The sequence below is a fragment of the Dipodomys merriami genome, unplaced genomic scaffold (assembly GCF_024711535.1).
Source record: "Dipodomys merriami isolate MVZ:Mamm:240054 unplaced genomic scaffold, mDipMer1.0.p SCAF_3, whole genome shotgun sequence".
NCBI classification, from domain to species: Eukaryota; Metazoa; Chordata; class Mammalia; order Rodentia; family Heteromyidae; genus Dipodomys; species Dipodomys merriami.
In genome coordinates, this window is record NW_027204492.1 from 90,174,814 (window position 1) to 90,246,902 (window position 72,089).

Sequence of the window (72,089 nt, forward strand, 5' to 3'; positions counted from 1 at the left end):
ATCATGCCATATTTGACTCCAGAAAATAAACAGCTTCATCATACATCAGTGCCTAAAATATATACTACTGAACATTAGAATTGCAAATGAGTTGAGAGAAGAAAGAACTCTGTCTGCTTTTATATGTCTTTGTTTTGCATTGGGCTAGGGGATTTTTTTTTCCTACTACAAGCTAAGAATGAATTCCCAACTTCAAATGGAAGCATGGACAAGAATTATCTTATTTCAGATTGTGATATAAAATGGGTACATTAAGATACATCTCTTTTGAAATCATATAAGTATGCTCAAACAAACTTGATTAATTAGAAAAGAATACCATTCATAACAGAAAAACAGCTTTGCACGAATACAGTTATGTATCATTTCAGACAGGGGTGTATATGTTCTGAAAACTGTGCTGTTAGCAGATTTCACCTTTCTGAAAACATCAGGGTTTACTTACCTAAACTAAGATGGTGGTGGCTTCAATAGGTGATATAATTTTATGGAATGACTGTCATATATGTGCACCATTGTTGACCAGAAAGCTATGTGCTACATGATTTTGTATATTTATTTCCTAAAGTACAATGCCTTGTGTGCACATGTGTTCAGATTTCAAAGTTCCTTGAGATTTACATTCAATGATCAGGTCTAGGGATGCTGAATTACTTGGTTTGATTTTAAGTTCCACTGAGAAAAATGAATGACAATCAGTAACTACCTACTTTATGCTGCCTTCCAAGTGTTTTCACTTTTTTTGGAAACAGGGTCTTATGATGTAGCCTAGGCTGTTCTTGAACTTGCTATATAGTCCAGGCTATGATCCTCCTGTCTTATCTTCTCAAGTGCTAGGACACAAATATATACCATTATGCCAGGCCCTCATTTCATTAGGAATGATAAGATCTCAGAATGGAAGAAGACAAGGAAAACACTTAATTCTAGAGACAATTTGGATGCAATCACTCAAATGGACAGCAGAGGCAGAGTGACAATGGATTTTGTAGGTATCCTTGGAGATGGATTATTGATTTCTGTGTTCCTAGGACTGAAGTAAGTCACAGTTCAGCTTCTTCAAGATCAACCTCTGAAGCAAGATTTGTATTAAGAAAGCTTACTGGAGTGTGCTCTTGAGATTAATATACATAAGGGAATGAAGGAAGCAGCCTTAAAGCAGATGAAACAGAGCTGGACCTACAAAGTGTTCAAATTTGAAGCAAAAGTGCTTAGCCTTTATGCCTCTGCATGACCTTCTACTAACCAGGCTAAGATTCAAACTTAAATATAGAGAAGCTGCCGAGTTAGAGTCAATACCTAAATAATTGTGTGCTTATCCAGTTCTTATCCAAGACTTTTTATCTAAGACAATTTTATCTTTAGGCTTAGGTAAACCCCAAAGAAAACAGAACTTTTGCTGCCAAAATTCTCAACATCTGGAGAAATCAGTGCTTTAGTCTTAAGGAAGGGGATGTTTAGAGTGGTACTCCAAGATACCCATAGTCACAATTGTAATTTTGTAGGATGCATATAAAATCCCTCAAGAAGAAAGTATGCTTAGTGAAGAGGGATTTGACTTGAATGATTGCAATTAAAACCATGATCTCTGACACTGTTGCTCAAACTGAGCCAGAACACAGAAACAGAATCCCTTGAATAAAGGAGATATTAGTCTTCTGCAAGAGGGACCTTTGTGACATTACTATGAATATGTATACTTTTAAAAGCAAGGCTCCAGTAGCTCACTCCTGTAATCCTAGCTACTCAGGAGGCTGAGATCTGAGGATCATGGTTTGAAACTAGCACAGGCAGTAAAAGTCCCTGTGAGACTCTCATCTCCAATTAACCACTCAAAAACTGCAAGTAGAGCTGTGGCTTAAAGTGGTAGTGTGGTAGCCTTGAGCAAAAGAGCTTAGGGAATGCACCTGGGCCCTGAGTTCAAGCCCCACAACTGACATAAAGAAAATTTACACACACACACACACACACACACACACACACACACACACACACACACACACACACACACACACACACACATTTTATCCTAAACCTTCTCCTAAGTCATTTGGAGCCACTCATTATTTTGACAATGGACTGAAGAATGGGACATAATAATATTGGTGATTATTAAAGATAGGTTTAGAGTTGATGGTGCTGGAGTTCTCAAATGCCACCATGGCTCACCAATTAGAAGGGCAACAAGATGTTAAGTGGCTAATAGAGTTTATTTTTCTAGACCTAGAATCACAGCTGGGATAGCTGTACTCAGCATGTGGCAGCTTCTAGATTCTGTATTCCTGTTCCCACACAGTGAGGTCTATTCCAGTTGGAATGGTCAAGCGAACTTCCCTACTAGGACAATAAACCCAAAGCAGCATTACCTTGTCGAGATAACAATACATTGATGTCACCATGAAAATTTGGTAATGACGATTCCTGTCATATCTCCATTTAACTTTTCTATCTTTAATCTGCAGAAAAGGTCCAGGTCTTGGAGAATAACTGGATAACTGCACGATTATATAGGTGTTGACTCTAACTCAGCAGCTTCTTTATATTTAATCTTAGAGGGTTAGTAGAAGCTTCTGCTAACCTCTTGGAAGCACTAAATTTCATTTTCTGTGCTTGAATTCTCTAGAATGGTGTTACAAATAGAATTCCCTGGGAATCAGACTGAAACAGAGATGAACATAAAGGGCATTCTTTATATGCAAGAAGAGCATACAGCAGGATTGGGAAAAGGTCTGCTAGAAGCCAACCTGTAACACAATCTCTACCAAAATTTCAGCTAATCCAATATGCAGCTTTGAATGTCCTTCAGCAATGTACCAACATGTAGTGGTAAAGCTAGGCACTTATACTTCCATGTTGACAAGTTTTTAGTGGGAAGGGTAAGACCATGGCTTGGGTGAGAGGACTATAGCTAAAATGGTTCCTGTAAGGGAGGAAAGCAGAGGGTGATCTCTCATAAACACAGCAGCTGGGAAAGAAGTCCTTTTGTCTTGAAGTGGCACAAATCCTAAGAGTCACTGCAAGTGCAAAGTACAAGGAAGAAGAATAAGGTGGCACAATTGATAATGATGCTCCATCCTAGGGTCCGTTATTCTTGGATAACTGGAAGAGAATGGACCATCTTCCATGTTGGCCAATCCAATTTGAACAATGTTTCCCTATTCAGATGATCAGATCTCTGTGTTTCTCAGCTGTGCAATCTCATACCTTGTCAAAAATATGCAGAGCAGTATTTATACCCACACATGTTATGAATTTACTATAAATTATATGATTACATTAAGTATTCTCTGTTTCCTAAACTGCTTCATAGGAAAAGCTTCCAAAACAGCTCCTTTATTGCAATGAACAGCTTTGAAATTGCACTTGTCAAAACAGCTTGTTTCACAACCACTCTTCCCAACTCTCCAGCTTTTGTAGGAGAAGAAATGAGAGCTAATGCGAGGTTGAGAAACACAGAAAGAGACAGAAAAACTCAAAGAGAGAGAAAGAGACAGAGACAGAGATAGAGACAGAAGATGCCAATGAGCAAGCAGTAAAATGGAGTTTAGCAAAACACTGAAAATGTTGCCTTGTGCACGTTTCACCATGCTGCACCCTTTTTTAATTTTTGAGCAAGACATGAAGAATCTTTTAATGTCCCATTTTAAAACACACACACTTCAAATACATTGTCCCACACATGGAGGACTTGCGGGGGGGAGGGAGGGAAGAATCATTGCCTCTGTAACCGAAGGAGAAGAGATTTGGTCAGGAAAGCAGGGTATTTAACAGTTATGGAGAACACATGGGACACAGCCTAAAATGTCCCACAGTGGGGGTTGAACCAAGATGGCACCCCTTTTCCAGCCAGGGATCCTTTTTTTAAATCACAATTTCCTCTGTTAAGATATAGCTACAAACAGTTGGAGAAAATGGTTCCTCTGCTCTCTGCACTCTGCTCTATAATTTCGCTCTCTCTTCTTCCTTTTCCTTTTCCTCCTCTCATCTCTTCCTATCCTCCCCTCCCCACACCTCCATAAACAGGCTCAACAGGAACCCCTCAGACCTTACTACTTCTGCTCCAGTTCATATACAGGACCAATTCAGGATTGACCTTAAAGCCAGAGCAACTCTTCAATAGTCATGAGATCAAGAAGGATTTCCTGAAAGGGGAGGAGACTGGAGGCTAAGAACACCCTCTTGTCCCAGCCTGAGACTCCCTTTAGGACATTCACCTGCCTGTGCAAGGTCAGCACCTGGTCCATCCTGAGGAGGAGTGGTTTAGCTGACAGACCACACAGGCCTGTCATGCTGCACCCTTTAAAATACAAATGTGTCCAGATGATCCAAGTAGCTGGAAAACTGATTTCTTTTTCTGCATTTGTAAAACGAAGAGTGAAGAAACACTAACTTTTGTCTTTGTGACTGAATGTCCAGGGAATTCGTAAAAGAATGTTTCAGATGACAGGATGTAAGGGTATGAAGAAATTTTATCAGGAATGTTGGACGTATTTCTATGTTTCAGTGAAGGAAATTTATGAACAAGTAACTAGGGGAAAAAAATCTCAGAATAAAGAATTATCTCAAATTTACCAGTGCTTCCAATGGTAGGGAAATGGAGGAAGATTTGTCCATGTATAGAGATCTGTATTGGACATACTGCCTTTGAACGGGAATGGCAGATGTAGCTGCCTGCTCTTGTCACATTGTTCTGTGGTTCTTAAAAAGTTGTTCCTACTCTCTCTCCCTGCTGCATCCCAAACTTTTTCTGAAGATTTTATTTTGGAATTACTTTTCCCTGTTATTTTATTTTGAAGCTTAAAATGTCTAGCACAAAGCTGAGTTTGTGGCTGGCTACCAACTATTTCTGATCATCTTGAAAATGCAAATTATTATAAAAGTTGCAACATGGCATTCCATGTCCAGGTTGGAATAATTTTATATGGTGCACACTTGGCATGCACCCTGAGATAAGGAATACTAGGAAGAAGGGTGCCAAAAAGGAGAATAAACCTACCAATAGCAGAGTAGAAGATCTACCCTTCCTATTTTTCTCAAAAGCTTCAGGCCATGGAAAAAATTGTGCAGTGGTGTCAATGTTATTCTTCAAATTCCACCCTGAGCTAATTTTATTTAAAACTCAGTGTTACAATATGAACATTAAATGCATTTTAAACTCAATTAGCCTATGTTATATGATGAGACCTTATCACAGAAAAGTGTTTCAAGTAAAAAAATACCCAACCAAACAAAAATTCAAACACCTCTCTCTTAATTTTTCCCATATTAAGAACATCTATGTTCATATTTGTGTCATGTTCCAAAACTTTTCATATACATATTTTAAGTAGTTGTAATGGTATCAAGGATTTTTAAAAATTATTTATTTATTTATTTATTTATTTATTTTTGTCGGTCCTGAAGCTTGAACTCTGGGCTTGGGTGCTGTCCCTGTGCTCTTCAGCTCAAGGTGAGCACTCTACCACTTGAGCCACAGCAACACTTCTGGTTTTCTAGTGGTTTATTGGAGATAAGAGTCTCACAGACTTTTCTGCCTGGGCTGGGTTTGAACCATGGTCCTCAGATCTCAGACTCCTGAATAGCTAGGATTACAGATGTGAGCCACCAGCACCCAGCTCAAGGTTATTTTATATTTGGATTTTTCACATAAAATGTGTTCCCATATTGTCATAATCTTAATCATTATAATTTTTCATGGGCTTATGTACCATGATTTATTCAATTATACTCCCATAGGGAATTGTAACAGTTTGTAATTTTTGCACTACAAAACAGTCTTAATACTAAAAGTGAAATTACTTGGATAAAGGGGTAGGAATATTTTGACAGCTTTTGAGATATTGTTGGATTGTTTTCCAAAATCTTTGTAGCAGTTTATAATCCACCAAAAATTTCTACCATTTTAAAATGAGCCTTTGCTGATTTACTATTAATTTGTTTAAGAATTATCAAGATTTAATGGATTTCTCGTGTTTAAAATAATCTAAAAATAAAAAGATACATATATTTCACAAATATCTACAGAGAAGTTGCAAGAATACACAGATATCTCTGTATCCCTTTATCCTAATGTACCCACTGAAAACATCTTTCCTCAGTTTTACCATTCTATCTACATGCATTTATAAACGTTATTTTCTTGAGCCATTTGAGAATATGCTAAATTTATCACACAACTTTACCCATCAATGTTGCATTGTGTTAAGTTTCCTGAATTTGATAATGACACCATTGTTATGTAAAAATATCCTTGTTCTTAGGGAACATGTGCTTAAATTTTATCTAACCTACTTTTAATATTCCAGTTTTACATATTGCTTCAATAATGTTTTTGAGTTCAAAATGTTTTTCTGCCTAAGAACAAATCTAAGATTATTAGACACTTACTTGTTATACTTCTTTAATTTCCTTTAATATGGAAAATTTCCTCACCATTTTCATCTTTCATGACACTGACATGTTTGAAGAGTATATGACAAATTATTTTGTAGGTTGACCAACATTCTGCTTTGCTGGTAAATGTTTAACAGATACCTCTTAGGGGGAAAGAAACAAGTAAAAGTCATGCTGTGTAGCATTTGCTAATTTCTTTAGTGTAAATATTTCTACCATGGCTGATGTTGAGCTACTAATGTGATGTTGCTGAATATGCCATTGGAAAGATGTGTGCCCAATCAGCTTTTCTGAGACAGTATTTTGGAGCCATTTCCCTCACATTACTAAATGTTCCTCAATTTGAATCTCACGAATAGAACAGGAACATCAACAATGTAATGTCATTTTCTTTTTAGTGTATTGTATCATGATATAGATATTTCCATATGCACTTATTTTAGAATGAATATGAATGTGTGTGTGTGTGTGTGTGTGTGTGTGTGTGTGTGTGTGCGTGCATGCATTTGTTTCCTCTTCAGTATATAAGATGAATGAATATGAAGATGTTCTGGCTGAAGCAAAGGAAATCAGGTCCACAAAGTTCCATCATCCCCATATTGTGCCTTTGAATGAATTCTGAGTTGCACAACTTGAAAATCACAATCTTAAAGACTGTGTAGGCCTCATGTGCTCAAAATACATACCATTAGGCAATGAAAACCTACACACACAAGCACAAACTCTTAGAGAAAATGTGACTCATCCGGAAAATTCACTAACTACATAATCAAGAAGACACAGAAGCTGCCTTCTAGGCTTCAGCTCCAAGTTGAGTGTCAGGTTATCTTGAACTGTTAGTTGTAGTGATTTCAGAGGAGAAGAATATCTTAGACTGTATTACCATCAAAGGAGACCCAGAAGCAATGATTAGAGTGGTTTATTTGGGTGTGATCACAACATCAGCAAGTGGAAAATATCATGAAGTGGCAAAAGGCCTATAGGGTGTGGCAATGGGCAGTTTACTGCCCAAAACAATTGACACTTAATCCCTCTGGATAGCTGCTGGCAAACTACATGGGGCATCATTCAGATTTATTTTACCTGCAGTACAAGGAAATTGGGAATTTATACACCACCATGCCTCCATCCTTGTCTGAGAGGTGTTCACTGAGGGCATTAGACATCTTAGAACATTTAGCCTTTCACACTTGCAGGTGAAGCTTGGTCCTGCAGACAGAGAAAGCCTGTATACAATAGGAAGATATTAGTATGTACAAGAATAATGAAAGTGACAGGAACACCGAGTCACCAAAAGCACCTGCTATAAGGGGCAAAACATTTGCTTGCCTTTAGAAATGGGAAAGTAACATATACAATATGTCTAGCCTGAGCTGTGCAATAAAACGGGCATAATACATAGGTCAGTAAGACTTGAGCCAAGTGAATAAAAATTATTTTGGGCAAAGGTATACTTTTGTGGCCTCCAGATCCCTTTAGACCAGCTTCTACTATTTGTCTTAGCTCTCTTTTTTATACCAACACAGGCTTTTGCTGCTTATATATGTGTAAAGGATGGGTCAATTATAGGAAATAGCTCATTCTTTTGTTTCTTTAAATTAAGCTTTATATATTCAGAAGCCTGCTTGTTTGGTTAGCAAGACATTTACTTTCATATAGTCCCAGATCTCTCCAAACGCCACGGTGTACATGATGCATTTAGGACCCAAGTTTATGTGATGCCATTAGAAAGAACTATTGGAAGGACCAGATTCTTAGTTCATGGTGGAATACCATCACTCAACTCACATGTTCTAGCAATGAGGGCTATTCAACACTGGCTGGACTCAGGGAGAATCCTTGTGGTGACTATCATCTTTAGAGACCTTCACTACTTTTCTCATGACTATAGATCATATTTTTTTTGCCAGCCATGGGGTTTGAGCTCATGGCCTGGGCACTGGCTTTGAGCTTCTTTTGCTCAAGGCTAGCACATTACCATTTGAGCCAGAGTACCATTTTGAGTTTTTTTTTTGTGTATGTGGTACTGAGAAATCAAACCCAAGCTACGCAAACACTCTACCACTAAGCCACATTCCCAGCCCTAGAACATACTTTTGACACTATAAAGAATCCCTTGCAAGCTGTTTGCTGTTGTCCCTTACCTATGATTCCTGTAATCCTAGTTACTCAGGAGTTTGAGATCTGAGGTTTAAAAGTCAAAACCAGCACAGGCAAAAAAGTCAATGAAAAATTTATTACCAGTTAACCAGCCAAAAAGCTGGAACTGGAAATGTCCCTCAAGTGGTAGAACACCAGTCTTGAGCAAAACAGTTAAGTGACAGTACCCAGACCCTGAGTTCAAGTGCCAGTATCCACACACACACACACACACACACAGAATCTCTTGTGGTTGGATAAAGTCTTAGAAAGGGCTAGGTTTTTACTCTACTGACTCTTTCTTCAAACACCACACTAAGTGTATTTTTTTAATTTAATTTTTTCCATTGTGAAAATACTGTACAGAGGGGTTACAATTACATGGGCAAGATAATGAGTACATTTCTTATCAAGCATTGTAGCTTCCTTCTTTGTTTCCCCTTCCCATCCCTTCCCATCCTCCCCTGGCTCCCCCACCCAATCCTCCCTCCCCACCAAAATTGTAAAGTTCATTTTTTGACATAACAACTTGTACATCTCATTGTTGCAGTGGGTCCACCTGTAGCCCTATTTAAACGATTTGTTTTTTCCCTTCTCCTCCACAAACTATACTGACATCAAAAACAGTGAAAGCAGTGGTTATACCATGGGGGAGGGACATACAAACCAACAAAGAAATAATCTTATAAATGTGTAAGAAATGATCGCATGAAAGAAAAAAAATTTGAACACATATCTTAGGGTGCATTTCCCTAACATCAACTTATCTGACCTTTTCTGCTTGACTCAGACATATACTAGTTATTGAAAATAAGGAAAACCATGGGACCTATGTTTCTTTGGGCCTGGCTTACTTCACTTAATAGAATTTTTTCCATGTCTTTCCATTTCCTAACAAATGGGGAAATGTCATTCTTTCTGATGGAGGCATAGAATTCCATTGTGTATATATATACACCACATTTTCTTGATCCATTCATGTACTGAGGGGCATCTGGGTTAGCTCCATATCTTAGCTATGGTAAATAATGCTGCAGTAAACATAGTCATGTTGGTAGCTTTAGTGTGGTCTTGTTTGTGAACATTTGAGTAAGTGACCAAAAGAGGGATTGCTGGGTCATAGGGGAAACTCCATACTACTGTCCAAAGTGGTTGAACAAGTTTACACTCCCACCAACAATGCAGTAAGGTTCCCTTCTGTCCACATCCCCTCCAGAATCTATTGTTGTTACTGTTCTTGATTATAGCCATTCTAACTGGGGTGAGGTGGTATCTCAATGTTGTTTTGATTTGCATTTCTTTTACGGCTAGATAGGTTGAGCTTTCCTTCATGTGTCTATTGGCCATCCTTCTTTCCTCTTCAGAGAAGATTTTCTTTAAGTCTTTAGCCCACTTATTTATTGGGCAGTTGTTTCTTTGATTTGTCTGTGGGGGATTTGGTTTTTTGAGTTCCAGGTATATTTTAGATATGAGACCCTTGTCCGTTGTATGGCTAGTGAAGATCTTCTCCCAATCCATGGACTTTCTATAGATCTTGCTAACTATGTCCTTTGCTATGCAGAAGCTCTGCAATTTCATGCAATTCCATTTGTCCAACCTTTCTTTGATTTGTTGTGTTTCTGGGTCTCTATTAAGAAAATGTAAGCCTGTGTTTTCAGTGTCTGCTTTGCCTCTGAGGACTTTGATCGATTTGGAGTGGATTCTGGTGCAGGGTGATATATAAGGATCTAGCTTTAGTTTTCTACAAGTAGTTAACCAATTTTGCCAGCACCATTTACTGAAGAGGCTGGCTTTCTTCCATTCTGTTTTTTAAGCTCCCTTATTGAAGATTACATGGCGAAAGGACTGTGGGTTCATTTCTGGGTTTTCAATTCTATTCCATTGGTCCTGAGGTCTGTTCTTGTGCCAGTAACAAGCTGTTTTGATCACTATGTCTTTGTAGTAGAATTTGAAATTTGGTATTGACATTCCTCCAGCACTGTTCCTTCTGTTGAGGATCATTTTTGCTATTCGGGGTTTTTATTGTTCCATATGAATTTTTGGATTGCCTCTTCTATTTCCTTGAAGAATGAGGTTGGAATAATTTCATCATAGAGGTCCTTCACTTCTTTGGTTAAGTTGATTCCTAGGGTTTTTTTTTGTTTTTTTTTTTTTTTTTTTTTTGTTGGGCTATTACGATTGGAGTTGCTTTCCTAATTTCAGCCACACTTTTCTCATTGTTGGCATACAGAAAAGCCATTGATTTTTGAGGGTTAATTTTATACCCTGCTATTTCGCCAAAGTTTTGAATCAGCTTGAGTAAGTGGAGTCTATGGGATTCTTTAAATACAAGATCATGTCATCTGCAAAGAGGGAGAGTTTTATTTCTTCTTTCCCTATTTGGATCCCTTTATTTTTGCATCTTGTCTTATTGCTGAAGCTAGGTATTCTAATACTAGATTGAAGAGAAGTGGAGAGAGAGGACATTCTTGTCTCATTCCTGAGTTAAGAGGAAATCGCTTTAGTTTTTGACTATTAAGTATAATGCTGTCTGTAGGTTTGTCATATACAGCTTTTATTGCATTGAGGAATGTTCCATGGATTCCTAATTTTTCCAGAACCTTCATCATAAAGGGGTGTTGGATCTTGTCAAATGCTTTTTCTGCATCTATTGAGATAACCATGTGGTTCTTATCCTTTCTCCTGTTGATGTGATGAATTATATTAATTGATTTGCATATATTGAACCAGCTTTGCATCCCTGAAATGAATCCTGTTTGATCGTGGTGTATGATTTTTTGGACGAATTGTTGATGTAGATTGGTCAAAATTTTGTTGAGAAGTTTTGCATCAATGTTCATCAAAGAAATGGGTCTATAGTTCTCCTTCTTTGATGAGTCTCTGCCTGGTTTTGGGATGAGGGTTTTGATGGCTTCATAGAATGAGTTTGGTAGTGAACTTTCACTTTCAATTACATTGAAGAGTTGGAGGAGTATTGGTGTGAGCTCTGCTTTGAAGGCCTTGTAGAATTCTGCTGTAAAACCATCCGGTCCTGGGCTTTTCTTAGATGGGAGTCCTCTTATTGCTGTTTCTATTTCAATGCTTGATATGGGCCTGTTAAGATGGTTTAACTCATCTTGGTTTAGGTTTGGCATGTCAATATTTGCTAAGAAAATGTCCATGTCTGCCAAGTTCTCAAACTTATTAGCACAAAGTTTTGAGAAGTATTCCCTTATAATGTTCTGAATCTTGGTTGTTTCTGTGGTGATGCTTCCATTCTTATCTCTGATTTTATTTATTTGGGTGTGTTCTCTTCTTTTTCTGATAAGATTTGCTAAGGGTCTGTCAATTCTGTTAATTTTTTCGAAGAACCAACTCTTTGTTTTGTTGATTCTTTCTATGGTTTTTTTTTTTATTCTAATTCTTTCATACTGATTTAATTTTAGTTATTTCTTTCCGTCTACTGGATTGGGGTTTATCTAGCTTCCCTTTTTCAAGGAGGCTCAGCTGTCTCATTAAATTGTTGGTTTCAGATCTCTCCAATTTGTTGATGTAGGAACTATCAACTTGCCCTTGAGTACTGCCTTTGCTGTTTCCCAGAGGAGCTGGTAATTTGTGTGTTCATTTTTGTTGAATACCATGAACATTTGAATTTCCTTTCTAATCTCTTCCATGACCCACTCGTGTTTCAGCAGTGTGTTGTTCAGCCTCCATGTGTTACAGGACTTTCTTTGGTGGCTTTTGGTGTTGAGTTCTAATTTTATTCCCTTGTGGTCTGAGAGAATGTAAAGTATAACTTCAATGTTTCTGAGTTTGGACAAGTTTTCTTTGTGGCCTAAAATGTGTTCTATTTTGGAAAATGTTCCATGTGCTGCTGAGAAAAATGTGTATTCTGATGTTGCTGGGTGAAATATTCGGTAGATGTCTATTAAATCTTGGGCTATGCAGTTGTTTAAATCTGTGGTTTCCCTGTTGAGTTTTTACCAAGTTGATCTATATAGTGGGGAAAGTGGTGTGTTAAAATCCCCAACAGGGGGCTGGGACGGTGGCTCAGTGGTAGAGCGCATGCCTTGCATGCCAGAGGCCCTGGGTTCGATTCCTCAGCACCACATAAGCAAAAAGAAAAAAGCCGGAAGTGGCGCTGTGGCTCAAGTGGTAGAGCGCTAGCCTTGAGCTGAAGAGCCGAGGGACAGCACCCAGGCCCAGAGTTCAGGCCCCATCACCGGACCAAAAAAAAAAAAAAAAAAAACAAATAAAATCCCCAACAGTTAATGTCTTTGGATCTATGTGAGATTTGAGGGAAACTAGTGTTTCTTGTATAAATTTGGGTGGTCTGTTGTTTGGCAAATAGATATTTGGAATTGTTATACTTTCCTGAAGGAGAGATCCCTTTATTAGTATGTAGTGACCTTCTTTATCTCTTCTCATGAATTTTAATTTGAAGTCTATTTTATCTGATATTAGGATTGCAAGTCCCGCCTTTTTATGGAGGCTGTTTTCTTGGTAGATTTTGTTCCAGCCTTTCACATTGAAAATGTGTTTGTTTTTATGGGCAATATGTGACTCCTGAAGGCAGCAGATAGAAGGATCTTGCTTTTTAATCCAACTAGACAGTCTATGTCACTTAATTGGATAGTTAAGTACATTAATGTTGAGAGCTAGGACTGAGAGGTGTTTGGGAGTTCCTGCCATTTTATCCACCTTCTTGGTGGCTGCAGCAACTCGGTTCTTCCTATGGTTCTTGGATTCTCAGTTTGGGTGCAGTTTCTTGGCCTTTATTGTGGTCTTGTTGGTTTTCTATGTGTAGGACATCTTTAAGAATATTTTGTAGGGATGGTTTGGTGGAGATATCCACACTAAGTTTTAAGCATATACTTTTACCTCTTTTTCTCAGGGACAAATCATAGTCCTTGGTGATGGGTCTTAAAAAAAAACCATTTACTACTTTATGAAACTCATTTATAAGCATGTATCAGGATTGGTAGTTTATACTCCAAGGGAAAAGGCTAAGAAAGAGAAGGGGTAAATAAGTAAAATGTACAGTAATGAAGTGTTGTTTTTTTTTTTCCTGGACAAATGAGGCTCTGTTTTCTTTCTTTCTTTTTTTTTTTTTTCTAAATACGTTTTTGTTGTGAAAGTTCTGAACAGAGGGATTACAATCACATGAGCAAGGTAATGAGGACATTTCTTATCAAGCATTTTTGCCTCCTCCTTTATTTTCCCCCTACCATCCTTCTCTGCCATCACCACAACTACAATGCAACCCCCATCCCACATCCCCCCTCCCTCCCCCGCCTAATGTGTAAACTTCATTTTCGACATAGCATCTTGTACATCTTATCCCTATTTAAACACTTTGTTTTCCCTTCCTCTCCCCAAATTATATCAACATAAAATACAGTGAAAACAGGGGTTATACAGTGGGGGAGGGACATACAATGAAACAAAAAAATCATGTGGTACCTTATAAATACATTAGAAACAATAGCAAGAAAGAAAAAACCAATTGTGTCCTTATCTTGGGGTTCAATTCACTTAACATCATCTTATCTGAACTTTTCTGCTTGTCTCAGATATATACTAGTTATTGCAAATAAGGGAAACCATGGGACCTATGTTTCTTTGGGCCTGGCTTACTTCACTTAATATAATTTTTCCAAGTCTCTCCATTTCTTAAAAACTGGGGCAATGTTTTACTTTCTGATGGAGGCAAAAAATTCCATTGTATGAATATATATATGAATATATGTACCACATTTTCTTGATCCATTCATCTACTGAGGGCCATCTGGGTTGGCTCCATATCTTAGCTATAGTAAATAATGCTGCAATAAACATAGTTGTGCTGGCAGTTTTAGATTAGTCTTGCTTGTGATCATTTGAGTAAATGCCCAAAAGTGGGATTGCTGGGTTATAGGGGAGCTCTATGTGGAGTCTTTTGAGGAACCACCATACTACATTCCAAAGTGGTTGAACAAGTTTACACTCCCACTAACAATGCAGTAGGGTTCCCTTCTGTCCACATCCCCTCCAGCATCTGCTGTTATTAGAGTTCTTGATTATAGCCATTCTAACTGGGGTGAGGTGGTGTCTCAATGTTGTTTTAATTTGCATTTCTTTTATGGCTAGAGACATTGAGCATATATTCATATTTGTATTGGCCATTCTTATTTCCTCTTCAGAGAAGTTTCTCTTTAAGTCTTTAGCCCACTTATTTTGGTGCGGTTGTTTCTTTGAGGATTTGTTGTTGGGGGATTGAATTTTTTGATTTCCTGGAATATTTTAGATATGAGACCCTTATCCATTGTATAGCTAGTAAAAATCTTCTCCCAGTCCATGGGCTTTCTATTGATTTTGCTAGCTATGTCCTTTGCCATTCAGAAGCTCTGCAATTTCATGCAATCTCATTTGTCCAACTTTTCTTTGATTTGTTTTGTTTCTGGGTCTCTATTAAGAAAATGTAAGCCTTTGCCAAGGAGACCTGGGGTTTCTCCTATTCCATCCTGTAATGTTTTCAGAGTGTCTGCTTTGGCTCCGAGGTCTTTAATCCATTTGGAGTTGATTCTGGTGCAGGGTGATATATAAGGATCTAACTTTAGTTTTCTACAAGTAGTTAACCAATTTTGCCAGCACCATTTACTGAAGAGGCTGTCTTTCTTCCATTCTATTTTTTAATCTCTCTTATCGAAGATTAGGTGGCTATAGATCTAGGTCTGTGGGTTCATTTCTGGGTTTTCAATTCTATTCCATTGGTCCTGAGGTCAGTTCTTTTTTTTTTTTTTTGATCTTAGATGTATTTTTTTTAACTTTATTTTATTTTATTTGAGAACATACTGTACAGAGGGGCTACAATTACATGGGCAGGATAATGCATACATTTCTTAACAAGCATAGCAACCTCCTCCTTTGTTTACCCTTCACCTCCCTTCCCAGCCTCCCCCCTCCCCCCACCCAATTATACCCCCCTGCCCCCAACACACCGACATTGTAAAGTTGGTTATGACATGACATTTTGTACTTCTCATTGTTGCAACAGGTCCACCTGAATCCTTAAACGACTTGTTTGTCCCCATCTCCTCCACATGTTATACTGACATCAAATATAGTGAAAGCGGGGGTTACACTGTGGGGGAGGGACATACAAACCAACAAAGAAATAATCTTATAAATGCATTAGAAACACATGCATGAAAGAAACGAAAACATTAAAATACATATTTAAGGGTTCATTTTCCTAACATCACATTATCTGACCTTTTCCGATGGACTCATACCTATACTAGATATTGCAAATAAGGGAAACCATGGGACCTATGCTTCTTTGGGCCTGGCTTACTTCACTTAATATAATTTTTTCCAAACCTTTCCATTTCCTAACAAATGGGGAAATGTCATTCTTTCTGATGGAGGCATAGAATTCCATTGTGTATATATACCACATTTTCTTGATCCATTCATCTACTGAGGGGCATCTGGGTTGGTTCCATATCTTAACTATGGTAAATAATGCTGCAATAAACATAGTTGTGCTGGTAGCTTTAGTGTGGTCTTGTTTGTAAACATTTGGGTAAATGCCCAAAAGTGGGATTGCTGGATCACTGGGGAGATCTATGTGAAGACTTTTGAGGAACCTCCATACTGCTTTCCAAAATGGTTGAACAAGTTTACATTCCCACCAACAATGAAGTAAGGTTCCTTTCTGTCCACATCCCCTCCAGCATCTGTTGTTGTTAGAGTTCTTGATTTTTGCTGTTCTAACTGGAGTGAGGTGATATCTCAATGTTGTTTTGATTTGCATTTCTTTTATGGCTAGGGATGTTGAACATTTCTTCATGTGTCTATTGGCCATCCTTCTTTCTTCTTCAGAGAAGCTTCTCTTTAAGTCTTTCGCCCACTTATTTATTGGGCAGTTGTTTCTTTGAGGATTTGTTGTTGGGTGGTTTAATTTTTTGAGTTCCAAGTATATTTTAGATATGAGACCCTTGTCCGTTGTATGGCTAGTAAAGATCTTCTCCCAATCGGTGGGCTTTCTATTGATCTTGCTAGCTATGTCATTTGCCCTGCAGAAGCTCTACAACCTTATGCAATCCCATTTGTCCAACCTTTCTTTGATTTGTTGTGCTTCCGGGTCTCTATTCAGAAAATTTCGGCCTGAGCCAAGGAGACCTAGGGTTTCTCCTATTCCATCCTGTAATGTTTTTAGAGTGTCTGCTTTGAGTTCAAGGTCTTTGATCCATTTGGAGTTGATTCTGGTGCAGGGTGATATATAAGGATCTAGCTTTAGTTTTCGACATGTAGTTAACCAATTTTGCCAGCACCATTTACTGAAGAGCCTGTCTTTCTTCCATTCTATTGTTTTAGCTTCCTTATCGAAGATTAGATGGCTATAGATTTGTAGGTTCATTTCTGGGTATTCAGTTCTATTCCATTGGTCCTGAGGTCTGTTTTTATGCCAATACCAAGCTGTTTTGATTACTATGGCTTTATAGTAGAGTTTGAAATTTGGTATTGATATTCCTCCAGCAGTATTCTTTCCGTTGAGGAGCGTTTTTGCTATTCGGGGTCTTTTATTGTTCCATATGAATTTTTGGATTGCCTCTTCTATTTCCTTGAAGAATGAGGGTGGCATTTTGATAGGTATCGCGTTGAATTTGTAGATAGCCTTGGGAAGTATTGCCATTTTCACGATGTTAATCTTGCCAATCCAGGAGCATGGGAGGTTTTGCCATTTTTTAAGTTCTGTGTTGATTTCCTTTTTCAAGATTTTAAAGTTTTCATCATAGAGGTCCTTCGCTTCTTTGGTTAAGTTAATTCCTAGGTATTTTATTTTTTGTGGGGCTATTACAAATGGAGTTGCTTTCCTAATTTCAGCCACACTTTTCTCATTGTTGGCATATAGAAAAGCCATTGATTTTGGGGGGTTAATTTTATAACCTGCTACTTTGCCAAAGTTTTGAATCAGCTTGAGTAATTTGGGAGTGGAGTCTATGGGATTCTTTAAATACAAGATCATGTCATCTGCAAAGAGGGAGAGATTTATTTCTTCTTTCCCTATTTGGATCCCCTTTATGGCTGCATCTTGTCTTATTGCTGTAGCTAGGCATTCTAATACTAGATTGAAGAGAAGTGGAGAGAGTGGGCATCCTTGTCTTGTTCCTGAGTTAAGAGGAAATGGCTTTAGTTTTTCACCATTGAGTATAATGCTGGCTGTAGGTTTTTCATATACAGCCTTTATTGTATTGCGGAATGATCCATGGAATCCTAATTTTTCCAGAACCTTCATCATAAAGGGGTGTTGGATCTTGTCAAATGCTTTTTCTGCATCTATTGAGATAACCATGTGGTTCTTATTCTTGCTCCTGTTGATCTGATGAATAATATTAATTGATCTGCGTATATTGAACCAGCTTTGCATCCCTGAAATGAATCCTGTTTGATCATGGTGTATGATTTTTTGGATGAATTGTTGAAGTCGATTGGCCAAAATTTTGTTGAGAAGTTTTGCATCAATGTTCATCAAAGAAATGGGTCTATAGTTCTCTTTCTTTGATGAGTCCCTGCCTGGTTTTGGGATGAGGGTTATGATGGCTTCATAGAATGTGTTCGGTAGTGAGCTTTCTCTTTCAATTTCATTGAAGAGTTGGAGGAGTATTGGTGTGAGCTCTGCTTTGAAGGCCTTGTAGAATTCTGCTGTAAAACCATCTGGTCCTGGACTTTTCTTAGCTGGGAGGTCTCTTATTGCTGTTTCTATTTCAATGCTTGATATGGGCCTGTTAAGCTGGTTTAACTCATCTTGGTTTAGTTTTGGCATGTCAATATTTGCTAGGAAAAGGTCCATTTCTGTCAAGTTCTCAAACTTATTAGCATAAAGTTTTGAGAAGTATTCCCTTATAATGTTCTGAATCTTGGTTGTTTCCGTGGTGATGTTTCCATTCTCATCTCTGAGTTTATTAATTTGGGTATGTTCTGTCCTTTTTCTGATAAGGTTTGCTAAGGGTCTGTCAATTTTGTTATGTTTTTCGAAGAACAAACTCTTTGTTTTGTTGATTCTTTCTATAGTTTTTTTGGATTCTAATTCATTTAATTCTTATTTAATTTTGATTATTTCTTTCCATCTACTGGATTGGGGTTTATCTTGCTGCTCTTTTTCAAGGAGGTTTAGATGTGTCATTAAATTGTTAGTTTCAGATCTCTCCAATTTGTTGATGTAGGAGCTCAGAGCTATAAACTTGCCTCTGAGTACTGCCTTTGCTGTGTCCCAGAGGAGCTGGTAATTTGTGTGTTCATTTTTGTTGAATAGCACGAACATTTGAATTTCCTTTCTAATCTCTTCCATGACCCACTCATGATTCAGCAGTGTGTTGTTCAGCCTCCATGTGATACCGGACTTTCTTTGGTGGCTTTTGGTGTTGAGTTCTAATTTTATTCCCTTGTGGTCAGAGAGAATGCAAGGTATAACTTCAATGTTTCTGAATTTAGACAAGTTTGCTTTGTGGCCTAAAATGTGATCTATTTTAGAAAACGTTCCATGTGCTGCTGAGAAGAACGTGTATTCTGATGCTGCTGGGTGAAGTGTTCGGTAAATGTCTGTTAAGTCTAGTTGATCTATGCAGCTGTTTAGATCTGCGGTTTCTCTGTTGAGTTTTTGCAGAGTTGATCTATCTAGTGGGGAGAGTGGTGTGTTAAAATCCCCAACAATTAATGTCTTTGGATCTATATGGGATTTGAGGGAAAGTAGTGTTTCTTTGATAAATTTGGGTGCTCCATTGTTTGGCGAATAGATATTTAGAATTGTAATATCCTCCTGAAGGAGAGATCCTTTAATTAGTATGTAGCGACCTTCTTTATCTCTTCTCACGAATTTTAATTTGAAGTCTATTTTATCTGATATTAGGATTGCAACTCCCGCCTGTTTATGAGAGCCGTTTGTTTGGTAGATTTTGTTCCAGCCTTTAACATTGAAAATGTGTTTGTTTTTATGGGCAAGATGTGACTCCTGCAGGCAGCAGATAGAAGGGTCTAGTTTTTTAATCCAACTGGACAGTCTGTGTCGCTTAATTGGAGAGTTCAGTCCGTTAACGTTAAGAGATAGGACTGAGAGGTATTTGGGAGTTCCTGCCATGTTATCCACCTTCTTGGGGGCTGCGAAAACTGGGTTCTTCCTAAGGTTCTTGGATTCTCAGTTTGGGTGCAGTTTCTTGGCCTTTGTTGCGTTCTTGTTGGTTTTCTATGTGTAGGACATCTTTAAGAATCTTTTGCAGGGCTGGTTTGGTAGAGATGTATTGTTTCAATTTTTCTTTGCTATGGAAGGTTTTTATTTGGCCTTCAGTTATGAAGGAGAGTTTAGCTGGGTACAGTATTCTTGGTTGATAGTTGTTTGTTTTTAGGGCATGGCATACGTCATTCCAGGCTCTTCTTGCTTTGATTGTCTCCCCTGAGAAATCTGAGGTAATTCTAATTGGTTTCCCTTTATAGGTGATTACCCTTTTCTCCTTGACAGCTTTAAGGATCTTTTCCTTGGTCTGGGTTGATCCTGTGTGGATTATAATGTGACGGTGGGATGTCCTATTCTGGTCTGGTCTATTTGGGGTTCTAAAAGCTTCTTGTATCTGAATAGGCCTATCTTTTTGTATGTTTGGGAAGTTCTCTGCTAGGATCCTGTTAAACAAATTTCCTAGACCATTAACTTCTGTTTCTAGGTGCTCCTCTACACCCATTATCCTTAGATTGGGCCTTCTGATGGTGTCTTCCAGGTGTTGGATAGACCTATCATATTTCTTGGACTTGTCTTGGATGGTTGTATGTTCTTTCTCTATAATATCTAGGCTGTCTTCAATCCCTGAGATTCGATCTTCTGCATGGTCTAACCTGCTGTCAAGACTCTCTACTTTGTTTTTTATCTCTTTTCCTTCTAATTGGTCAGCTTTGATGGCTTCAAGTTCTTTGTTGAAGCTCTGTTTTAGGTCTTGTATGAATTTCTTTACTTCCTTAATTTGGTGTTCAGTGTTTGTTCTCAAATCACTTAGTTGATTGGTTATGGTTTCTTTGGACTCCCATTCCTTCCGTTGGGTTCCATTCAGCATTCCCTTTGTGGTCTCCCTGACTTCCTTCAGCTCTTTGTTAATGGATTCCATGAATGCCTTTAGTGATCTTTGTGTATTCTCTACCTGGTCTCTTAATTCGTGAATTACTCTTTGATTAGTTTCCTCCCTTCTGTGGGCTTCCTGCAGTTCTCTTTGAGTGTTCTCTGCCTGCTCACGCCATTCCTCCCTTTCTCTTTGAGTGTTCTCAAGTTGTTCACGCAAATCCTGTATCCGTTTTTGAGAAGCTTCCTCACGCTTATGATATTCCTGTATAAACTTCTGGATGCCTCCTCTCTCTCCCTATCACGCTCATACAGAGTCCTTTGTACATTGTCAAACTTCTCATTTATCATGTTTGCTATTAGTGTTTGTAGAGCTATTTGGGAACTCTCCTCTGGATTATTCTTTATCTGTTCTAATCCCTGATTATCAAGATTGGGAATTGAGATACCCGAATTTGCCATTTTTCTTGTGTTTTTCCGGCTTACTCGGCCCGTTTGAGATGAAGATTGCACCAGTTTTGTGCTAGAACTCTATCTTAAGGCAACCATCAACCAAAGTTTGCGTTTGTACAGTCAATAGTCTACACATACAATCTAGTTCAACAGATACATCTATTCAACATCAAACAACTATATGTTAAAGGACTTCGAACCGCAGAAAAGAATTTGGAAAACCAGAAATTATTAGGATTAGGGAGAGATGTGGGTAAAAAATAGGAATAGATTAGTGTGGGGAGTCACAGGGAGAGTTAACTATGTCCTAATCACAATGCAGGAAATGGGTTGGGTAGGATGCAAGTAGAGAGAGAGAGAGAGAGAAAGAAGAGACGGAAAGGGGAATGAAGAGAGACCAGAAAAAAAATAGAAACGTAAAAATTAATGTTATTATAGAGGTTAAAAGACCGTCTATTTAGAGAGGATGTGAATATGTTCAGAGAAGGGGAGGGACATAGAGGAGATGTGAAAAACTTTAAGGATGGGAAAGGGAGAAGAAAAGATCAGAAGTTCAGTAGAGCTAGACAAAAAACAAAAAGATAATTAAGAAAGAAAGAAAAAGAGAAAGAAGACAAGAAAAGAAAGGAAAACGATCATTCACATATTCCTAAAATAAAAATTATAAGATGAGAAAAAAAAAGTTACTGGAAAACAATTATTTTTTCAGAAGAGGCAAAACTTAAAGATTAATAAAAGTTTTAGAAGGGAAAAAAATTATATATATATATATATATATATATATATATATATATATATATATGGTAAGAAAAAACAAAAAACAAGCAAAAAAAGAAAAGAAGAAGAAGAAAAAAGAAAAAAAAAAGAAAAAAAGTCTTTTGATTTTTTTTTTTGGGGGGGAGGAGTGGGAAGAATCCTGTATCTCCCTTTTGTCTGTAACCAGTCTCTTGTTGGAGTCTCTGGTCAGCTTGAGGTCCTGTGGCTTGATTGGTTTCTTAAGTCGGTTGGTTGGAAGAGGCAGAAAAATGCTCTGCTTTACCCAAGATTTTGAGATCCCCCTCCCAGGTTAGTTTTCTGGGAGGGGGATCTGCTTTGAGAATCACAAAAGAGGGGGATGCGGTGATGAGGCTAGGTTCTGGGTAGAGTTGAGGCCTTTCAACAAACAGTAGCTTTTCCCTGGGGCTATTTTGTGATAAAGCTCACAGCGCCCAGCCTGGAGCCATTCTCAGGGTTTCTGTTTTTCAATTGATTGTGGTGGCTGCTAGAGGGAGGGGCAGCCTCTGGCTCTGGTTACCCAGTGAGGCAAGGCACTCCGATGGCTGGCGCCTGAGCTGGGTGACTTTTCCCTGGATGGAGCTGAGTCTGGCAGGTCACTTCGCCGTTAAGTTCTTGTGACCTGCTAAATGACTCATTTTATTCCAAGGCCTGAGCTGGAGCTAGCAGCTCCTCCGAGCTTTGTCGGTATCCAAGATGGAGATCACCGGTGCTGGGGGGGGAGGGGTGGCCTTCCCTCCTCTGCTCCCTGAGAAGGAGTGAGGACGTCGGGCTTGTACTCACGCCGAGTCTTGGATCCTGGGTCGTCTCTGGTCTGCAAACAGCAGGATGAAGATGTCCGTTCCTTGTTGGTTCTTGTTGGTGTTGAGTAGAATCCGCTCGTCCGCTGTGTCTGGCTCCTTCGTCCCGGACTCTCTGTGTCTCAGGTATGACCCCGCGGCAGCGGTCGCCGCCGCTACCCTGCCGCCGCAGCGGCTGTTGATGTGTTTCCTTGGCTTCCCCTCTCTTGTCTAACTCTCTGTCCTGTGATGGCACACTTGGTGTAATTCTCTGGCTTAGGACTGTTCACTGGAACTCTAAAACTGCTTTCTATGCGAGAGCTTGTTCAGATTCCAGCTTCTCCCCCGCCATCTTCCCAGACCTCCCTGATGAGTACATTTCTTATTAAGCATTGTTGCTTCCTTTGTTTTCCCTTACCATCCCTTCCCATCTCCCCTCCATCCCCTGTCCCACTTCCTTGCACCAAAGTTGTAAAATTCATTTTTTGATATAACATCTTGTACATCTCATTGTTGCAATGGATCCACCTGTATCCCTATTTAAACAATTGGTTTTTTCCCCTTCTCCTCCACAAATTATACCAACATCAAATACAGTGAAAACAGGGGTTATACCGTGGGGGAGGGACATACAAAGCAACAAAGAAATATCTTATAAATATGTTAAAAACAATAGCAAGAAAGAAAAAACCATTTGAGTTCTTATCTTGTGGCTCATTTTGCCTAACATCAGCTTGTCTGACTGTTTCTGCTTGTCTCAGGCATATACTAGTTATTGCAAATAAGGGAAACTATGAGACCTATGTTTCTTTGGGCCTGGCTTACTTCACTTAATATTAGAAAAAATTATATTAAGGCTTTTATTGTTTTAAGGAATGTTTCTTCTGTTCTTATTTTCTCCTTAGCTTTTAACATTAATGAACGTTGTATTTTATCAAAAGCTTTTTCTGCATCAATGGAGATAATCATGTGGTTCTTGACCTTGGATCTGTTGATGTGATGGATTACATTTATTGACTTACATATGTTAAACCATCCCTGCATCTCTTGGATGAACCCTACTTGGTCATAATGTATGATATTTTTTATATGTTTCTGAATTCTGTTGGCTAGAATTTTATTGAGGAGCTTTGCATCTGTGTTCATCAAAGGGATTGGTCAGTAGTTCTCTTTTTATGTTGGGTCTTTGCCTAGTTTGGGGATGAGTGTGATATTGGCTTCATAGAATGAGTTTGGGATTACTCCCTCTGCTTCTATTTCTCTGAAGAGCTTGAGGAGTATGGGTATTAGTTCCTCTTTAAAGGTCTTTAGAATTCCATAGTGAATCCATCTGGTCCAGGGCTTTTCCTTGTTAAAAGGTTTCTGATTGCTTCTATCTCATTGTAGGTTATTGGTGTATTTAATTGATTTATTTCCTCTTAGTTCAGTTTGGTCAATTTGTCGTTCTCTAGGAATTCATCCATTTCTGCTAGGGTTTTTTCTTTTTGAGTATAGAGTCTGGAAATATTTCTTTATAATTGTTTGGATGTCTTGGATGTTTGTTGTAATTTTTCCTGTGCCATCTTTGATCTTATTGATTTGGATCTCCTCTCTTCTTTTTTTTAGTTAATTTTGCCACTAGTCCATCAATTTTATTGTTTTTTTTTTCAAAAAAAACAGGTTTTTGTTTTATTAATTTTATTTATAGTTTTCTTAGTCTCTATTTCGTTATTTTCAGCTCTTATTTTGGTTGTCTAGCGATGTTAGGTTCAACTTTTTCTTGTGTCTCTAGCAGCTTTACTTGCATCATGAGATTGTTTATTTGGTCTCTCTCTGTTTTCTTGATGTGCGCACTGAGAGCAATAAACCTGCCCCTCAGGAATGTTTTCACTGTGTCCCATAGGTTTCTTTGTGATGTGTCTTCATTTTCATTGAATTGTAGGAACTTTTAAATTTCTTCTTTAATTTCTTTTGTGACCCATGTGTTGCTCAGCAGTATGCTGTTTAATTTCCATGTGTTTGAGTTTTTTCTACTGTATGCTTTGTTATTGAGAATTAGTTTGATTCCACTATGGACGTGGACTATGTCAATCTTCTTGTATTTGCTTAATTCTTTGTATGAACTAAGATAAGATCTATTTTAGAAAAAGTTCCACGGGCTGCTGAGAAGAATGTGTACTGGGTTTTTGTTGGGTGGAAAACTCGGTATATGTCAGTTAAGTCTGTTTGAGATATGGCATTATTTATTTCAGAGACTTCTTTGCCAATTCTTTGGTTGGTGGACTGTCCTTTGGTGAGAGTGGAGTATTAAAACCTCTTAGTATTATTGTATTTGGATCCACCATTTCTTGCAAATCTGAAAGTATTTGCTTAACATATTTGGGTGCACTGATGTTTGGGGCATATAGATTGACAGTGGTGATGTCCTCTTCTTGGATTACTCCCAGTATTATTATATAGTGACTTTCTTTGTCTTTATGTAGTGATTTTAGTGTAAAGTTTATTTTATCAATATCATAATGGCAACTCCTGCCTTCTTGCTGGGGGCATTTGCATGGCAGATCTTTCTCCATGCCTTCACTGGACTTTGATTTTATCTTTGGCTGTGAGGTGGGTCTCTTGAAGACAGAAAATTAATGGATCTTGTTTTCTGATCCAATCTGCAGTTCTTTTTCTTTTGATTTATTAATTGAGTCCATTAATATTGATGGTTATTATAGAGAGGTATATTGTATTTCCTGTCATTGTATAGTTTCCTAAGTTGTTCTTCTTTCCTTCCCTCCTGTGTTTACTAAATTGGTCTCCTAATGATATCTATCTGATCTGGATCCCTGTTCTTGAATGCTTTCTTCAGATTGTATTCATGCTCTTAATATTCTTTGTAATGCTGGCTCATTGTTTATGAATTCATTTAATTTTTCTTTACTATTATAAATTTTAGTTTCTCCCTCGAATGTGAATGCTAGCTTTGCTAGATATTCCAGTCTGGCCTGGCAGTTGTTGGTTCTCAGGGCTCAGATGGTACTTTACCAGGCTTTCCTTGTGTTCAGAGTCTGTGTGGAGAGATCTGCAGTGATTCTATTTTTTTCCCATTGTAGTATAGCTCCTTCTTTGCTTTTGCTGCATGCAAGATTATTTCTATATTGCTAAAATCTAGCATTTTTACTATAATGTGCCTTGCAGTGTTTCTCCTCGGATCTTGCTTGTTAGGTGTTCTGTAGGCCTCTGTTATGTAGGTAAGATTTTCTCTTTTAAGACTTGGGAAATTTTCAGTGATGATCTTATTGAATAAGTGTTGCATTCCTTTATTCTGGTATTCCTCCCCTTCATCCACCCCAATTATACAAAGGTTAAATTTCTTGGCACTGTCTGCTTGTTCTTGGGCTTCCATTTGGCATGTTTTGAGTGTTTTTTCCATATCTGTAACTTTTTTTCCAGTGCCTGCATTTTGTCTTCAGTATCTGATATTCTATTTTCCATTTCATTTATTCTATTAACTGTGGCTTCCATTGTGGTTTGCATGGAGGAAATTGAATTTTGCATGGAGGATATTGAGCCATTTATAATTTCTATGTCATTCTTTAGAGTACTAATCTCATCTTTTAGAGAGGTGTGTATTGTATGTATTTTTGTATTTCTTGTTTGAAGACCTGGATCTCTTTTGATAGCTGTCATTTGTTCTTTAAATTTCTGATATATTTCTCATCTTAATTCTTTTTTTAATTTAATTTAATTTTTTGTGAACATACTGTACAGAGGGGTTACAATTACATGGGCAGGATAATGCATACATTTCTTACCAAGCATTGCAGACTCCTCCTTTGTTTACCCTTCACATCCCTTCCCTACCTCCCCCTACCTCCCCACCACCCAATCCTTCCCCTTCCCCCCCACACCAACGTTGTAAAGCTCGTTTTCCACATAACCTTGTACTTCTCATTGTTGCAACAGGTCCACCTGTATCCTTAAACTTGTTTTTCCTCATCTCCTCCACAATTTATACTGACATCAAATATAGTGAAAGCAGGGGTTATACTGTGGGGGAGGGACATACAAAGCAACAAAGAGATAATCTTATAAATGCTTTAGAAACAAACGCATGAAATAAAAAAGCATTAAAATACATATCTAAGGGTTCATTTTCCTAGCATCACATTATCTGACCTTTTCAGCTTGACTCATACATATACTAGATATCATCTTAATTCTTGAGTCATTGCCTCTATCATCTCTTGGATGTAGTTTATCTTCTATTTCTTTTTCGCTTCCACTGGCATTCTCCCCTGTGTGGTTGCTGGCCTTTGAGTCCGGCTGTTGATGAATATTGTACTTGTTCGCTGTGATTTTCGCATGTGGATTCAGGGATTGTTGGAGACCAATTCCAGGCCCTGATTGTTTTGGTCACTAAATGACTACCTTTGCTTGGTTCTGGATTTGTTCTTGGATCAATTGATTTAGCTTGCTCTCAGCTCTGGGCTGGTTGAGAGTATTTTACCTGGTCCAAGGTTCTGTTGTGGGAGGGGCTGCTTTCGAGCTGCTGGTCTGACTCATGTGGGCTTACTTCTGTTAGTTTGTGGTGGGCAGACACACTCTGCCCTCTGCTGGGGTGTGTTCTCAGATCCTGATCAGTGGGGGGCAGGCAGTTAAGATGGCTAGGGTCCCTGCTTATCCTGGTACTGGTTGTGAGCTGTCCAGCGGTGCTGTGGCAGATGGCTGGTTTTGTGCGCTGTAGGTTGGTGTTCAACACCGGTTCCATGTTCGTTGAGATGATTGTGGGCTATGCTAGATAATGGTGCAGGCTGGATCTGTGTTTCACAGTCTTTACCACTGTTTATGCTGTCCGTTTGGTGTCACGGGTCTGGGGTTCCTCTCTGCTGCCACCCTGCTCTGGGGCTGGACCGCTTTGGCGGGCCAGCGCAAGGAGGCACATGGTCTCACTGTGAGTATGGGGTCCTTTGCTTCCACTGCTGCCACCTCAGCCGCTGCTGTTGTTCTGGGCTGGGTTGCTTACATGGGCCTGTGTAGCGAGGTACCACACGGCACTGCATGTCTGAGGTCGTTCGCTGCCCCCACTGCAGTCACCACGCTCCCGAGCTGGTTTGGGTTGCTTCTGCGGACTGAGGTGGTGAAAGGAGGGGGGAGGCGACAGGGGCCTAGGGTCGTTTGCCGCTGCTGCCGCTGCCCCAACGCAGCTGCCACTGTCACCCCAGGCTGGGCTGGGCTGCTTATGCAGGCCAGTGCAGGGAGGCACTGTGCCCCTCAGTGAGTCTGGTGTCACCTAAGGCTGGGCCCGAACGCTTATGAGGGTCAGTGCAGAAAGACATTGCTCTGCACTATGTCTGTGGTCATTCACTTCCACCTCTGTAGTCACCACAGTCCCGAACTGGGTTGGTTTGCTTCCACGGGCCGAGGGGAGAGAGATACAGGGCCAGAAGTCTAGGGTCGTTCGCTGCTGCTGCTGCCCTGCCAAAGCTGCGGCCATAACCCCAAGCTGGGCTGGGCCACTTATGCAGGCCAGTGCAAGGAGGCGCTGTGCCCCACAGGGAGTCTCGGGTTGCCCCAGGCTGGGCCCGATCACGAATGAGGGCCAGTGTAGAAAGGTGCTGCTCTGTGCTGCAAGTCTAGGGTTGTTTGCTACCACTACCACAGTCACCGCCCCCCCCCCAACTGAGTTGGGTTGCTCCCGTGGGCCGGGGGAGAGAGGCACAGGGCTGGGAAGTCTAGGGTCCTTCACTGCTGCTGCTGTCGCCACCCCTCCATGGCTGCTGCTGCCACCCCAGGCTGGGCCGCTTATGCAGGCTGGTGCAGGGAGGCGCTGTGCCCTGCAGTGAGTCTGGGATTGCCCTGGCTGGGCCCGCTGCGTATGAGGGCGGGTGTAGGAAGGTGCTGCATCACTCTACAAGTCTGGAATCTTTTTTTTTTTTTGCCGATCATGGGGCTTGAACTCTGGGCCTGGGAGCTGTCCCTGCGATCTTCAGCCACAGCGCCACTTCTGGTTTTCTAGTGGTTTATTGGAGATAGGAGTCTCACGGATATTCATGCCCAGGCTGGCTTTGAACCACGATCCTCAGATCTCAGCGTCCTGAGTAGCTAGGATTACAGGCATAAGCCACCAGCGACCAGCAAGTCTAGAGTCTTTTGCTACTACTGTCGTAATTACCACAGCCCCAAACTGAGTTGGGTTTCTTCTGTGGGCCGGGGGAGAGAGGCGAAGGGCTGGGGAGACTAGGGTCCTTCACTGCTGCTGCTGATGTCACCGCCCCACCTTGGCTGCCGCTGCTACCCCAGGCTGGGCCGGGCCGCTTATGCAGGCCAGTGTAGGGAGGCACTGTGCCCCGCAACGAGTCTGGGGTCACCCCAAGCTGGGCCTGATACTTAAGCTGGGAGGGTGCAGAAAGGCGCTGTGTTGTGCTGGGTGCCTGGGGTTTTTTGCTGCTGCCATTGCTGTGGCCTCTGACCCAGGCTGGGCTGGGCTGCTCCCGCAGGCCAATGTGGAGAAGCAGCATGCTACGGGTCTGGGGTGGTTGGTCACCTCAGCAGCTGCCACCGCCGCTGACGCTGCCTTGCTGTTGATGGCTGACACTCAGGGCTGGGCTGGGCAATTTATGCCGGCCGGGCCGAGGCACTGCACCATGGGAGGTATTCGTGCGGGTTCTGCATTCCTGATTTTCTATTTGTATTCTCCGGAGCAGCATTGGCTCTTGGGAGTCCTCCAGGAGCCTTGTGATGCTTGCCACTCTATGATCCCTGGTGGGTCCTGAGCCAGGCCGCTTAGGCAGCTCAGCACAGAGCCTTGGTGTGGAGCCCCTCTGGCTGCAAGGGGTGGGGGAAGGGTCTTCCTACTCTACCACCTTTGTGTAGGTTCTGGAGTTTTTCTTTTCTTTTTTTTCACTTCTTGTATCTTTCTGTTGTTGTTGATCTTCTGAAGAAACGGAGCAGAGCGTTGAAAACTGAACTCTCTATTTCGTTGGAGAGAGCTGCGGTGTTTCCCTATTGTTGTATCGCCATCTTTGACCCCTTTCCTATATATACACATTTTAAGGTTATTTTTACATTGGTGAGATCATAGCAGCATACACATGTGCAAATTGCTTTCCTCACTAATTAATATATTAAGAAAAGTTTTCTGTTCACCCAATTCACTTAATCCAATCTTACTCTTTGAACTTGGTGCATATCATATTATTAATGCAATATAAGTTTTTAACCATCCTTTTATTGATATATACTTTGATGGCTTGAATTTTGTGCTTATTCATAGCATTACAACTATAACCATATTAAATAAAGTGTTAAGTACTTGGACAGACCCGTAAAATTTTATTGCACTGGTTTTTCTTAAAATGCCTCTAAAGAGGTACTTATTCAGGTTTCCTCAACTTTATGAGCAGCCATTTCTCCACAGCACTGTATTGAGTCCATCTTTTCACTTTTCCTAATATGATACAAATCCTACTTGGCTAGAGTTGGCCTAGTAGCATAAACTGTATGGCTTACACAATAGAAACGGATTGTCCCACATTTGTAGAGGTTAGAATGGTGAGATCAAGGGTCAGTCAGCAGGATACATTCTTCTGAAGAAAGTGAAAGAGAACATGTTCCCTCTTCTTGTTCATAAGGGACAGGTTGCATTCATAGGCTTGTAAAAGTGTCACCTTCCTTGTCTCTCTTCATCTTTAAATGATGTTTTTCCTGTCTGTGTCTGTTTTCAAATGTTCCTCTTTATATATTGACACCAATCATACTGTATTAGGGCCTAACACCATATGCCATTACCATTTCATCTTAACTAGTTATTTTTACAATTATCCTACCTGCAAATAAGGCTACACTCTGAGGCCATGGGATTAAGACTTCAACACTGAATGTTGGTGGCATTAAGCACATAATTGGCATAAAATGCTGTTTACTTACTGTGACAATGCTGAATTAGGTTTCTTTAGAGAAACAAATTTAATTATATATAGGTTATCCTATAGTCCTATACACACACACACACACACACACACACACACACACACACACACACACACACACACACACACATCCTAGAATATACATGATCTATGACAATATATGATCTGTACAGATATACGTTCTATTTCTCTGGAAAAAATGGAGAGAGAATACATAGAACTGGCTCATGAAGTTATGGAGGATAAGAAACAACATGATCTAGTTAGAAAGCTGAGACCCAAGAGACCAATAATATAGTGCCATTTCTAGTCTAAAGGCCTGAGAACCAGAACTAATAACATGTTCTAAGTTAGAAAAAAAAAAAAGCAATCTCATGTTCCAGGAAGAGTCAACTTTTTAGCTTGGGTCTGAAAACAGGAAATGACTTGAGTTTTCAGTTAATTGAACAAGCCCACCCCTTTTACGGGTAATAATATGTTTTACAGTCTGCTGACTCAAATGTTCAGTTCATCTAGAACCACTTTCATATACACAAATAATAATTAGCCAAATGTCTGGGCACGCTATGGCCCAGTCAAGTTGATACCATAAATGTGCAATTTAACATAAAATTGTGCAATTTTGACATTTACTGATCCTCTTTTAGTTATTTTGTGAATTGATATCTCATATATATCTCTTGACCATTTTTGTGTTGGAAAATCCATTTAAAAGTTATGGGCTAGTCGGGCGCTGGTGGCTCATGCATGTAATCCTAGCTACTGAGGAGGCTGAGAACTGAGGATCACAGTTCAAAGCCAGCCAGGGCAGAAAAGTCCGTGAGACTCTTATCTCCAATTAACCACTAGAAAACCAGAAGTGGTGCTGTGGCTCAAGTGGTTGAGCGCTCGCCTTGAGCTAAAGAGCACAGGGATAGCACCCAAGCCCAGAGTTCAAGCCCCACGACTGACAAAAAAAAAAGTTATGGGCTTATTTAATTAAAATACCACATAACAATAAGCATGTTGAGAGCAGATATAAGAGCTTATATTTTAAAAAACATATTTTAAAAACTATATTTTACTTTCAAGTATTACTTACAAATGATTTTTCATTATGAAAGCCCATTGTTGCATGATAGAAGCCATAATGTATAATTTTATATTATGGCCTTTTTATTTATTTTGTATTAAATATTAAAATATCATTTGACATCCTATCCTAAAATAAAAATGGGGAAGAGATGGTACTTTGGAAACAGGACATTTGTTGTAATATAACCTAAAATGGAAAAAAGCCCTTATAGTTTAACTACTTTACTTTCCTTCTCTTTACTTCCTGGATAACTGGTTTTGTTTTTCCTACTCCTTTGCTCTTCACTCCAAAAATGATCAAGAGACCTCAAAAAGCAATAGCACAGGGCTGGGAAGGTGGCTCAGTGGTAGAGCACTTGCCTTGCATGCCTGAGGCCCTGGGTTCGATTCCTCAGCACCACATAAGCAAAAAGAAAAAAAAGCCAGAAGTGGCGCTGTGGCTCAAGGGGTAGAGTGCTAGCCTTGAGCTGAAGAGCTGAGGGACAGCGCCCAGGCCCAGAGTTCAGGCCCCACAACCGGACCAAAAAAAACCCAAAAGAAATAGCACAGCAAAGCCATCAGCTTCAATTCCCTCCACAAGTGCTCACAGGAGACAAGGAACTTGCACAATGGAAAAATAAAATCAGACACTAGTGTGCTGTCCCCCTGACAATGCTGACACTTGGTTACCTTTGACATAGTGAAGCAGATCCTCTTCTCAGATACAACTTGGCAAATCTTTTTTACTATAAGTGAAGGCTGGATATACTAATTGGGATGCACTTAGCTGGAGGATAAGATTATAGAAGAGTAACTGGGAGAGAGTGAGAGAAGGGGTGATATTGTCCAAAAGGAAATGTACTCTTTACTTGACTCATTTAACTGTAACTTCTCTGTACATCACCTGTATACTAGCAATAAAAAAATTAAAAACAATAGAAAGAAATAACAAGTTGTGTTACTATCTTGGGGTTCATTTCACTTATCATCTTATATGGTCATATGTACATAGCTTTTGATTTTTCTGCTTGTCCTAGACTTATACTAGTTATTGCAAATAAGGAAAACCATGGTACCTATGTTTTTTTGGGCCTGGCTTACTTTACTTAATATATTTTTTTCCAAGTCTATTTAGGGTAGTGTCATTCTTTCTGATGGAGGCATAGAATTCCATTATATATATATATATATATATATATATATATATATATATATATATATATATATATATATATTTTCTTGATCCATTCATCTACTAAGGGGCATCTGAGTTGGTTCCATATCTTAGCTATGGTAAATAATGCTGCAATAAACATAGTTGTGCTGGTAGCTTTAGTATAGCAATCATTTGGGTAAATGCCCCAAAGTGGGATTGCTGGTTCATAGGGGAGCTCTATGTGGAGTCTTTTGAGGAACCTCTATACTGCTTTCCAAAGTGGTTGAACAAGTTTACACATCCCCTCCAGTATCTGTTTCTCTTTTATGTTCTTCCCCATGGTATAAACCCTGTTTTCATTATATTTGATTCTGGTGCCCTGCATCTTGTATATACATTTTTTTCTAATTTGGGGAGGGGAAGGGAAATAACAAAATGCTGAAATAAGGATATAGGTTGACTCATTGTAACAATGTGATGTATAAGACACTATTTTGGAAACGAACTGTACAACTTGGGGTGGTAGGGAGGAGTTGGAATGGTGGGGAAGGAAGGGATGGTAGGGGGAAAACAAAGAAGGAAGTAACAATGCTCGATAGAAAATGTACTCATTACCTACTCATGTAACTGTAACCCCACTATACACTGTTTTTACAATAAAACACATTAAAATTTTTTAATTAATTTACAAAAAAGATTGTGGAAGAGTGTTTCATTAAAAGTCTTGGAAGGGGCACTGTGGCTCAAGTGGTAGAGCACTAGCCTTGAGCTGAAGATCTCAGAGATAGCACCCAGGCCCAGAGTTCAAGCCCCACCACCGAAAAAAAATGTCTCATTCAATCTGGTCTGAGAGTCACTTCCATAGTGAAAGACCTCCAGGCATGCTGAAGAAAGGCTGCTTTTCTTCAAGGTGCACAGGTGACTTCCCTATACCTTAAGCAGTTAGTTTTTGAAAGACACAACTGCAGACTGGCTTGAGGCAATTTTTCTCAAATAAGGCAGCCTATAGCATTGGGGAAGAGCTGCACTAAGAATCAGAGACTTAGAAAATTGGACAAGGTGAGTGACTTTCTCATGCTTATACATGTAATGAACAGGACAAAGATTCCAGTCTTCTGTTTCTTCATGTGTTAAACACTGTTTCATTTCAAGGTAACCTCTAATTTGAAGACCTAGTCAGATGTAGTAGTGATGCTTGTAGACCCAGCTATTCAGGAAACTGAGATAGGAGGATCACTTGTATTATCTGAGTTGGAAGCCTAACCTCCGGGTACTCAGCTCTTACTATCACAGGCATCTCCATTTTCACTTCTAGTCTATCTTATTCCCTGAAGATGAACTCCCTCAGGCTGAGTGTTTCCAGTGCCAATGCATCTGTTTCTCCTCAATCTTTCTAAAGTGTCCTCCAGAAGCAAGATTCACCCATCCTGACTTCTTACTTCCTCTGGCCATTCTGTAAGCACAGCAGCAGTTGTCTTTCTTTATCCTCAACCCCTAGCTCCCACTATCTTTCTCACAATACCCATATGTCTGGTCATAGAACTGTTCATCTGAATTTTGATCTAGCTTAATTTGGTAGCTTAAGTTATTTTCCCAAAGGCAATAGCCAAAGTCCTACAGAGAAAGGACAGCTCTCTCTCCTTCTCTCTCCCCCTCCTCTCTGTTAGATTAATATTTGCTACTAATAGTTGGGGCACCAATGGCTCACTCCTGTAATCCTAACTACAAGCAGGAAAGTCTGTAAGACTCTTATGGTCAATTAACCATCAAAAAACCTGGAAGTGGATCTGTGACTCAAGTGGTAGAATACAAACCTTGAGGGAAAAAAGCTCAGGGATGGTGCACAGGCCCTGAGTTTAAACCCCAACCACCTCCAAAAAAATTTCCTAATAACAAAACCTACTTAAAAGTCTTCTCTGTTAAATTGTTTCTTCATTTAATTCTTTAAAGGGAGGTCTGCACAAATACAGATATCCCAGTATAATCTGGGTAAATGAAACATACAGGATACTTATTAAAATTTGAAAGAGAGCATAGGTTTTAATCACTTTATGTCATAGAGAAACTGAGGCCCAGTGACAGTTTCTTGGATCCCACAAATTATGTGGTAAAATTTACTGGATCGTATACTAGGGGAATTGATAAATACACAAGATATTTGGTTTCAGAAACATCTGTGTTATTTTTTTATTTCCCATATACAAATGAAGAAATAAGAAGTGATCATATGACAAGCTGGCCATAACAACACAAAGATACTGCAGCTATCCTGAAAAAGATAAAAAGGTTTTCCCCCCCTTACCTTCCTCTGAGTTTTCATTTTAATGTGGAAGGGGAAACCAAAGTCAACATATCCCAAAATGAGGCACTGGATCACAGAGAAGTAGCTATGTATTTGTTTTGCTTTCTGAGGAAGCTGAGCTGCATCTACCTGAATAAGAATAAGCTGCATTGCCAAGATCATAACCAAAGAACATGAGCTTCTTTTATTTATTACTACTGAGTTCATGTCAGCAAGCAAATGAGAATTACCAGCACAGTCAATACAGAGCTCAAACAAAAGAAAAACACATCATTGTCTTTTCCTTTGTGGTCATTGTGCTTGTCTGTCTAACACTGGTAGAGAAAACAAGTATTTAGAGAAGTTCTGGGATGTGAACCTACTTGCTTTCTATGTCATATTCTTTTTCTGTATGTACCAGTACTGGGTCTTGAACACAAGTCCTGTGAAGTATTTTACTTAAGTCTAGTTCTCTACAATTTGAGTCACAGCTCCACTTTCAGCTTTTTATGGTAGTTAGAGATAAGAGTCTCATGGACTTTCCTGATCAGGCTGGTATTGAATCATGATCCTCAGATCTCAGCATCCTGAGTATCTAGGATTACAGACATAAGCCACAAGCACCTGGTATGTATGATCTATTCAAAGCAGCCACCAAATGAAGACAGTATTTATTTTATTGAAGTAGTCCCACATGGACTTGTTCATAAATCCTAGCCATCCAGAACCACAGATGGAAGGATTAAAGTCTAGGCTCAAGTACAAAGGCCAGGACACAGAAAACAGTTATCTTCCATTATTACATAGTTAGTCCACTTTTTTCATCCTTTCAGAATTCTGCTGAACTGTATACTACCCATGTAAAATACCAGAGATAAAACCCTTACATTAAGTAGCTTCAATTAAGGATCAAAACACAAATGGTATTTTGATAAATAGAGATAGATAGATAGATAGATAGATAGATAGATAGATAGATAGATGAAATAAAATACATAGATGATATATAGATACATAGATATGTAAAGGTAGCAGAATTAATCAGCTTTTCTCAATAATATATTTTTTAGGATAAAACCAAAAAGAGAAAATAAAAGAAGATACAATAATGACACTTTGGAAACATGTTAATGGATAAGCAAGCATAAAATACTTTAGGACACAAGAACAGTGAATCATAAGAGAGCAATTAAGAAATAGCACAATGTACATCGACATAAACACTATGATCCTCAATGGTAATATTACATAACTGCACAAGCCAGAGAAGAAAAGAAATGATCCAAAATAAAGATGAGTTTAAAATGTATTTAAGAAGAAACTAACATACTCACATACTCAGATCCACTCCTACACTCAAATTCTTCTACTTATGTCAGAACATTATTGGAGATTTGGTTTTTGGAAAGGACAAAAGTAGTGTGTTATTATTTAGTGTCCCTCAGTTCAATCAAAATAGAAATAAATAGAAATAAATAAGTAATGGACAGTGTGAGGTCTGAGGTGATTCAGCCTTCTTTCCTACTCTGCCTTCAGAATTCTGGTCACTGTGCCCTTATGCTCAAGGCAAATTACAAGAAAAGTCTTCTCTAAAAATACGACTAGTCCAAGAAAAATACCTAATCAAAGTTTCCTGCAAAGAAATGGTTCCATCAAATAACTCTTCAGTGACAATCACAAATGTCCAGCCTTTCATGCTAAAAGCTTCCAACCAAAAGTTTCTTGCTCCTTCCCTACCCTTCCCTTCTTTTCCCTTCTTTTTGAGACAGGATTATGTAGCCTAGGCTGACTTTGAAGACTATGTAGCACAAGGTGACTTTGAATTTGCAATTTTCCTGACTTGATCTTCTGAGTTCTGGAAGTACAGGTGTGTTTTTGCCACACCCTGTTTAGTGTCTGTCTTATAAATGTAAACACACAACCAAGATAAGTAGGAAAATGAAATCAGAGGAAACAAATACTTTGTTAGGCCCTTTCCATATGGTCCTTCCCTGAAGTTTGTATTGAGTTGGAAGGATTACTCAACCAAAGGTAACTTTTCTATAAGATTCTTGCCTTCTGGATTCCAGTAAGTGCTTTCTCATCTTCCTGTCATTCAAACCACAGTAAAACCATGGTTGTTACCAACATCATATTCTATGGTTCCTGCTATACCTTTTACGGTCCCATAACTCACCCACATCTTTATAAATAGTGGCTTTATTAATCCCTCATTGAATGATCTATTTCAAGAACATCATATGTTTTCCATTGGGGACCTGACTAAAATAGAGAGAATTAAAATTAGCTCTTTTTCCAAAATAATCCCTCTTGTGTACATTTTAGTGTCCAAAAATTACAGCTCCTTGAAAGTGAACTTTCATTTGAGATGATCTAAGGAAGCACGTCCAAGATTTCCACCTGAAGAAAGACAAGATTTAGAAAGCATGAGGGTATGAGTTTTACTGTAATGTCCTAGGTTGATCTCTCTACCTCTGAGAACAGTCCAATTTTGAATTTTAAAGTCCTTTCCCATACTGAATAAGAGATCAATGAATCCAGCTCTTTCCTCCTTTCCCAGGTGACAGAATTTGATGGCAGGAAGTTATAAGAGCCATTTATTTGTTGTCACAAGCTCAAGTAAATCCAAGTATACAACATTTTAAGAAATAGAAGAAAATTGGGCTGGGAAGGTGGCTCAGTGGTAAAGTGCTTGCCTTGCATGCCTGAGGTCCTGGGTTCGATTCCTCAGCACCACTTAAGCAAAAAGAAAAAAAGCCGGAAGTGGCGCTGTGGCTCAAGTGGTAGCACACTAGCCTTGAGCAGAAGAGCTGAGGGTCAGTGTCCAGGCCCAGAGTTCAGGCCCCATGACCGGACCCCCCCAAAAAAAAGGAAATAGAAGAAAATTAAATTAGGAAAAACTGATCTCTGATATGCAAATCTACTTAATTAAAATATATTTGAGTTAAATAAGTATAGATGGAAGTATGTCCCACTGGTGCATTTAGGTCAACACACTGGCCAGGCATGATTTTAATAAGTCATTAATCGTTCCTATTGACACTGTACAACATTCAGGAATAATTAGAACCCTAAGCCCTTTCAAAATAAATCCTCATCCCCACCATAGCTTATAATTTGTCATGCCAGAGGCCAGTTACTGTATGATTTGTCTTTCTCTGGATTTAAGAACACTAGTATAATTAAAAGACTAAAAGGAATATAATATAACTCCTCTGTACATCACCTTTATAATAACAATAAGAAATTTTAAAAAGAATAACTAAATTTCCTGTGGCAGGCAGATACAATCTATATGCAGAAATCAATCCAAATGTTTTTCTCTTACATACATATATTACTTCATTTCATGATGTCATAAGTAAAGAAGAATATGTTTCATGTGACCTTTTGCATAGTCATTATCTCTCTTAATATCAGCAAAGGAGTCAGCACTTTTTCTTATACTTTTTCCAAGAATGTGTTTCTAGAAATCAGACTTATCTCTTACAGAACCACCACTAGCAAGGGTGAAGGTTAAGGGGGAAAGAAGCACCATTAGATTCTTAGTCAAGGAACTCAAATAAACACAACCTGAGGGAGAAATTGGAGCATGCTACTGCATTTGGTGCTCTCCCATGATCAAGAGAATGAGGACAAAGGGAAGATGAGGCAAGTCGAGGAAAGTGGCATGACACGTCATTGCCCTGGCTATAACTTCCTGAGAAGTCAAGAAACTAGACATTAAGCTACTCAGCATGTATGTCTCTCCATGCCAGGATTTTTCTGGGAAATATAGGGAAAATTATACATGTCAGAGCTGACCACGGAAGGCAGACAAGAGGAGGAATTGATGTGATTAGCTCCTTCATGTCTGTTTTCCATTGGCCAAGAAAACATTCAGAGAACCAACTTCTCCTTATTCCAGATTGTGACATACACCCCATTGTCAGCCATTCAGATGTCCAAGGGTAGTGTTGCATCCAGGTTTGAAAAAGGAGTGGGGATTGGCCTGGATAAGGTCAATATATGGATTATATGGGCCATACAGGACCCAAGATACAACTCATTTCCAACCAGCATGGGGAGGTCAGCAAGATGGTAAGCTGGCAATGTGGTACATCAGATCAGCAAAGGTGAGAAGTCACTGTACATTATCAGCATCCTACATTCATGTGGTGTTGTTTTGCTGTGTCAAAGCTTCCTCCCTGACACTGTATGGAAACATGAAAAAAAGTTAACTTATGATAGACCTCCGAGCATGAGTTCTACATGAAAACAGAGTCTCTGAGACCAGAGGAAAATGGTGGAGGAGAAGCTGGAGGCTAAACAAGCTCTTGCATAGAAACCAGTGTTAGTGTTCCAGTGAACAGTCCCAGGCTAGAGAATCACACCAAGTGTGTGCCATCACAGTACAGACAGTTTGGCCAGAGAGGGAAAATCCAGGCAGCTTGGTCAAGGAGACAGATGTGAGCACTTGCCAGTAGCTGTGGCTGCAGCAGATGCAGCAATGGTCGTGGCCGCCATACCAACAGAGAAAGTCCAGGACAAAGGTGCCAGATGCACCATGTGAATGGATTCTACTCACTACCAGCAAGAATTGACAAAGAGCAGAAATTTTCATCCTGCTAATCGCAGACCAGGGAGAGCCCAGAAAACAAGACTCTGGTGTGAGTAGAACCCTGACATCCTCAATCCTTCTTATGGAGCCGAGGGGGGAAGGCAGCTCATCACCCACCACTGGAGAAGATCTCCATCTTTGATATTGACAAAGACCCGTGCAAGCAGCTAGCTCCAACCCAGACCTTGGAAGGAAACAATAGGAGCCATTAGCAGGTCACAGGAACCTGACCTAACCTGCCAGGCTCAGCTCCACCCAGGGGAAAGTCACCCTGCCCAGGAAGGGCAAGCTCTGCCCCAGGAGGAGTGACTTTCTTCACTGGGTAAACAGAGCCAGAGGATTCCCCTACCTATAGCAGCCTAGACAAACAATTGAAACTCAGTAAACATAAACCCTGAGAATGGCTCTAGGCTGAGTTCTGAGAGTATTTAAGGAGCTAGCCCCTCAGGGAAAAGCTACTGTTTGCTAAAAGGCCTCAACCCTACCCAGAACCTAGCCTCATCCCAGCATCTCCAAATTAGAGGAAACAGCCTTCTCCCTCTTTTGTGATACACAAAACAAATCTCCCTCCCACTGAACTATCCTGGGAGGAGAATCATAAGTCCTGGGTAAGGCAGAGTTGTCTGTCTGTTCAAAAAAACCTACTTAAGAAACCAATCAAGCCACAGGAAAATCAAACCCAACAAGCAGACCAGAGACTCCACCAAGGGACTGGTTACAAACACAAGGAAGATATAAGAACTTCCTCCCCCCACAAAAAAATAAAAAAGAACTCTTTTTTCTACCTATTTATTATTATTACTTTTAAAATGTTTTCTATTTTTCTTCTTTCTTTCATAACATTTATTTTAGGAGTGTGTGTGTGTGTGTTTGTGTGTGTGTGTGTTTGTGTGTGTGTGTGTGTGTGTGTGTGTGTGTGTGTGTGTGTGTGTGTGCTTTTTTTAAATCCCTTTTGACCTTTTGGTCCTTTTTTTCTTATTCTTTTCCTTTTTATTTTTTCTTTCTCACTTTTTTGAGTGACTTAATTGCTGTTCTTCTCATCCCCAGATATATACCTATCATTGATTATTAGACCTTATCCCCCATTGTGTACATACTTAATCCAGAAACATATTATTCATTTCACAACCTCTTAGGCTTAACTTCTTTAATAGTAGCATTATTTCCTTATACCTATATAACTTTCAACTATTCATATTTTAAGAATTTTAATTTTTTATTTTTTTATTTTTCCTTTTTATCTTTCCCCTCTCAAAGTACCATTGTCTTCTCTCAATATCATTTCTTTATATTTACATATTTTTAAGTGTTTCATTTTTAAACTTAAATTTTTGTTTTTCCATATTTTCTTGTTTTTTAAATCTCTCTTCTATCATTCTGTCCTATCCATTTCCCTCTTTGAGATTAGGACTTGGTTAAATTCACTCTCCTTTTACTTCTCCACATCCCTCTAATCCTATTTTCCACCACAATTCTCCCTAAACCTAATAATTTCTGGTTTGCTGAATCTCTCTTGGATATTCTTAGCCCTTTAATCCATAGTTGTTTCATGTTGAATAGATTGTATCTGTTGACCTAGATTGTATCTGCAGCCATTTTGACTGTGCAAGTCCAGGACTCTGGTTGATGCTTGCCTTAATATAGTGTTCTAGCACAAAATTGGTGTTACTTTCATACCAAATAGGCAGAATAAGCCAGAAAAAACACAAGAAAAATGGCAAGTTATCTCACCTCCCACTCAGGATAATCAGGTGAGAGAACAGTTAATGAATAATCAAGAGGAGAGTTCCCAAAAATTTCTACAAACACTACTGATAAACATGGTGAATGAAAAGACTGAAAACCTGCAAAAGACTCAGTGTGAGCTTGATAGGGAGCAAGATGAGTCAAACCAAAGATTAATACAGTAACTTCACAAGCATGTTGAGGCTAATCAAAAATTGTTACAGGAATCTCATGAGCATGAGGTGGGTACTCAAAAGTTAATACAGGAATTGCGTGAGTAGGCTGAGAACAGTCAAAGAGAATGACAGGATTTAGGTGAGCAGGCTGAGAATGGTCAAAGAGAAATACAGGAATTGTGTGAGCAGGCTGAGAGCAGTCAAAGAGAAATACAGCAATTGCGAGAGCAGGCTGAGAACAAAGACAAACACAGCAATTACATGAGCAGGCTGAGAAAAGTAAAAAAAAAAACAGCAATTGCATGAGCAGAATGAGAAAAGTCAAACAAAAAGACAGGGACTGCATGAGTGTGAGGAAGCTAATCAAAGAGTAATACATGAATTGCATGAGTGGGATGAGAATAGACAAAGATCAATAGACCCATTCATGGAACCCATTAAGAGACAGCTGAAGGAATACAGATCCACCACAAAGGAAATGCTGAATGGAGCCTATCAGAAAGAAAGGGAGTCCAAGGAAACCATAACAAATCAACAAAGTGATTTGAGAATAAACACTGAACACCAAATTAAGGAAGTAAAGGAGTTCATTCAAGATCTAAAACAAAGTTCCAACACAGGATTTGAAGCCATCCAAGATGAGCAAGTAGAAGGAAAGGAAATTAAAAAAAAAACAAAAACAAGTAGAAAGTCTTGATAGTAGGTTAGACCATGCAGAAGATCGAATCTCGGGGATTGAAGACAGCCTAGATATTATAGAGAAAGAGCATACAACTATCCAAGACAAATCCAAGAAATATGATAGATCTACTCAACATTTGGAAGACAGCATCAGAAGGCCTAATCTGAAGATAATGGGTGTAGAGGAGCACCTAGAGACAGAAGTTAATGGTCTAGGAAATTTGTTTAACAGGATCCTAGCAGAGAACTTCCCAAACATGCAAAAAGATAGGCCTCTTCAGATACAAGAAGCTTTTAGAATGCCAAATAGACCAGACCAGAATAGGACATCCCACCGTCACATTAAAATCTGGACAGGATCAATTCAGACCAAGGGAAGGATCCTTAAAGCTGTCAAGGGGAAAAGATCAATCACCTATAAAGGGAAACCAATTAGAATCATCTCAGATTTCTCATCAGAGAGAATTAAAGCAAGAAGAGCCTGGAATGATGTATGCCATGCCCTAAAGAAAAACAACTATCAACCAAGAATACTGTACCTAGCTAAACTCTCCTTCAAAACTGAAGGTCAAATAAAAATTTCCATAGCAAAGAAAAACTGAAACAAGATATCTCCACCAAACCAGCCCTACAAGAGATTCTTAAAGATGTCCTACACATAGAAAACCAACAAGACCACAATAAATGCCAAGAAACCACACCGAAACTGAGAACCAAGAACCGTAGAAAGAACCCAGTTGCAGCAGCCCCCAAGAAGGTGGATAACAGCAGGAACTACCAACCACCTCTCAATCCTAACTCTCAGCATTAATTAACTCTCCATTTATGTGACATAGACTAGTTGGATTAAAAAAACAAGATCTTTCAATCTGCTGCCTTCAAGAGTCACACCTTGCCCATATAAACAAGCATATTCTGAAAGTGAAAGGCTGGAACAAAATCTACCAAGCAAACGGCCCCCATAAACAGGTGGGAGTTGCAATCCTAACATCAGATAAAGTAGATTTCACATTAAAATTAATTAGAAGACATAAAAGGATGTTGCTACATTCTAAATAAGGGATCTTGCCTTCAGGAGGATATTATAATTCTAAATATTTTTTCACCAAACAACAGAGCACCCAAGTTTATCCAAGAAACTCTTCTTTCCCTCAAATCTCACACAGATCCAAAGACATTAATTGTTGGGGACTTTAACACACCACTATCCCCACTAGATAGTTCAACTCGGCAAAAACTCAACAGAGAAACAACAGATCTAAACAAATGCATAGATCAACAAGACTTAACAGACATCATCCGTTTACCCAGCAACATCAGAATACACGTTTTTCTCAGCAGCACAGGAACATTGTCCAAAATAGGCCACATTTTAGGTCAAAAAGCAAATTTGTCCAAATTCAGAAACATTAAAGTTATGTCGTGCATTCTCTCAGACAACAAGGGAATAAAATTAGAACTGAATACCAAAAGCTACCAAAGAAAGCCCTGTAACACATGGAGACTGAACAACACACTGTAGAATCACCAGTAGGTCATGGAAGAGATTAAAAAGGAAATTCAAATGTTCATGATATTTAACACAAATGAACACACGAATTACCAGCTCCTCTGGGATACAGCAAAGGCAGTACTCAGAGGCAAGGTTATAGCTCTGAGTTCCTATATCAACAAATTGGAGAGATCTGAAACCAACAATTTAATGAGACATCTGAACCACCTTGAAAAAGAGCAGTGAGATAAACCCCAATTCAGCAAATGGAAAGAAATAATTAAAATTAAATCATAATTAAACGAATTAGAATCCAAAACATAGAAAAAATCAACAAAACCAAGAGTTGGTTCTTCAAAAAAATTAACAAAATTGATAGGCCCATAGCAAATCTTATCAGAAAAAATAAACTCAGAGATGAGAATGGAAACATCACCACGGAAACAACCAAGATTCAGAACATTATAAGAGAATATTCTCAAAACTTTATGCTAATAAGTTTGAGAACCTGGAAGAAATGGACCTTTTCCTAGAAAATATAGACATGATGAGTTAAACCAACTTAACAAGCCCGTATCAAGCATTAAAATAGAAACAGCAATAAGAGACCTCCCATCTAAGAAGAGCACAGGACCAGATGGATTTACAGTGGAATTCTACAAGGCTTTCAAAGTAGAACTCACACCAATACTCCTTTAAGTCTTCAATGAAATTGAAAGGGGAACTTCACTTCTGAACACTTTCTATGATGCCTTCTAATCAAATAAGGAGAATTACAGACCCATTTCTTTGATGAACATCGATGTAAAACTTCTCAACAAAATTTTTGTCAATCAACTTCAAGAATTCATCCAAAAAATCATACACCACGATCAAACAGGATTCATTTCAGGGATGTAAAACTGGTTCAACATATGCAAATCAATTATTATAATTCATCACATCAACAAGAGCAAGGATAAGAACCACATCGTATCTCAATAGATGCAGTAAAAGCATTTGACAAGATCCAACACCCCTTTATGATGAAGGTTCTGAAAAATTTAGGAAAGCAGGGAACATTCCTCAGTCCAACAAAGCTGTATATGACAAACCTCCAGCCAGTATTATACTCAATGAGGAAAACTAAAGCCATTTCCTCTAAACTCAGGAACAAGACAAGGATGACCACTCTCCCCACTGCTCTTCAATGTAGAATTAGAATGCCTAGCTACAGCAATAAGACAATATACAAACATGAAAGGGATGCAAATAGGGAAAGATGAAGTAAAACTCTCTCTCTCTGCAGATGACATGATCTTGTATTTAAAGAATCCCAAAGAATCAACTCCCAAATTAGTTGAGCTGATTCGAAATATTGGCAAAGTTGCAGGGTACAAAATTAACCCACAAAAATCAATGCCTTTTCTATATGCCAACAATGAGAAGAATGCAGCTGAAATCAGGAAAGAAACTCCATTCATAATAGCGCCACAAAAAAAAATACCTAGTAATCAATTTAACCAAAGAAGTGAAGGACCTCTATGATGAAATTTTAGAAACTAGAAAAAAGAAATCAAAGCAGAACTTAGAAAGTGGAAAAACCACCCATGCTCCTGGATTGGAAAGATCAATATCGTGAAAATGACAATACTTCCCAAGGCTATCTACAAATTTAATGCGATACCTATCAATACTCCAACCTCATTCTTCAAGGAAATAGAAGAGGTAATAGAAAAATTCATATGGAACATTAAAATACCTAGAATAGCAAAAATGATTCTTAACAGAAAGAAGAATACTGGAGGAATATCAATACCAAATTTCAAACTCAACTACAGAGACATAGTAATCAAAACAGCTTGGTACTGGCACAAGAACAGACCTCAGGGAGGAGTTCCGGGAAGATGGCGGAGGAGAAGCTGGAATCTGAACAAGCTCTCGCATAGAAAGCAGTTTTAGAGTTCCAGTGAACAGTCCTAAGCCAGAGAATTACACCAAGTGTGCCATCACAGGACAGAGAGTTAGACAAGAGAGGGGAAGCCAAGGAAACACATCAGCTGCCGCTGCGGCGGCAGGGTAGCGGCGGCGACTGCTGCCGCGGGGTCATACCTGAGACACAGAGAGTCCGGGACGAAGGAGCCAGACGCAGCGGACGAGCGGATTCTACTCAACACCAACAAGAACCAACAAGGAACGGACATCTTCATCCTGCTGTTTGCAGACCAGAGACGACCCAGGATCCAAGACTCGGCGTGAGTACAAGCCCGACGTCCTCACTCCTTCTCAGGGAGCAGAGGAGGGAAGGCCACCCCTCCCCCCCCAGCACCGGTGATCTCCATCTTGGATACCGACAAAGCTCGGAGGAGCTGCTAGCTCCAGCTCAGGCCTTGGAATAAAATGAGTCATTTAGCAGGTCACAAGAACTTAACGGCGAAGTGACCTGCCAGACTCAGCTCCATCCAGGGAAAAGTCACCCAGCTCAGGCGCCAGCCATTGGAGTGCCTTGCCTCACTGGGTAACCAGAGCCAGAGGCTGCCCCTCCCTCTAGCAGCCACCACAATCAATTGAAAAACAGAAACCCTGAGAATGGCTCCAGGCTGGGTGCTGTGAGGTTTATCACAAAATAGCCCCAGAGAAAAGCTACTGTTTGTTGAAAGGCCTCAACTCTACCCAGAACCTAGCCTCATCACCGCATCCCTCTCTTTTGTGATTCTCAAAGCAGATCCCCCTCCCAGAAAACTAACCTGGGAGGGGGATCTCAAAATCTTGGGTAAAGCAGAGCATTTTTCTGCCTCTTCCAACCAACCGACTTAAGAAACCAATCAAGCCACAGGACCTCAAGCTGACCAGAGACTCCAACAAGAGACTGGTTACAGACAAAAGGGAGATACAGGATTCTTCCCACTCCTCCCCCCCCCCAAAAAAAAATCAAAAGACTTTTTTTCTTTTTTTTTCTTTTTTCTTCTTCTTCTTTTCTTTTTTTGCTTGTTTTTTGTTTTTTGTTACCATATATATATATATATATATATATATATATATATATATATAATTTTTTTCCCTTCTAAAACTTTTATTAATCTTTAATTTTTGCCTCTTCTGAAAAAATAATTGTTTTCCAGTAACTTTTTTTTTCTCATCTTATAATTTTTATTTTAGGAATATGTGAATGATCGTTTTCCTTTCTTTTCTTGTCTTCTTTCTCTTTTTCTTTCTTTCTTAATTATCTTTTTGTTTTTTGTCTAGCTCTACTGAACTTCTGATCTTTTCTTCTCCCTTTCCCATCCTTAAAGTTTTTCACATCTCCTCTATGTCCCTCCCCTTCTCTGAACATATTCACATCCTCTCTAAATAGACGGTCTTTTAACCTCTATAATAACATTAATTTTTACGTTTCTATTTTTTTTCTGGTCTCTCTTCATTCCCCTTTCCGTCTCTTCTTTTTCTCTCTCTCTCTACTTGCATCCTACCCAACCCATTTCCTGCATTGTGATTAGGACATAGTTAACTCTCCCTGTGACTCCCCACACTAATCTATTCCTATTTTTTACCCACATCTCTCCCTAATCCTAATAATTTCTGGTTTTCCAAATTCTTTTCTGCGGTTCGAAGTCCTTTAACATATAGTTGTTTGATGTTGAATAGATGTATCTGTTGAACTAGATTGTATGTGTAGACTATTGACTGTACAAACGCAAACTTTGGTTGATGGTTGCCTTAAGATAGAGTTCTAGCACAAAACTGGTGCAATCTTCATCTCAAACGGGCCGAGTAAGCCGGAAAAACACAAGAAAAATGGCAAATTCGGGTATCTCAATTCCCAATCTTGATAATCAGGGATTAGAACAGATAAAGAATAATCCAGAGGAGAGTTCCCAAATAGCTCTACAAACACTAATAGCAAACATGATAAATGAGAAGTTTGACAATGTACAAAGGACTCTGTATGAGCGTGATAGGGAGAGAGAGGAGGCATCCAGAAGTTTATACAGGAATATCATAAGCGTGAGGAAGCTTCTCAAAAACGGATACAGGATTTGCGTGAACAACTTGAGAACACTCAAAGAGAAAGGGAGGAATGGCTTGAGCAGGCAGAGAACACTCAAAGAGAACTGCAGGAAGCCCACAGAAGGGAGGAAACTAATCAAAGAGTAATTCACGAATTAAGAGACCAGGTAGAGAATACACAAAGATCACTAAAGGCATTCATGGAATCCATTAACAAAGAGCTGAAGGAAGTCAGGGAGACCACAAAGGGAATGCTGAATGGAACCCAACGGAAGGAATGGGAGTCCAAAGAAACCATAACCAATCAACTAAGTGATTTGAGAACAAACACTGAACACCAAATTAAGGAAGTAAAGAAATTCATACAAGACCTAAAACAGAGCTTCAACAAAGAACTTGAAGCCATCAAAGCTGACCAATTAGAAGGAAAAGAGATAAAAAACAAAGTAGAGAGTCTTGACAGCAGGTTAGACCATGCAGAAGATCGAATCTCAGGGATTGAAGACAGCCTAGATATTATAGAGAAAGAACATACAACCATCCAAGACAAGTCCAAGAAATATGATAGGTCTATCCAACACCTGGAAGACACCATCAGAAGGCCCAATCTAAGGATAATGGGTGTAGAGGAGCACCTAGAAACAGAAGTTAATGGTCTAGGAAATTTGTTTAACAGGATCCTAGCAGAGAACTTCCCAAACATACAAAAAGATAGGCCTATTCAGATACAAGAAGCTTTTAGAACCCCAAATAGACCAGACCAGAATAGGACATCCCACCGTCACATTATAATCCACACAGGATCAACCCAGACCAAGGAAAAGATCCTTAAAGCTGTCAAGGAGAAAAGGGTAATCACCTATAAAGGGAAACCAATTAGAATTACCTCAGATTTCTCAGGGGAGACAATCAAAGCAAGAAGAGCCTGGAATGACTTATGCCATGCCCTAAAAACAAACAACTATCAACCAAGAATACTGTACCCAGCTAAACTCTCCTTCATAACTGAAGGCCAAATAAAAACCTTCCATAGCAAAGAAAAATTGAAACAATACATCTCCACCAAACCAGCCCTACAAAAGATTCTTAAAGATGTCCTACACATAGAAAACCAACAAGAACGCAACAAAGGCCAAGAAACTGCACCCAAACTGAGAATCCAAGAACCTTAGGAAGAACCCAGTTTTCGCAGCCCCCAAGAAGGTGGATAACATGGCAGGAACTCCCAAATACCTCTCAGTCCTATCTCTTAACGTTAACAGACTGAACTCTCCAATTAAGCGACACAGACTGTCCAGTTGGATTAAAAAACTAGACCCTTCTATCTGCTGCCTGCAGGAGTCACATCTTGCCCATAAAAACAAACACATTTTCAATGTTAAAGGCTGGAACAAAATCTACCAAACAAACGGCTCTCATAAACAGGCGGGAGTTGCAATCCTAATATCAGATAAAATAGACTTCAAATTAAAATTCGTGAGAAGAGATAAAGAAGGTCGCTACATACTAATTAAAGGATCTCTCCTTCAGGAGGATATTACAATTCTAAATATCTATTCGCCAAACAATGGAGCACCCAAATTTATCAAAGAAACACTACTTTCCCTCAAATCCCATATAGATCCAAAGACATTAATTGTTGGGGATTTTAACACACCACTCTCCCCACTAGATAGATCAACTCTGCAAAAACTCAACAGAGAAACCGCAGATCTAAACAGCTGCATAGATCAACTAGACTTAACAGACATTTACCGAACACTTCACCCAGCAGCATCAGAATACACGTTCTTCTCAGCAGCACATGGAACGTTTTCTAAAATAGATCACATTTTAGGTCACAAAGCAAACTTGTCTAAATTCAGAAACATTGAAGTTATACCTTGCATTCTCTCTGACCACAAGGGAATAAAATTAGAACTCAACACCAAAAGCCACCAAAGAAAGTCCGGTATCACATGGAGGCTGAACAACACACTGCTGAATCATGAGTGGGTCATGGAAGAGATTAGAAAGGAAATTCAAATGTTCGTGCTATTCAACAAAAATGAACACACAAATTACCAGCTCCTCTGGGACACAGCAAAGGCAGTACTCAGAGGCAAGTTTATAGCTCTGAGCTCCTACATCAACAAATTGGAGAGATCTGAAACTAACAATTTAATGACACATCTAAACCTCCTTGAAAAAGAGCAGCAAGATAAACCCCAATCCAGTAGATGGAAAGAAATAATCAAAATTAAATAAGAATTAAATGAATTAGAATCCAAAAAAACTATAGAAAGAATCAACAAAACAAAGAGTTTGTTCTTCGAAAAACATAACAAAATTGACAGACCCTTAGCAAACCTTATCAGAAAAAGGAGAGAACATACCCAAATTAATAAACTCAGAGATGAGAATGGAAACATCACCACGGAAACAACCAAGATTCAGAACATTATAAGGGAATACTTCTCAAAACTTTATGCTAATAAGTTTGAGAACTTGACAGAAATGGACCTTTTCCTAGCAAATATTGACATGCCAAAACTAAACCAAGATGAGTTAAACCAGCTTAACAGGCCCATATCAAGCATTGAAATAGAAACAGCAATAAGAGACCTCCCAGCTAAGAAAAGTCCAGGACCAGATGGTTTTACAGCAGAATTCTACAAGGCCTTCAAAGCAGAGCTCACACCAATACTCCTCCAACTCTTCAATGAAATTGAAAGAGAAAGCTCACTACCGAACACATTCTATGAAGCCATCATAACCCTCATCCCAAAACCAGGCAGGGACTCATCAAAGAAAGAGAACTATAGACCCATTTCTTTGATGAACATTGATGCAAAACTTCTCAACAAAATTTTGGCCAATCGACTTCAACAATTCATCCAAAAAATCATACACCATGATCAAACAGGATTCATTTCAGGGATGCAAAGCTGGTTCAATATACGCAGATCAATTAATATTATTCATCAGATCAACAGGAGCAAGAATAAGAACCACATGGTTATCTCAATAGATGCAGAAAAAGCATTTGACAAGATCCAACACCCCTTTATGATGAAGGTTCTGGAAAAATTAGGATTCCATGGATCATTCCGCAATACAATAAAGGCTGTATATGAAAAACCTACAGCCAGCATTATACTCAATGGTGAAAAACTAAAGCCATTTCCTCTTAACTCAGGAACAAGACAAGGATGCCCACTCTCTCCACTTCTCTTCAATCTAGTATTAGAATGCCTAGCTACAGCAATAAGACAAGATGCAGACATAAAGGGGATCCAAATAGGGAAAGAAGAAACAAATCTCTCCCTCTTTGCAGATGACATGATCTTGTATTTAAAGAATCCCATAGACTCCACTCCCAAATTACTCAAGCTGATTCAAAACTTTGGCAAAGTAGCAGGTTATAAAATTAACCCCCCAAAATCAATGGCTTTTCTATATGCCAACAATGAGAAAAGTGTGGCTGAAATTAGGAAAGCAACTCCATTTGTAATAGCCCCACAAAAAATAAAATACCTAGGAATTAACTTAACCAAAGAAGCGAAGGACCTCTATGATGAAAACTTTAAAATCTTGAAAAAGGAAATCAACACAGAACTTAAAAAATGGCAAAACCTCCCATGCTCCTGGATTGGCAAGATTAACATCGTGAAAATGGCAATACTTCCCAAGGCTATCTACAAATTCAACGCGATACCTATCAAAATGCCACCCTCATTCTTCAAGGAAATAGAAGAGGCAATCCAAAAATTCATATGGAACAATAAAAGACCCCGAATAGCAAAAACGCTCCTCAATGGAAAGAATACTGCTGGAGGAATATCAATACTAAATTTCAAACTCTACTATAAAGCCATAGTAATCAAAACAGCTTGTTATTGGCATAAAAACAGACCTCAGGACCAATGGAATAGAACTGAATACCCAGAAATGAACCTACAGATCTATAGCCATCTAATCTTCGATAAGGAAGCTAAAACAATAGAATGGAAGAAAGACAGGCTCTTCAGTAAATGGTGCTGGCAAAATTGGTTAACTACATGTAGAAAACTAAAGCTAGATCCTTATATATCACCCTGCACCAGAATCAACTCCAAATGGATCAAAGACCTTGAACTCAAAGCAGACACTCTAAAAACATTACAGGATGGAATAGGAGAAACCCTAGGTCTCCTTGGCTCAGGCCGAAATTTTCTGAATAGAGACCCGGAAGCACAACAAATCAAAGAAAGGTTGGACAAATGGGATTGCATAAGGTTGTAGAGCTTCTGCAGGGCAAATGACATAGCTAGCAAGATCAATAGAAAGCCCACCGATTGGGAGAAGATCTTTACTAGCCATACAACGGACAAGGGTCTCATATCTAAAATATACTTGGAACTCAAAAAATTAAACCACCCAACAACAAATCCTCAAAGAAACAACTGCCCAATAAATAAGTGGGCGAAAGACTTAAAGAGAAGCTTCTCTGAAGAAGAAAGAAGGATGGCCAATAGACACATGAAGAAATGTTCAACATCCCTAGCCATAAAAGAAATGCAAATCAAAACAACATTGAGATATCACCTCACTCCAGTTAGAACAGCAAAAATCAAGAACTCTAACAACAACAGATGCTGGAGGGGATGTGGACAGAAAGGAACCTTACTTCATTGTTGGTGGGAATGTAAACTTGTTCAACCATTTTGGAAAGCAGTATGGAGGTTCCTCAAAAGTCTTCACATAGATCTCCCCAGTGATCCAGCAATCCCACTTTTGGGCATTTACCCAAATGTTTACAAACAAGACCACACTAAAGCTACCAGCACAACTATGTTTATTGCAGCATTATTTACCATAGCTAAGATATGGAACCAACCCAGATGCCCCTCAGTAGATGAATGGATCAAGAAAATGTGGTATATATACACAATGGAATTCTATGCCTCCATCAGAAAGAATGACATTTCCCCATTTGTTAGGAAATGGAAAGGTTTGGAAAAAATTATATTAAGTGAAGTAAGCCAGGCCCAAAGAAGCATAGGTCCCATGGTTTCCCTTATTTGCAATATCTAGTATAGGTATGAGTCCATCGGAAAAGGTCAGATAATGTGATGTTAGGAAAATGAACCCTTAAATATGTATTTTAATGTTTTCGTTTCTTTCATGCATGTGTTTCTAACGCATTTATAAGATTATTTCTTTGTTGCTTTGTATGTCCCTCCCCCACAGTGTAACCCCCGCTTTCACTATATTTGATGTCAGTATAACATGTGGAGGAGATGGGGACAAACAAGTCGTTTAAGGATTCAGGTGGACCTGTTGCAACAATGAGAAATGTCATGTCAAAACCAGCTTTACAATGTCGGTTTTGGGGGGGGGAGGGGGGTATAATTGGGTGGGGGGAGGGGGGAGGCTGGGAAGGGAGGTGAAGGGTAAACAAAGGAGGAGGCTGCAATGCTTGGTAAGCAATGTATGCATTATCCTGCCCATGTAATTGTAGCCCCTCTGTACAGTATGTTCTCAAATAAAATAAAATAAAATTAAAAAAAAAAAGAAATGTACTCATTACTTTGCTCATGTAATTGTAACCCCTCTGTATGGGATTTTCACCAAGAAAGACCTAAAACTAGGAAAACAAAAAAAAATCAAAAACAATAAAAGCCTTATATGACACACAATCAATATCATACTTAATGGGGAAAAACTACAACCAATTCCCCTACAAACAGTAACAAGGCAAGATTGCCCACTCTCTCCACTCCTATTCTATAGTTGTGGAATCCTTAGCCAGAGCAATAAGGCAGGAAAAAGACTTAAAGGGATCCTCATTGGGGAGGAAGAATTTAAACTATCTCTTTTTGCAGGTGACATGATTTTATACCTCAATGACCTCAAAGGCTCCATCTCCAAACTCTTAGAGCTTATAAACCACTTCAGCAAAATAGCACGATACAAAATAGACCCACAAAAATCAGTCGCCTTTCTCTACACCAACAATGTACAAACAGGGAAATCAAGGAAACTACCCCAATCATAATAACCTCAAAAAAATAAAGTATCTAGGAATTAACCTTACCAAAGATGTAAAGAATCTATTTTATGAAAACAATAAAAGCCTAAGAAAAGGAATCATAGAAGATACCAGGAAATGGAAAGATCTCCCATTTTCCTGGATAGGCAGAAGAAACATAGTGAATATGGCTATACTGCCAAAATTGATATAATCATTCAATGCAATTCCCATTAAAATCCCAATGCGTACTTTACTGAAATAGAGAAAAGAGTTCAAAAGTTCATATTATACAACAAAAGTCCTAGGATAGCCAAAGAAATTCTAGGCAAAAGAAACAACACAGGAGGGATCACAATACCAAATTTCAAGCTCTACTATAGAGCCATAATAACAGACAGGTTGGCACTGGTACAAAAAGGGACCCCAAGACCAATGGAACAGACTAGAGGACCCACAAATAAAGCCATATATGTACAGTCAGTTGATATTTGACAAAGGAGCCAAAGACATACAGTGGAAGAATCATAACCTCTTCAACTATTGGTGCTGGGAAAACTGGGTGGCCATATGCAGAAAAATGAAAGTGGACCTTAGACTATCACCATGCACTAACATCAACTCAAAATGAATTAAAGACCTTAACATCAAACCTGGTACTCTGAAACTACTGCAGGACAGAGTAGGAGAGACACTTGAACTTATAGGCACAGGCAGGAACTTCCTGAACAGAGTCCCAGAGTTGCAACAAATTGGAGAGAGAGACTGGACAAATGGGACTACCTTAAAATAAAAAGTTTCTGTACAGACAAAGACATAGCAACCAAACTAGAAATACAGCCAATTAATTGAGAGAAAACATTTACCAGCAAAATATCAGACAAGGGTCTAATATCTATTATATACAGGGAACTCAAGAAACTAACCCCTCACAAATCTAACAAACCAATCATGAAATGGGCGAGGGAACTAAAGACAGACTTCTCAGAAGATGAGATAAAAATGGCAAAGAAATACATGAGGAAATGTTCATCAACCCTGGTGGTAAAGGAAATGCAAGTTAAAACAACACTGAGATAGCACCTTACCCCAGTCAGAATGGCCCACATCTTAAAGTCAACCAATGACAAATGCTGGAGGGGATGTAGAGAAAGAGGAACCCTACTGCATTGCTGGTGGAAATAGACACTAATACAAACCACTTTGGAAAACCGTCTGGAGATACCTCAGAAAGCTAAAAATGGACTTCCCCTATGACCCTAGGTATCTACCCTGAGCAACATTAACCAGTATACAAAGACAATGTACCTCCATGTTTATTGCAGCACTGTTCACAATAGCCAAGATTTGGAAACAACTCAGATGCCCCACTACTGATGACGGGATCCAAAAATTATGGTTCCTATATACAATGGACTATTATGCTGCTATTAGAAAGGACAACTTATGGCATTTGCAGGGAAAAGGATGTAACTAGAGCAGATTATTTTGAGCAAAGTAAGCCAAGAACCAAGAGACAAATGGCACATGGTCTCCCTGATATGTGGATGCTAAAACCAAAATACAAGAAGATATGGCAATAGGACTCAAGAAACAAAGAACAGCCACCCATTTTGTCATATCATTACTAAATGACTCCATGTTCTGGACCATATATATGGTTGATATATGCGCACAACAGAGGGAAGCCAGGTGGAGGAACAGAATAAGTGGGAACAGCCCACACTAAGCAAAAGGAAAGAAATGTAAACATCACTTGATGTTGAAAAAATAACTTGTAATGTCAAAGCTCATAGAATTCACAAACTGTATAGACCATGATAATGACAATTTGCCTTCTGAAAATTAAAATGTCTTTGTGACTCTATCACTATTCCACAATACTGTGAAATATGTGAAATTTATGTAATCACCCAATCTCAATTGAAAAAAAAAGTGAGAGAAGGTATGGGTTAAGAGAGATGAGTGACAATGTTGTCAGACACTTTGTACTCATATACTGTTTTATAGAATGGGAACTTCTTTGAACAACTACTTAAAGATAATAAAAAAATCGGGATTGGGAAGGTGGCTCAGTGGAAGAGTGCTTGCCTTGCATGCATGAGGTGCTGGGTTCGATTCCTCAGCACCACATAAGCAGGAAAAAACTCAAGTGGTAGAGCTCTAGCCTTGAGCTGAAGAGCTGAGGGACAGTGCCCAGGCCCAGAGTTCAGGTACCACGACTGAAAAAAAAAGATAATAAAAAATTAAAAAATTAAAAAAAGAAAAAAATGTGTATATACAAATACATATAATGCATAAATAAATGTTGGTAAATGTGCATGTGTAGTAAAACTATTAACAATAGTTACCTTTGAGGACAAGGGTTAGGAACATAAAAATAAATCCCTTTCTAGTATACATTATTTTCCTGCTTGCTTCCTTGTGATGGGGAATATCTTAACAAAATAATAATAATAATAATAATAATAATAATAATAATAATAATAATAATAAGAAGAAGAAGAAGAAGAAGAAGAAGAAGAAGAATAGCAACAACAAAACAACAACAACAGTAGGATCTTCCTACTGGAATTTCTGGGCAAAATTCCTATAGGAACCATAATACCACAGATATTCTCACTGCCTCTTTTACTAGATCCTGAGCTAGAGCACTCTTAACGCTGTGTACTTGCTAAAGGGATCTCTTGTTCTAAGAGGTGTTACCTGGACATGATTAAGTAAACAGCAATCTAAACATTCACACAGTGAGAACAGAAGTTATTCTTAGAAGAGGATTGCAAAGGCTCAATAACTGTGCACAAGATCATACAAAATGATGCTTTTCAAAATTAACACCAAGAAATGGAAGTAAGATGGTTTTGGTTGCTGTTATTTTACTATTCTTTTTGCAGTTCTGTTTTGTTCTTTTTCTTTTTTTCTCTGTTTTCTTTGGTTTATTCCGTTCTGTCACTGCTTTTGATTTCTGTGCCCATTGTCTTATATATACAAGTTTATCTGATTTGGGGAGGGGGAGGGAAAGCACAGAAATGGTGGGACAAAAGGTGAGCTAATTCAAACCCTACCAATCCAGTTTGATTTGTAGTTATATACTTTTGTCACTCCTAATAGCATTTTTGTACTTTTTAAATTAGTCTGGCTAGAAGCTTCTCACTCACATTTAAATTTTTCTCATAAGAGACAAATTCTTGCTAAATTGCCCATGCTGGCCTCAAACTCCAAGGCTTAAGAGAACTCCCCCCCCCCCGCCCCACCCCATTTTTGTCTCTTGTGTAATTGAGATTATGGATGCATACCGCAACGTCTAATTTCTTCATTAATTTTTTCGTATTGGTTAAAAAGCTTGAGCTCAGGGCTTCATTCTCTCACTTGTTTTTTTCATTCAAGGCTGGCACTCTATTGCTTGATCCATATCTTCACTTCCTGTTTAATTGTGTGTGTGTGTGTGTGTGTGTGTGTGTGTGTGTGTGTGTGTGTGTGTGTGTGTGTGTGTGTTTGTACCAGTCCTGGGGCTTGAACTTAGGACCTAGGTGCTTTCCCTGAATTTCTTTTTGCTCCAGGCTAGCACTCTACCACTTGAGCTACAGTGCCACTTCTGCCTTATTTTTTGGATAGTTTATTGGAGATAAAAGTCTCACAGACATTCCCTCAGATCTCAACCTCCTGAGTAGCTAAGATTACAGGCATTGGCCATGTGAACATGGCAGTTTCATTGTTTTTGATGTTCTTATAGAACCTACTTTAGTTTCATTATTTTTTCTATTTTTTGGTTTGATTTGAGCTCTTTTTCCTTACTATGCTTACTATAGGGGAACCACCAGTGATACCCACGTTTATACCAAGTAATATCTTTGCTGTAAAATCTGCCTAGCCTAATATTACTATGACCAGTGGAACATTCTTTATTCTGAAATTATTGTTTTAATTTTGTGCAACTACTAGTCCAAATCTATGAAACACATAAATCATATTAACTTATAGACACCAAAACATGGGTCATCTACAGCTATTTTAGGAAACTCTAAAGGACAGTATAGATTTCATGCTACATAATAGTTGCTGTGGAACACAGATCATGACAAAATTAAAGTATTTCAGAAATAATAGTGTAACATTCTTTTGATTAGTGTTAGCAGGATTTGTCTTTTCCCATCCTTTTGCATTAACCTATTTAGCTATAATTAAAGTAGATTTCTTAAAGGCATCATGTAGTTTTACTCCTTGCTTTTCAATCTGATTTAGTAGTTTTTTGGGTTATTGCTTTTTGTTTTGTTTTTGCAGTGGTGGGTATTAAACCCAGAGTCTTATCCATGTTAGGTGAATGTACTGCTACTGAGCTACATATACCCCTTATATAAAAAAGACATATTTGTACAGAACCTATGATATCTTCTTTTACATTTTAGATAATCTCTAGATGATTTTTAATGGCTAATTCAATGTAAATTCCATGGAAATATTTATGATAACATATTGTTTAGGCAATCACAGTAAGGAAATGTCTGTACAATTCAATATAAACACTTTTTCACACACACACACATATATACTTGGTACTGGGATATAAACTAAGGGCCTTTTGATTGATAGGCAGACATTCTACCACTTGAACCATGTTCTCAGCCCTTTAGTAGGATTTTCTTTCATTATTTGTTTTTTGTTTTATGTTTTCAGTGCTGGGTATTAATCCTAGAGTCTTGCCTATGTCCTTTATGTGTTATTTTTTTTGGATAGGGTCTCATGTTTAGGCCCAGGGTGGAGTGGACCACAGTCCTATTTATGCTTCTTGCCTAGCTGGGATGATAGGTACACTCTAATATACCCTGCAGTTTTGGCTGATATGAGGTCGTGTGAACATTTTCTTCTGACTGGCCTAGAAATTTGATTCTCCTCATTACCTCCTTTTGAGTAATCTAGATCCAAATATCTATTTTTTAAATCTGGAATTGATTGAATCTCTGGATATATGGGATGAGTACCTTAAATGTGGATTCTACTGTCTTTTGGATTAGACTATTTCTAATGAGAAATCTGCCATCTGCTTTGGTAGAATATCCTAATGTGTCTTTATTTTCTGGGGCTTGAACTCAGGCCTGGGTGCTGTCCCTGACATTTTTTTGATTGAGATTAGAACTCTACCACTTGAGTCACAACTACATTTCTGGCTTTTTGGGCTGGCTTTGAACCATGATCCTCAGATCTCAGCCTCCTGAATAACTAGGACTACAGGCATGAGCGACCAGCACCCAGCTGTTCTTTATATTTTTGTGATTAGGAATAACTGAGCTTTTCTTACCTGTATGTTTATAATTTTCATCAAATCATGATAATTTTAGCCACTATTCCTTTAAATAGTTTCTGTTCTTTTGTAGACCAATTAAAATTGTGTTAGAGCTTGCTAATATTTTTCTATTTTTCAATCTTTTGTTTATATATTTTATTTTTGATAACTCCTATTGTTAGGGTTTGAGGATTAGTAATGTTTCATTTTTATCTAGTGCTTATTTGGCCATTATTCCTAACATACAATATTATTTGGCCTGGGGGTGTGTGTGTGTGTCTGCTGTCTTTGACATTCTAAGTTTTTGTTGTCATTGCCTTTTGCTAATAGTAGTTAATGAACTTACGGGCCTCATACTCTCCAATAACATACTTGCTCAGTTGGCACCCTACCACTTGAACTATGAATCTGGCCTGGTGTTTTGCTAGTCAATTGGAGATAGAGTATTATAGATTTTTCTGCTCACGCTGGCTTTGAGCTATAAATTTTCCAGATTTCAACCTTTTGAGTAGCTAGTAACAGGTATAAGCCACCTTCACTTGACTGACACTGACATTCTTGTATTCTTGAGTATTTTAGAAACTTCTTGAGTATTTTATAAATTTCTATGTCTCTAACATGCTCAGGATTTTGTCTGCCTTCTTGGACTTGTCAAATACAATTAAACAATCATTTTAATGGTTTTATACACTAATTCTAGTGTCTGTATCACATCTGTATTTTTTCTATTAGCTGATATTCTTATTTTCATTTGCCTGATTTTTTTTAAATTTTTTTTATTGTAAAGATACTATACAGAGGGTTACAGTTACATGAGTGAGGTAATGAGTACACTTCCTCTTGAACATTGTTACCCCCTCCATTGTTTTCCCCCTACCATCCCCTCCCTCCCTCCCTTCCCCGAGGTTCTTTTTTTTTTTTTTTTGGATTGTGATTAAGTGATTACATAATTTCCGGAAATTCACAGTATTGTGGAATAATGATGCTCATTTAAAGTTACAAGTTCATTCTAACTTTCCTGGAGCAAATTGTCTATCACAGTCTGTAATATATAACGGTGCTCACATGTTATATACCATATATGTGATCAGCAGCATGGGGATATTTGGTAGTGGTTCAACCAGATGAGTGGGAGTTCTTTGTTTCTTAAGTCCTGTTAGTTTTGTCATATCACCTAACATTTTGGATTTAGCATCCACTTATCAGGGAGACCATGTACTGTTTGTCTCTTCGTTCTTGGCTTACCTCACTCAACATGATTCCTTCTAGCTCCATCCATTTCCCTGCAAATGCCATTATTTTGTCATTTCTAATGGCTGCATAATATTCCATTGTGTATAGATACCACAATTTTTGGATCCATTCATCTGTGGTGGGGCATCTAGGTTGTTTCCATATCCTAGCTATTGCGAACAGTGCTCATTTGCCTGATTTTGATGCACCTCTTGATTGGATGTGACACGTGAAGTTTACATTGTTGGGTGTTCAATATTTTGGCTTCCTAGAAATATTGTTTTGTTCTTGGATGTAGGTAGAGTACTTGAAAACAGTCTAGTCTTTTCAAGGCTTCCTTTTATACTTAGATAAGTGAGACCACATCCATTCATAGTCTAGAACTTAATTCTTCTTCACTGCTAAAGCTATATTCTTCTGTGTGCTCTGTACATATTCAATCCAGTGTGCTTTGAATTACGTTTCCCCCACCTCTAGTTTGTAGAGACAGAAGGACAGAGAAAGATGTTTGGGACAAACAAGGGTTGAAAGTCATACCTCCAAAGGACTACTTTCTCAATCTAGGATTGCATTTTCTCTTCTTAAGAGTTCAATTAAGTCTTATTATCACTGGTACTTTCTATTGCAAATCAAGCCAGAGCTTTTCTAGCTAGGAAAGCTGTTGTTGACTTAACATTGTTTCTCAATCTTAGACTGAGATTTAACATAAAATATTTGGAAGGATGAATCTGAAGACAAATCAAAACCACTCCTAAAGAAATGTTACTCTCTGTGTCCAATCTTGATTAAGAAAATAAGGAGGTAATTTTCTTATCATTCCAGTTGTCATTTTTATTGGTTGATAAATGTGTTTGAGTTTTCCCAGGTTATGAAATAACCAGTGGTAGCAGCAGTTCTAAACAGGCATAAGCTGCTTGGCTGATTATCTTGGTACTGACCTGTAAGCAGCCCCCTCTGGGGTGAAATGCAATTGAATCTCTTTATTAACTCTAGGCCAGAGTGACTCCACAGCAGTCTTGGTTATCAGTCTCAGAACACATTGAGTTAAGTAGGAAGGCACATGGTGGGTAATAGTTTTGTGACAAAGATGACTATCAGCAATAGACTAAGCTGAAAATTACTTCTCTTGGGCTGTGGAGGATGAGAAATCAGGGTGAAAGTTGAAGTTGAGCTGCCAACTTTGTTTTTTCTCTCTGCAGCAAATGGTCTTGCTCTGTGGGTTAAAGGCCACTACAGTACTCAAGAATGTATAGTATGTCTAGCTCCTATAATTGATTCGCTTCATTGTACATCTGGCTTGATGAGCATGAGAGTTACAATGCAAAGCCTGAGGAGCAGCACAGAATGGCTTGTCCCTGTGCTTAGAGTTCTTCATGGCCATGAGGAAACAGAAGGAACTACATAGCTGTAAAGTATTCCACTCATGGAATGCGTGTAAATGGTGTGATGGAATGTGGTAGAGTACATCGGGAGCCCCTGTCTTCCCAACACTGTCTCCAGTGGTTATAGCACTTTGTATTTGACAGAGGCAAAATCCTTGACACTTAATTTTTCTTAAGTTTATGTTAATCTTCATTTATGTATATATGCAGGTAAGCTTATCTTTGTGGGGGCAAATGGATTTGCTATCTGTATGGCATGGCTGGTATGGTGTCAGGATGAGACCTAAATGCTGGAGCAGAATAAAGTGTTGAATAGCAGCTTATTTCTCACTAGCTATGTAAACCTGAGTAATTTACTTCACTTCTCGGTGCTTTGGTATGTCCATCTGTAAAACAGACATAATAAAATGATTCTAATATTGTTGTTATAGTGCTAGATAAGCTAATAAATTTAAAGTGTTGTTAATCCTTACCACAGTCTGGATCTTATTCCAAGTTTCAGCCATTTGTGATCTCTGATATGGCAAAAGAAAAGCCACGTTCATGTGTACAACACTACGTATGAAATTCAACCTGAGGTCACCTTCACATCCTTAATCCTTTTTTTTTTTTGCCTGTTATGGGGCTTGAATGAAGGGCCTGGGTACTGTCTCTCAGCTTCTTTGGCTCAAGGCTAATGCTCTACAACTTGAGCCACAGTGACACTTCAGGCTTTGTTTTAATACCAAAATGCACTTCAACTCTACTTTTTTTTAGTATATATTTTTTATTTATTTTATTTTATTTAGTATATTTTTAGTATATATTTTTTGTTGTAATACTGTACAGGGGTTACAGTTACATGAGTAAGGTAATGAATACATTTTCTATCAAGTATTTTTACCTCCTTCTTTGTTTTTCCTCTACCATCCCTTCCCTCCCCACCTCCTTAACTCTTCCCCCCCCCCCACCAAGTTGTAAAGTTCATTTTCAGCATAGTGTCTTCTGTTTATGTGGTACTGAGGAATTGAACCCAGGGCTTCATGCATGCTAGGCAAGCACTCTACCACTGAGCCACATTCCCAGCCCTCACATCCTTAATCTTAAAAGTCTTTGTGTTGAGAAAAGGCTTTGTGTTGGATTATGCACAATTGTGATTTTCTTCAGGCTTGTAATTGTGTTGTTTTATTTAGCTGACTAGAAGTGGCCATTCTTATGTCCCCTTTCATTTGCTCTGTAAATAAGAAGAAGATAGCGTAGAAGAATGGATATTTAGAGTTTTGTTTTGTTTGAGACAGATTTTACCATGTAGCCCAGGCTCAGCCTACTGAACACTAGCTGTTGTTATGCCTGCAGGGTTGCATGTGTTTAGAACCCTAACAGTCTGATGTTATGTGCTGTGTCCTAAAACAAAACTCAGCTAATATATGCCATCAACAGGGCTCTATACAAACATGTAGGGTCACTTTCCTCTCACAAAATATCTGTGAAGTTGTCATTCTCTTGATATATATTTTTTCTCCCATCATACCTTGAGCTCCATGCTGATCCTTTACACATCCTCACTTAACTACTAATATGGACTGGGGAAACAGAAAAACATAGTGAGGTATACATTTGAGGAAAGATTCTAAGACATGCCAGCAACCATCCTTCAAGGTCTGTGACATCTTCTTGGTCCATTCCACCGATCTCTGCTAAATTCCTTACAGGACATTTTCAAACTAAAGGGTCAGAGTCAGCAGGAATCTGGAGAGGAGGTGCCAATTTGTATTTGTTTGTTTGTTTATACTTTTTTTGGTGCTGGAGATGGAACCCAGGACTTTGCTTGTAGAAAGTAAGTACTTTGCAACTCTAACTTGAATTTTCAATAAGATTCTAGATCATGCATATATTCTTAGTCCATGAACCATATTTTGAGTAGTGAATTTCTGCTATACAGATTTTCTCAGTAGAAAGAAAAGGCATCACTAAATGTGTGGTAAGCATTTAGAGAATTTTAGGACTCTGAAAAGGAACTTGGGCTGGGCATTGGTGGTTCATGCCTGTAATCCTAGCTATTCAGTGGGCTGAGATCTGAGGATCACACTTTGAAGCTAGTCCAGACAGGAAAATCTGCAAGACCTATCTCCAGTTAACCATCAAAAAGCCAGAAGTGGAAATATGGCTCAAATGGTAGAGTGCTAGCCTTGGGTAAAAACGCTAAGTCAGTGTGAGGTCTTGAGTTCAAACACAGTAACAGCAAAAAAAGAAAAGGAAAGGAAAGGAAAGGAAAGGAAAGGAAAGGGAAGGGAAGGGAAGGGAAGGGAAGAGAAGGAAAGGAAAGGGAAAGAAGGGAAAGGAAAGGAAAAGAAAAGAAAAGAAAGGAAAGGGAAGGAAAGAAAAGAAAAGGGAAGGGAAGGGAAGAAAAGAGGAGGGAAGGGAAGGGAAGAAAAGAGGAGGGAAGGGAAGGGAAGGGAAGGAGGGAAGGGAAAAGGAACTTGACAAAACATTTCTGGAATATCCCACTGATGCAAACCATTACTCACTATGGGTCTTTATGAGCCACTGACTCAGCAGCAATGGGCTTTATAATTGTTCCCATTTGTTATATAGCTGGTATGTCTACATGTGCTAGAATGGGCAAAAATTCATTCTCAGTGCACTACAGCTTTCCTCACCAACCCAGTCTACAATCCAAGGCTTATTCTATCTCTCATTTCATTTACTTTGATTTCCTAGAACATCAGATCAGAGCCCTCACAACCTGCTTCACCTTTATTGTCTTTCTCATAATTGTGCTTGACCTTGATCTTATGCCAGTAGATATGGATTTAGTTATCTATGTGAATTCATTCTGGTGGGAGATGTTTGTATATATCAAGAACTATCTTCACTGCCATGGGGATATCATTGTTTCTAGTACCTTTCAGAGACAGAGCTAGCATACTAATATGAACTAAATTGTTTAAAATACATTTCCAAGTCAAGTTTAGCACCACAGAGTTTGTTTTATTTCTTATTGGATTTTATATTTGTTTTTATAAGGTTTTCTTCAAAACCTTAAATTTGGGGCCCTAAAGCATTAACTATTTACTTCATCATTTACCATGTAAATACAGTAGTAAAATTACAACATCAATATTCCTGTTATTTTTTGTTTTATTAATTGTAAAAATACTGTGCAGAGGGGTTACAGTTACACAAGCAAGGTAATGGGTAATTTCCTATTAAGCATTGCTACCTCTTCCTTTGTTTTCCCCTACCATCCCTTCCTTCCCACCTCCACAACTACACTCTCCCCCAGCACTTCCCCCTCCAGGCTAAATTGTAAAGTTCATTTTTCAACATAGTGTCTTACACATCTCATTGTTACAATGGGTCAACCTGTATCCCTATTTAAACATTTTGTTTTTTTTTCCCTTCCCCTCCCCAAATTAGAGAAGTGTAGGGCACTGACATCACAAGATGCAGGGCACTGACATCACATACAGTGAAAACAAGGGTTATAATGTGGGGGAGAAACATACAAAGCAATCAAAAAAAATCAAATGGTACATTTTAAATACATTAGAAACAGTAGCAAGCAAGAAAAAAAAACACTTGTGTCCCTATCTTGGGGTTCATTTCACCTAACATCATCTTATCTGGTCATATGTACATAGCTTTTGAACTTTTCTGCTTGTCACAGACATATACTAGTTATTGAAAATAAAGGAAACTATGGGAACTATGTTTCTTTGGGCCTGGCTTACTTCACTTAATATAATTTTTTCCAAGTCTTTCCATTTCCTAAGAAATGGGGCAATGTCATTCTTTCTGATGGTCTCCTTGGCACAGGCCAAAACTTTCTTCATAGATATCCAGAAGCACAACAAATCAAGGAAAGGTTGGACAAATGGGATTGCATGAAGCTGCAGAGCTTCTGCAGCGCTAAGGACATAGCTGGCAAGATTAATAGAAGGCCCACAGATTGGGAGAAGATCTTCACTAGTCATACAATGGACAAGGACCTCATATCTAAAATACACTTGCAATTCAAAAAATTAAATCCCCCAAGAACAAATCCTCAAAGAAACAACTGCCCAATAAATAAGTGGGCTAAAGATTTAGAGAAACTTCTCTGAAGAGGAAATAAGAATGGCCAGTACATATATGAAGAAATGTTCCACTTCTCTAGCCATAAAAGAAATACAAATCAAAACAACATTGAGATTCCACCTTACCCCACTTAGAATGGCTATAATCAAGAACTCTAATAATAACAGATGATGGAGGGGATGTGGACAGAAGGGATCCCTACTGCATTGTTGGTAGGAGTGTAAACTTGCTCAACCACTTTGGAAAGTAGTATGGAGGTTCCTCAAAAGACTCCACACAGAGCTCCCCTATGACCCAGCAATCCCACTTTTGGGCATTTACCCAAATGATCACAAACAAGACCATACTAAAGCTACCAGCACAACTATGTTTATTGCAGCATTGTTTACCATAACTAAGAAATGGAACCAACCCAGATGCCCCTCAGTAGATGAATGGATCAAGAAAATGTGGCATATATATATATATATATATATATATATATATATGTACATACATACAATGGAATTCTATGCCTCCTGTTATTTCTTTTACAACTGAATTAAGATCTTTTGTTTTTCATTTTGCCTTAATTATTTAAATGACATAGACATACCTGTACATGCTTTGTAAACATCTAAGGATATATAAATGTTCATGAAGAAACTAAAAATTTCTCTATGTGTGATTATAACTAATTTTATATAAAATTAGGTTTTTGTCTGCTCCCTTCTCTACTCACTTTTAAATTTTGTTCACTTTCTTTTTTGTTGGTATTTGCCTTTTAAATCCAAGACTTGCAGGTGCACAGCTGCTGGTCTATCATTTGAACCACGCTGTTGTCCAACATTTTGCTGGATTTGGGGGGATAGAGTACAAAATATTTTTCTGTCTGGAGTTCCAGGAAGATGGCAGAGAAGCTGGAGGCTAAACAAGCTCTCACATAGAAAGCAGTTTTAGTGTTCCAGTGAACAGTCCTAAGCCAGAGAATCCAGCATGAGGTGTGACAGTCCCTTGGAGCCACTGAGAGATCCTGCTGTTGCTGCTGCTGCTGCTGCACACCCTAATGGGTAGAGTTTAAAGACACCCTCACAGTCACCTGGAAGAAATCTACGTCGTCACCCAGACCACCTCCACCGTGGTAAAAGTAGACTGAACTCCTGCCTGGTTCCATCACTTGAAACTGCATCCTGGTTGAAAGCTGCTAAAACTAAGATCTTGTGGGACATTCTTTTGGGTGATATTCAGAAATCCTCTCTATTCCCACAGTGGATACTGGGGACAAGGATATCACTGGCTTGCTTACCTTTGGCACTTCAGTTTATAGTGATTGGAAATCCACTCTATAGTCACAGCCTGGTTTGGCTCTGGTATGGTAATAACCTGAGTGTGTTATCAATTCAGGTAGTAAATGAGACCCAGTCCTATTCTTAGCCTTAAAATCTAGCAAGCTTCTGCATCATGGTGGTGCCTTAAGGCTGTTCTAAGATAACTTGGTTCCACAAGCCAAAGGAAAATTGGGCAGTCTTAAACTCTAGCCACAAAGATGTTCAAGAAACTGAAAAGAAGAGGAGGGTGGTAAAGAAAGCCTTGGGAAAGGAATTGGGGGAATTTGAAAAGTAAGGATTGTTTTTAAATGTTTGAAAAAAGGAAAGAAGACAAACCTCAGAAAGTTTAAGTATGTAGCAAATGGTATGAGTATGTCTTAAAATTGGAGCTTACAAGTACAGCTGGTATAAAATTAAGTTAACTGTGATACACGGAGTCAGGACTGGTGGAAAAAAAATGTAAGGGCCTTTGGTACTGTTAATTTTCTTACAATCGGACCTTGTATACTCAACAAACTGGTGTCCTTTGTAAAAGGAAAAGATCAGCGCAGTCCATCTATTAGTTCTGAGATCCTAATACCAAACTGTAAATATAAAAGACTGTGCCAATTAGGGGACCATGACTGGTCCCTGATGCTCTAGACAAGGGGGTAATGAGAAGCGTGATATATATAACCAGACAGACCTGTATTTGCCATTTTGTATTAGACCGGTATTTGCCATTTTGTACTTTCTTTAACTTGCCTTTCTGCTTCTGTACACATGCTTGCTAAAACTTGAAGAATGCAGCTGCTATTCTACCTGCCCTTGAGCCCCCGACACTCTTGGATCTGGAGCTGAAATTAACGACCCTCTGGCAGGGAGTACCTGACAAAGTACCTGACACATTCCAGACCACTTTCCGAGGCCTAGGATCAGAGATAGTGGCCATCTGGCAACCACTTCTCCTAAATTACCCTAGAAGTACTGTCTAATTAGTTTAGAGCACAATAGCTCGCTAGCCTGACCAATTATTAGCCCCAGCCCTTTTCCCGCTTTGTACTGTGCCAATCATCCACTAGAATTATGATTTAAATTTCCTGTGTGGTGTATTGATTCATTGCCAATACATACTGAGGCCTTACCCCTACCAAAGAACATATAAAAAGTGCTGTAACCCTGTGCTGGGGGCCTCTCTCTGCACTCGGACATCAGTGCACAGAGGGGTCCATGCTCGAGCTCGTCAATAAACGACTCATTGCCGCTTGCATTGATCTTTGGTCCCTGGTGGTCTTTTTGGGTGCTTCAAGTCTCTGGGCATTACACCATCACAGTACAAAGAGTTAGGCGAGAGAAGGAAAATCCAGGCAAGGAGACAGATCTGAGCACTTGCCAGCAGCCGCAGGTGCGGCTGCGGCTGTAGCAGTGGTGGCCGTAGCCACCATACCTGCAACACAGAGAGTCCGGGACAAAAGAGCCAGATGCGGCGGATGAGCAGATTCTACTCAACACTAGCAAGAACTGACAAGGAGCAGACATCTTCATCCTGCAGTTCGTAGACCAGAGACAACCCAGGAACCAAGACTCGGCCTGAGTAGAACCCTGACATCCTCACTCCTCAGGGAGCAGAGGAGGGAAGGCTGCCCCTTCTCCCACCACAGGAGATCTCCATCTTTGATAGTGACCAAGGCCCAGCTGAGCAGCTAGCTCCATCTCAGGCCTTGGAAGAAAACTAGAGTCATTTAGCAGGTCACAAGAACATAACCTGACCTGCCAGACTCAGCTCCACCCAGGAAAAAGTCACCCAGCCAGGGCCGCCAGCCCCAGGAGTGGCTTTCTTCCCTGGGTAAGACAGAGCCAGAGTCTGCCCCTCCCTTTAGCAGCCTTGACAATCAATTGAAATTCGGTAAACATAAACCCTGAGAATGGCTCCAGGCTGGGCTCTGTGAGTTTCTCACAAGCTAGCCCCTCAGGGAAAAGCCGCTGTTTGCTGAAAGGCTCAACTCTACCCAGACCTAGCCTCATCACAGCATCTCCAAACTAGAGGAAACAGCCATCTCCCTCTTTTGTGATACTCAAAGTAAATCTCCCTCCCATTGAACTAGCCTGGGAAGAGGGTCACAAAATCCTGGGGAAAGCAGAGCATTTTTCTGCCTGCTCAAACAAACTGACATAAGAAACCAACCAAGCCACAGGAAAATCAAACACAATAAGCAGACCAGAGACTCCAACAAGAGACTGGTTATGGACACAAGGGAGATACAGGATCTTCCAATCCCCACCAAAAAAAATCAAAGAACTTTTTTTTGTACCTTTTAGAAAATTTTTTTCTTTCTAAAACTTTTTCTAATTTTTAATTTTTAACTTAAAAATTGTTTTCTATTAACTTTTTTTCTTCCTCATAATTTTTATTTTAGGGGTATATGTGTGTGTGCGTTTTTCTTTCTTTTTAAAAAATTTTAGTTGTTTTGTTTTTTGTTTAGATCTACTGAAATTTTGATCTTTTTTCTTTCCTTCTCATTCTTTTCACCTTTTCTTCTCTTTCGTTCTTCTTTGTGTGACTTAATTGCTGTTCTGCACATCCACAGATATACCTGTAGTCGATTATTAGACCTTATCCCCCATTGTGTATACTCTTAATCCAGAAATTTATTACTCAATTCAAACCTCTTAGACTTAAATTCTTTAATAGCAGTACTACCTCTTTATACCTAGATAATATTTTAAGCATTTTTAAGTTTTTCACGTCTCCTTTATATCCCTCCCCTTCTCTCATTATATCCACGTTCTTCTCTGAACATTTCGTTTTCAAATTTGAATCATTTTTAAGCATTGCACTTTTTAATTGTTAATTTTTGATTTTCTATTTTTTTCTTGTCTCTTTTTTTCTCTTTCTCTTTCTTCTTTTTTCTCTCTACATTCATTCTATCCAACCTATTTCCTGCTTTGAGATTAGGACTTACTTAACTCTCCCTGTTCCTTCCCACATCCCTTTATTCTTATTTTTACCCACATCTCTCCCTAAACCTAATAATTTCTGGTTTACCAAATTCTTTGAGGTTCATACCCATTAATATATAGTTGTTTGATGTTGAATAGATATATCTGTTGAACTAGATTGTATCTGCAGATTTTGATTGTGCAATCTACAGACTTTGGTTGATCTTTGCCTTAAGATAGTGTTCTCACAGGGCTGGGAAGGTGGCTCAGTGTTAGAGCGCTTGCCTTGCATGCCAGAGGCCCTGGGTTCATTTCCGCAGCACCACATAAGCAAAAAGAAAAAAGCTGGAAGTGGTGCTGTGGCTCAAGTGGTAGAGCGCTAGCCTTGAGCTGAAGAGCTGAGGGACAGCATCCAGGCTCAGAGTTCAGGCCCCACAAATGGACCAAAAAAAAAAGATAGTGTTCTCGCACAAAACTGGTTTTACTTTCATTCCAAATGGGCAGAGTAAGCCGGAAAAAAATAAAAGAAAAATGGCAAGCCCAGTATCTCAACTCCCACTCATGTTAATCAAGGGACAGAACAGACGATGAATAATCCAGAGAGTTCCCAAATAGCTCTACAAACACTGCTGGTAAACATGGTAAATGAAAAGATTGAAAACATACAAAGGACTCTGTATGAGCGTGATAGGGAGAGATAGGAGACAAAACAAAGGTCAATACAGGAAAATCATGAGTGTGAGGAAGCTACTCAAAAACTGATACAGGAATTGCATGAGCAGCTTCAGAACACTCAAAGAGAAAGGCAGGAATGGCGTGAGCAGGCTGAGAACACTCAAAGAGAACTACAGGAATTGTGTGAACGTGAGGAAGCTAATCAAAGAGTAATACAGGAATTGAGAGAGCAAGATGAGAATGCACAAAGATCACTAAAAGCTTTCATGGAATCCATTAACAAAGAGCGGAAAGAAGCCAAGGAGACCACAAAGAGAATGCTGAATGGAACCCAACAGAAGGAATGGGAGTCCAAGGAAACCATAACCAATCAGCTAAGTGATTTGAGAATAAACACTGAACACCAAATTAAGGAAGTGAAGAAGTTCATACAAGATCTAAAACAAAACTCCAACAAAGAATTTGAAGCCATCAAATCTGACCATTTAGAAGGAAAAGAAATAAAAAACAGAGTAGAAAGTCTTGACAGCAGGTTAGACCATGCAGAAGATCAAATCTCAGGGATTGAAGACAGCCTAGATATTATAGAGAAAGAACATACAACCATCCAAGACAAATCCAAGAAATATGATAGATCTATTCAGCACTTGGGAGACATCATCTGAAGATTTAATCTGTGGATAAATGGTGGAGAGGAGCACGTAGAAACAGAAGTTAATGGTCTAGGAAATTTGTTTAACAGGATCACAGCAGAGAACTTCCCAAACATGCAAAAAGATAGGCCCATTCAGATACAAGAAGCTTTTAGAATTCCACATAGAACAGACCAGAATAGCACATCCCATGGTAACATTATAATCCACACAGGATCAATTCAGACCAAGGAAAAGATCCTTAAAGCTGTCAAGGAGAGAAGATCAATCACCTATAAAGGGAAAACAATTAGAATAACCTCAGATTTCTCAGGGGAGACAATCAAAGCAAGAAGAGCCTGCAATGATGTATGCCATGCCCTAAAGACAAACAACTATCAACCAAGAATACTGTACCCAGCTAAACTCTCCTTCATAACTGAAGACCAAATAAAAAACTTCCATAGCAAAGAAAAATTGAAACAATATATCTCCACCAAACCAGCCCTACAAAAGATTCTTAAAGATGTCCTACACATAGAAAACCAATAAGACCACAATAAATGCCAAGAAGCTGCACCCAAACTGAGAATTCAAGAACCTTAGGAAGAACCCAGTTTTCGCAGCCCCCAAGAAGGCGGATAAAATGGCAGGAACTCCCAAACACCTCTCAGTCCTATCTCTCAACATTAAAGGACTTAACTCTCCAATTAAGCTACATAGACTGTCTAGTTGGATTAAAAAGCAAGATCCTTCTTTCTGCTGCCTTCAGGAGTCAAATCTTGCCCATAAAAACAAACACATTTTCAATGTGATATGCTGGAACAAAATCTACCAAGCAATCAGCCCCCATAAACAGGCGCGAGTTGCAATCCTATTATCAGATGAAATAGACTTCAAATTAAAATTTGTGAGAAGAGATAAGGAAGGTTGCTACATACTAATTAAGGGATCTCTCCTT